Genomic DNA, 72089 nt, shown 5'->3' on the forward strand with positions numbered 1-72089 from the left:
ATGACCATCCTTGAAGAGTAATGATAACAAGTCTTTGGGATGTATGAGCAGCACCATTTGTATTAAGGACCTACAAATTTGACAACATGCTGGCACAAAGGTTTTAAACTTTTTAAAAATGAATGGTTCTTTGCTATCAAATATGGAAACCAATAGTTAAAATATTAAACCTTTAAAGCACTTGTTCCTAGAAAGCACTCAGAAGAATTGAACCAAATAGAGCAGAAGATCCTGCCATGAAGGACTTCCAAGGTCATACATATGATGTTGTCATTCTTAGTGCATTGTTTTGTCTAAAAGACTCAGTCAACTGTCACCTTGTTATAAGACCGCTCTGGTGGCCTAAGTGGTTATTGTGCCCACCTTTGATGCAGGAGGTCACAGATTTGAACCCCAGCCAAGTCATACCAAAGACTTATAAAAAATGGTACTAGCAGCTGCCTTTCTTGGTGCTCAGCATTAAGAGGTTAGTGTTAGGATTGGTCAGCCTGGGGTCAGGATAATGGGACTGGGCGGGACAGGATGCTACACGTCTGCAGCATGATGCCCCAATGATAGACATCACTATAAACTGCTGCACTGCAGACATCATAGTGATATGACTGATTTTTTTTTAAAAGGTACATTAAAAAATCCAAATCACATGCACCTAGTTACAAAGCCCATCATTACTCTTAGTGCACAATATTTTGTCTACAAGACCCATTTTCAACTGTCACCTTGTTACGAAGTCAGTCATCACTTAGCACAGTGGTTTGTCTATGAGACCCTTATTCAACTGTCACCTTGTTACAAAGCCAGTCATCACTCTTAGCACAGTGTTTTGTCTATGAGACCCTTATTCAGCTGTCACCTTGTTACAAAATCAGTCATCACTCTTAGCACAGTGTTTTGTCTACGAGACCCTTATTCAGCTGTCACCTTGTTACAAAGTCAGTCATCACTCTTAGCAGTGTTTTGTCTACGAGACCCTTATTCAACTGTCACCTTGTTACAAAGTCAGTCATCACTTAGCACAGTGTTTTGTCTACAAGACTCTTATTCAACTGTCACCTTGTTACAAAGCCAGTCATCACTCTTAGCACAGTGTTTTGTCTATGAGATGCTTATTCAACTGTCACCTTGTTACAAAGCCAGTCATCACTCTTAGCACAGTGTTTTGTCTATGAGACCCTTATTCAGCTGTCACCTTGTTACAAAATCAGTCATCACTCTTAGCACAGTGTTTTGTCTACGAGACCCTTATTCAGCTGTCACCTTGTTACAAAGTCAGTCATCACTCTTAGCAGTGTTTTGTCTACGAGACCCTTATTCAACTGTCACCTTGTTACAAAGTCAGTCATCACTTAGCACAGTGTTTTGTCTACAAGACTCTTATTCAACTGTCACCTTGTTACAAAGCCAGTCATCACTCTTAGCACAGTGTTTTGTCTATGAGATGCTTATTCAACTGTCACCTTGTTACAAAGCCAGTCATCACTCTTAGCACAGTGTTTTGTCTATGAGACCCTTATTCAGCTGTCACCTTGTTACAAAATCAGTCATCACTCTTAGCACAGTGTTTTGTCTACGAGACCCTTATTCAGCTGTCACCTTGTTACAAAGTCAGTCATCACTCTTAGCAGTGTTTTGTCTACGAGACCCTTATTCAACTGTCACCTTGTTACAAAGTCAGTCATCACTTAGCACAGTGTTTTGTCTACAAGACTCTTATTCAACTGTCACCTTGTTACAAAGCCAGTCATCACTCTTAGCACAGTGTTTTGTCTATGAGATGCTTATTCAACTGTCACCTTGTTACAAAGCCAGTCATCACTCTTAGCACAGTGTTTTGTCTATGAGACCCTTATTCAGCTGTCACCTTGTTACAAAATCAGTCATCACTCTTAGCACAGTGTTTTGTCTACGAGACCCTTATTCAGCTGTCACCTTGTTACAAAGTCAGTCATCACTTAGCACAGTGTTTTGTCTACAAGACTCTTATTCAACTGTCACCTTGTTACAAAGCCAGTCATCACTCTTAGCACAGTGTTTTGTCTATGAGATGCTTATTCAACTGTCACCTTGTTACAAAGCCAGTCATCACTCTTAGCACAGTGTTTTGTCTATGAGACCCTTATTCAGCTGTCACCTTGTTACAAAATCAGTCATCACTCTTAGCACAGTGTTTTGTCTACGAGACCCTTATTCAGCTGTCACCTTGTTACAAAGTCAGTCATCACTCTTAGCAGTGTTTTGTCTACGAGACCCTTATTCAACTGTCACCTTGTTACAAAGTCAGTCATCACTTAGCACAGTGTTTTGTCTACAAGACTCTTATTCAACTGTCACCTTGTTACAAAGCCAGTCATCACTCTTAGCACAGTGTTTTGTCTATGAGATGCTTATTCAACTGTCACCTTGTTACAAAGCCAGTCATCACTCTTAGCACAGTGTTTTGTCTATGAGACCCTTATTCAGCTGTCACCTTGTTACAAAATCAGTCATCACTCTTAGCACAGTGTTTTGTCTACGAGACCCTTATTCAGCTGTCACCTTGTTACAAAGTCAGTCATCACTCTTAGCAGTGTTTTGTCTACGAGACCCTTATTCAACTGTCACCTTGTTACAAAGTCAGTCATCACTTAGCACAGTGTTTTGTCTACAAGACTCTTATTCAACTGTCACCTTGTTACAAAGCCAGTCATCACTCTTAGCACAGTGTTTTGTCTATGAGATGCTTATTCAACTGTCACCTTGTTACAAAATCAGTCATCACTCTTAGCACAGTGTTTTGTCTACGAGACCCTTATTCAGCTGTCACCTTGTTACAAAGTCAGTCATCACTCTTAGCAGTGTTTTGTCTACGAGACCCTTATTCAACTGTCACCTTGTTACAAAGTCAGTCATCACTTAGCACAGTGTTTTGTCTACAAGACTCTTATTCAACTGTCACCTTGTTACAAAGCCAGTCATCACTCTTAGCACAGTGTTTTGTCTATGAGATGCTTATTCAACTGTCACCTTGTTACAAAGCCAGTCATCACTCTTAGCACAGTGTTTTGTCTATGAGACCCTTATTCAGCTGTCACCTTGTTACAAAATCAGTCATCACTCTTAGCACAGTGTTTTGTCTACGAGACCCTTATTCAGCTGTCACCTTGTTACAAAGTCAGTCATCACTCTTAGCAGTGTTTTGTCTACGAGACCCTTATTCAACTGTCACCTTGTTACAAAGTCAGTCATCACTTAGCACAGTGTTTTGTCTACAAGACTCTTATTCAACTGTCACCTTGTTACAAAGCCAGTCATCACTCTTAGCACAGTGTTTTGTCTATGAGATGCTTATTCAACTGTCACCTTGTTACAAAATCAGTCATCACTCTTAGCACAGTGTTTTGTCTACGAGACCCTTATTCAGCTGTCACCTTGTTACAAAGTCAGTCATCACTCTTAGCAGTGTTTTGTCTACGAGACCCTTATTCAACTGTCACCTTGTTACAAAGTCAGTCATCACTTAGCACAGTGTTTTGTCTACAAGACTCCTATTCAACTGTCACCTTGTTACAAAGCCAGTCATCACTCTTAGCACAGTGTTTTGTCTATGAGACCCTTATTCAGCTGTCACCTTCTTACAAAGTCGGTGTTTTCACTACGAGACCCTTATTCAAATGTCACCTTGTTACAAAGCCAGTCATCACTCTAAGCACAGTGTTTTGTCTACGAGACCCATATTCAGCTGTCACCTTGTTACAAAATCAGTCATCACTTAGCAGTGTTTTGTCTACAAGACTTATTCAACTGTCACCTTGTTACAAAGCCAGTCGGACCGCTCTGGTGGGCTAGTGGTTGGAGTGTCCGCCTCAGATGCAGGAGGTCATGGATTCGATCCCTGACCGAGTCATACCAAAGACTTATAAAAATGGTACTAACAGCTGCCTCGCTTGGCGCTCAGCATTAAGAGGTTAGTGTTAGGACTGGTCACCGTGGTGTCAGGATAATGTGACTGGGTGTGACATCATGCTACATGCCCCAGTGCTAGACATCACTATAAACTGCCACAATGCAGACATTGTAGCAATATAACTGAAAAATTGTTAGAGCTACATTAAAAATCCAAATCACACACACATACAAAACCAATCACTCTTAGCAGTGTTTTGTCTATGAGACCCTTATTCAACTGTAACCTTGTTACAAAGCCAAACAATTATTACTCTTAGTGCACAATACTTTTCCTAAAAGACCCTTTGTCAACTTTTACATTGTTACAAAGCCAAACAGTCATCGCTCCTAGACATTAATGTTTTGTACCGGTACATGTGCAAAGTATGGTATTTCACTTATTACATAAATGTGTAGTTTCAGGAAGGGTCCTATAATTTCAACATTTGGTGCAATGTTTGTCAGAGTGATGGTTTGAAGCAACCATGAAAACCATGACTAGTTTTGAAAGAATAATATATACTTTCACCAATATATCAAATAACTAACTCAACAAGCCATGTCTGATCACAATTCAGCTGTTTAGCATCGACAATGTGTCATGTGGTATATATTCACAATTATGCATGTACAATATTCAAAAGCATAACAGCACAACACTGGCTTCACGGTGCTAATGAAAACATTGTAAAATGTAGAGATCAAGATATTTTTTTAAAACTTTAAAAAGATAAATCCTGCCAAATGCACATAAAAACATGGTACAAGAGAAATTAAATGGTATAATTTTTAAAATTCTGTAAAAGGTAGATCAAATAAATGATAAAACAAAAATTATTAAAATATACCTGTATGGTCAGAATTTATTAAAACATTACCTAATTAAAAAATCTGGATTTTCTCTGGTGGTACATTATCATAAAATCTCGGTCTTGCATGATGGATTTGTTGTTGTTGGTTGTTGTGGGGTTTAACTGCATTTTTCAGCACAAGATAGGCTATATATGGTGACCAGTATTAATGGTGGAGGAAGGACCCCAGAAAGAACCACCAACCCACAAGAAACCACTGGCAAGCTTTCTCACATACCCACATAAACCGAACACACGCAGAGGTGAGATAGCAGTGATCTGTAATGATGAACGCTTCAGACCATTCGGGGCCCCTCACATGATGGAAGTAGATACACTAAACAAGGATGTATTTTACTGGAAGATACAGGCCGAGATGCACTCTGGTCGAGGCTTACTCTTCTGGAGTTAAGTATGCATTACATATATCATTCTCACAATACTAGCTCATTTCTGTAACAAAAGTTGTAGTCTTCTTTATCCTACCCACACATAAAATTTATAAACCATACATCCACATTCTTGACTGAGATGACAAAACATCAGTTACTCCAACCCAAATCATCCCTTTACAAAAATATATTGAGAAAATAGGTTTTAAACAGTGCATGTGTTCAAGTCTTTATGGCCTTTCGGGGTTGTTTTGAGGCACTAAAATACATATAAACGTAAGAGTTAACTGGAATAGCTGAGTTCATGGTATGCAAGCTTTATTTTCGTAAACTTGTTATTTCTTTGATCTGTTTATATTAAGCGTGTATCAGTTATGTGTTGTCAGGATTATCAAACTTTTTCAAGTGATTGCAGAGCTCACTGGAATGTATCATACATTAAATCTTCCATGTTTTGAACACTCACATTTTATTGCCTACAATAGGTCAAAACATGCTTTTCTTTCCTATAATGAAATTAATTTTGCCTGTATGAGAAACAAGAACCTTCATACAATTAAAAAGGTGCAGAGTTCTGGTGCCTTATGCATATAACCTGTCTTTTTCAAATGATCAACAAGTCTGATGGCAACTTATATCTTTCTATGGTGCCAAAAACAAGGGTCCAACAGTCTGTTTCTCTGTGAGACTAACAGCCAGAAGGCAGATAATGGCTCTAATTAACCTTCAAAACAAAGATTTGTGGCATGAATAATGGAATTGGGCAGTTTCGTGGCTGCAAATTTCATTTATGTTGATTAAGGATTGAAAGAAGAAGTCACTGTAGTTTGTTCATTTATATTTTGTTTAATTATGTTGGAGCTTTATGTTACAAAACAAAAACCATTTTGTGTTCATTAAAGACAAGGGATTTAAGCTAATCAGATTAATATAGAGATGACAAAGTAATCTCTTCATCGAAACCTTCTTTCTGGAAACAAAATTAAAGAATGGCAATGTAAAGAAACTGAATATTTTTATAGGTGTAATATGACAATCACAATTATAACAGTTCTCAACTGTCTTTGGGTTTTATTCCTGTACAATAATCTAAATATTTCACAATGAATGAGCAATAGCAATCTGACAACATTTATACTGGTGATTAAACAATACATATATGGTGTCCTGAAATACTGGCAAAAGATATTATTATTGGGAATCCATTTTTTTTGGTCTGGGATTCAACCTTTTCCAAAAAAGGATGCATGGACTTCAGCTTAAAAAGTCCTTGTGAGAACCCTGCCTTAAATGGGCAACTCAAATTCTGGCATGGTATGAAAGATATAAACGATGACCATAAACTGGGGTCTAATGGAAAACACTAACTTGTGTAATTTGCCTAGTAATTATATCATTTTAAATAAAATAAATACATGTGGCACCAGGCATTTAATTCCAGGTCTTTATTTATACTCTGCATGCAATCAAATGCATCACACTTAAAAAAATGGGAAATGATTTAAAATTAAATTTATGAAATGAGTTAAATAATGTCCAGCTTTTGTGAGCCTTGTTGAGCAAAAGCTGGACATTATTCAATGAGTTTCATAAATTTAATATTAAATCATTACCCATTAATTTTGTTCATTCTGATAGACGCTGCTCCTTTAATTTGTTGTGTGTAAAAAAATAGTCCCAACCAAAGTTGAACTAGTATTGATGTTTAAAAGTAGATTATACTTTTCTTACAAATTATAAATAAAAAAACAACCATACTTCCAAATAAACAGAACATTTTACACAGACAAAATCATTTTCAACACAACGTCCAATGTGTGTGATGTCACATTGTTTGATGCGCTACCCATACAGTTGACGATCCATGTTAACGTAACCGTAAATTGTCACTTTCACAAATAACTATTAAATTGATATATCATATATTCGTGTGAAAGAAGGTTTACTAGATGTAGATATTCCCATATTTACTGTAATGTATTTGTGACGGATATTTGCAGTATTTGATTTGGAACAGTGGACTACAGAATAAGCACACAAAAAAATTCATTTTGACTTGGAATTACATCACATAAACTTCTGTTAGTTTGGAGACTGGTATGTCCAAAATCTTCTGTGAACACAAGTGGGTTTATTTACTTCTGTAAGTTAACATTTAAACCAAGCTTGTATATAGGGTTGATTCCATGCTACAGATATACTGCCCCTCTCAACCCCAACTCCACACAAGCAGTACCCATAGTTGTACTTCTTCTTGTTATTGTTTTCCTCTTGTGCTTTTAGCCATTTTTCCTGTTATCATATGTTATACATGACATAACAAAGCCCTGTGGAGGTAAATTAGTCATACTGAAACAGACAAGACCATTTTTCTCTTCTGCGAGTTGATACGAAAAATGGCAGCCAAAAATGTTCATTGAAAACAATAAATTCCAGAGGGCGAGGTTAAAAAAGTTTTTAAGCGATCACAGCCAATCAATAAAGAGAATACTGCGCAATAATTTCATCAGCTTATTTGCACCAATCAGAATCACATAAAGTGATATTGTAACGCATGGTAATATCAAAATATGAAACTGCACATACTATAGGGAAGCTGTATCTACTGTGTGATATATATATATATATATATATATATATATATATATATATATATATATATATATATATATAGTGCAACCCTGCTATAAAGTGCCCCACGATAATGCGAAATCGGATATAACGTGGTCGTGGCTCCCAAAAAATTTTGTACATTCATACATGAAAAAACATTTTTTGTTTGAAGTACATGAAATAGTGTATAAAAATTTATTATCATTATGGGGAAGAGATCGCGTACATATTCGAATTTAATATGATCATGGCATGGTTCCTGAAATTTTAAATACATGTATGTGTTCTTGAAGTGTTGTGCCAAAATAAACATTATTGAAAATGTTAGTTATCACTGGCCCATGAATAAAGCCAGTAAGTTGTCTTTTTGATTGTCTTCAAATAACTCTGTATACAATCATTGCTCAAACAATAGCTAACATGTGTTTCTTTTTTAACTGCATACACAACCAAGCAGCAGACAATGTAGTGGTTGATAAAGATTCTCACAGTTTAATAAACATAAAAATATAAAAAGCCACAAAGATGTTTGCTTAGCTTGATGGTGTTATTAGACGCAATCAGTTGATCAGTAAATAATGTCCACTTCATTAGCTGGAAATTAAAAGGGTATGAAATTGTACATGTGTTCAACTTTAATTTTTTTTATAAAAGTGACTTGTGACCATTGCAGGCCTACTGCACTTATTTCTCGGGTTTTACATGTGTATGGGGTTTGCTTATGAACTTGTTATTAATTTCCCATTTTAAAAAAAAAAATAGTTTACCATTATGGAAAAGCAAGGTCACAAACGCAAGTCATTCTCTGCACTTTGCGCAATGATTAGTATGGTAATTTTCACACGTTTCTTTCAATATTCACAAAATCTGAAGTAAAAGTTATATGCATGCTGAAAGCATGTGTTGATTGTTAATTATTCTTGCTGTAGTCATTCAAATGAATAGGCATACAAGCGTTAATTATTAGAATTTTGAAATGGATAAATGTACATGGAAACGCATATGAAAAAATTTGAGCAGTATGAAATTTGTTCAGACACTGTTCATAGACCCTGGAACGTAATGAACAGTACACGTGCTTTGTCTTTCTTAACCAAATTTTGCTGTTAATTTTTCCCATTGAATTCAGACACATAATGATGTGTGACAAAATTACTGAATAGTTAAATATGTATGCAATTTTTGCAATGGAATTACATATATTATGGATTAATTGCAAGCCCTGATGGTACGATATCACACAGCAAGTAAACAGTGTTGATACTCTGCTCATGCTGTATATTAGACGTTAAATTCAGACACAATGATTTGGGGAAAAAATTAGGGCTGTTCCAGTAAAACATATATCCCCCCCCCCCGGGGGACGGCACTTCAAAAAAACTTCTGTAGGAGGTTGTGTTTGGAACTATTTTGATTCTGACAGTGGAAGGTTGGTTAGGAAAATCACTTCTGTTGTGGGTTGTGCTAACAAAATGAGAAATCGCTGGTGGGTTTGTCAGAAAGAAAGAAAAAAACAACAAAAAAACGAATATATATTTAAAATCGCATCTACCCCCCCCCCCCCCCCCCGCGGTCTAACGTGAATAAAACATTGGGTCAAAAAATGATGCCAGTACACGCGAGTGCACGTACTTTGTACGAATTCGCGTACTTTTAAAGCAGTGATACGCGTTCGGCAAATTATGTCAACGCCGCGGATATAAAAAAAAAAGTGCTTTACGCAGTATGCAATTTTTATTAAACTTTTAACTTTAACTTTAAAAGTGCATTTCGCGACGTAATTCACGCTGCCGCAGCTGTCTCATGCGACATCCAGATATCTGGATACTTCGGTTCGACATGAATGGCTTGTTAAACGAAATTTGAGTTGTTCATTGGCCCTGGAACAAGCATTTATGGAGTTTTAGCCTTACTTTCATCGTGGAAGTTTTACACATGCGTGTTTCCAATAAGGGCCACACAGGAAACCAAAATGGTTGAATCACAACACGGTTTGTTTTCAGACGACGTTTTTCAGTCGGCAAATACTGGCTGGTGATAGCTATGATGACAATGAATTTCATGTATATCGGTCTGTTGGACATTGGAAAAATGTCACTGGAAATACCAGTGTGTGATTTTGTGCCCAAAATTGATGTTGAGCGCGAGTCCGATGTACGTGTTGGATGGACAATATGCCGGTTATATTTATTAAATATACCCATGTCTAAACAAGCAGACTATGGGAATGTTGGATTTAAAACCCTAATACAACATTATGGAAGGAAAAAAATCTGGCATAAGAGGCTGCAAAACACTGATTCAAGGAAGTGAATCTTTGGCAGGGTTCATGTTAGTGAAAACTGACAGAGGTCTCGGAAACGCTTATAATCACGCGTATTTGGACGCCAATGTTTTTTTATTTAAGCGGGCGGTAAAATTCAAATACTTGCCAGTCCTGCTTCTGTCACCTGCATAGTGGAAAAATGTGTTGATCAGTTAGCTGTGATGATATTTACAATTACAGAATTTAGTGGTTGAAAGCCCCCCCCCCCCCTCTCCCGTCGTCACCATTATAAGAGTACATCAAAAGAACATGCTGCAATAGCTAAGCGGCGAGATCAAAGGTTTTGACTGGCAGCTGGCTGGGAAAATCTACTAATATTTACAGTGCTTCAATTGAGAGGCAGAAATACCCAGAGATGTACATGTAGTCAAATAACAGTACATCAAATAAACAACTTCCTGTGTTCATTTCCGAGTGTAACGGAATAAGCAGTGCACGTGACCTCGGAATCATGACATGTTGAGACATAGACTTGAATGAGTATTTTGGGGTTCAATGGCAAACTGACGAAGATTGTGAGATTCAGGAGAGGGCTACAGTTGCTAGAACTGATAGTTTGAAAGGGACATTTGCTAAGTGTATGAAAGTGTGTGATGCCTAGCTTAGTGCTTTGAATAAGACCTTCCTTGGATCGAAATAATTCAGACTGATGGACAAGCAAGAGCTATGTCAGTGTTATAAAGAATGAAGAAATTAAACTCTATGGCAACCAATAGTTACTATATAATTGGCATAGTTTTCTGAGAGGGGACTGCAACTTTTCCTGATGGGACTAATATTTTTAACAAAATGGGAGCCATGGACTCTTAGTTTTAAAATCCTAAGGAGACCTCTGGTTCAAAACGTTTTTTTTCTGGGACAGAGATATCCATGATAGAATACCCATGGGACCATATATGTGAGATGTTGAAAATTGCACAATCATAAAGAACGGTAACTTTTTCAAGCTAGTTATGCATATGTGTATCAGACAGCAGGCAATAAAAGGAGTTCACAGCACAGAATAATATTTGTACACCGAGGAGGAGGATCACATTAAATTCAGAAACAATTAACAGATTAATGGTCATAAGGAACATCAGAGAATCCCCATACAACATAATTAAGTGTGTGTAGATCTCAAGTTGGCAGAACCACTGAGCAACAAATGAATAAAAAGACAAACTTTTGTATCATATGCAGATGTATGACCAAATGATGTACATGCTCTCTATGTGTAAAAATTAAATGACATTAAACATAAAAGACTGACTGATCTGTGTAAACTCAAAGCAAGATGGATAAAATTTGACCTGTTTATGTTCGATTCTTCCATATATATAGATCATGGTGGTAATTTCTGCAGAACTTTTGGCACTTAGTTCCAAGCCATCATTTTGTATTTGTATTGAAAAATGGATAACTAAAAAAGTATATTATCTAGTACAATACATTTTTAAGCAGTATCATTAACTGATGATGAAATTGATGAAAAAATACTTGATGTCATTCTGATATATGGATTCTTAACTACACTACTAATCTGTTCATCCTGATTCTTTTTTTTTATACCATCTCCTTTAGTCTTACTGGTACCAGTGCTTTTAATAAAATTGTAACTTCTATTTTTTGCAATCTAAATATTTATAATGAAATGTTATTGTCAAAAGGTAAAATGTGCTTAGTGTTGTAAAATCTAAAACTATTAATTAGCAAGGGACTAAAGTAAAAAGTGGACAGAAATTATTGTCATATTACAGTGCTGTTAGAAACAAGAGAATAGTTGTACAAGATGTATTTTGCACAAAGTTGTAGAACTAGCGCTCATATTGTCACCACATATTCTACTTAAATAATTATATCATTATTTCTGTATATTCCTATCAGTATTTTCCCAGTGGTAGTAATTTTCTGATGTTCATTTCTTGTGCAATTTTTACACATCAAGAATTCTCACCGTATCATTAAAAAACAATGTAATCTGCACCAAATTGAGCTGTTTGAGAAGAAATTAATTTAACCCCAAAATCACTGAAGCTACGAGTTCTTGCATTAAAGTCTCACATTAAATAACATTTGAAGTAGCCATGATAGTAGTTTAGGATGCAACTGTACCAATTTCACCTTTGTTATATCCAAATCTTGAATGTGATGGAGGAACATGGCTCCAAAATAAACACATCAATATTAGAACCTGTTCATTGACTATGAATCAAGTATCCGAGTCCAACTGAATTGCTAGAAATTTTTTAATTCTTTTGACAACATCATAATTAACTGTCAAATATGGAGTAAGCCTATAGTCTTTATGCCATCCCAACCAAGACCCCACCACAACCACGTGACCCTGCCTAATGACATCACAGTAATAATCGCTATACAACTAGAGATGACATCTCTTCGAGAATTTTGATTTTAGTAGAGCTGTAACAGAGTGGAACAGTAAGAAAGAGTAACAGATATTTAAGTGTTAAGGAGATATTTAACAATGGCTATTCCCACCACCACCACTTCCTCATTGGAGATTACACACACACAAAACTTAGAATACATCCTGAAATCCTGGCAGCATCCTTGCAGAGGAGATAACTTGACTATTCAATTTTATTGGTCTCTGGTTATCCCATGGTATTTCTGTTACTTGAAGAACATGATCTTACACTGAACCATTCAGCATGGTTGAAAAAGGCTTACAACCATCGAGTTGTTCAAGGACTCCAATTACTACAGATGTGAAAGAACGAGAACCATACTTTAAATCAGTGAAGATAAAATAGAGTGTATGTGTGTTTGACTGTCCCTGATTGGTTGATAATGAAGGTAAGATTTGAGAAAAAACAATCTTTTGAGAGCTTGTCCTACTTGTAACTGAAAAAAGTGAGGGACATTGTTCTGTTAACATAATTTCCATCCCTTTACATACCCGAGTTTGGACAACTCATTACTGAAATCAGCAGCTGACTCTTTGGTACAGTATTGAAAGCACACATTTCAAATTTGTAAAGATCCAGAAAATGGTGCGGCTGTTATGGGTTTTTTTTCTTCACAAAAGACGACGTCATAGATGTGTCTATACTGATATAAATTTGATCATGAGCACTCAAAATTTTAAGTTACTAAATTTTAATATCATTGTGTTTGCACAAATTTACAGTGGGAACTGAATTAGTGCAGAGTCCTGAACTCTTGAGTTTTGTACAGAAATATGGAATCCAAGCAGAATATATCCAGAAATGTAGAGGTTTTTAATCTTGGATTTAGTCTCCCCATTGTGTTTCACACTGATATGCATATTCACAGAACATTTGTATAGTAGTAGGAAAAGGAAGTGAGAAATTTAGATACATATCATAAACAAGACAAACAGTATGTGGGGGGAGAAGATCATTAGAACAGGCTGGAATGGAGAAGTATAATAAAAACAATAATGAGTAGAAGCGTGCCTCTTTTTTATGTGTGCAACATTATTTTCTTAGCTTCAGTAAGAAATTTCATCAAAAGGGAAACAATAAAGGGTGTACAGTTAACTAAACCAATATGAATTTAGCTACTTAAAAGCTGTATCAAATTGATTTGAACCTTCTGGTCTGTTTCTGTCCATTCTGGTGATATGTCCACTGAATCAGTATGGTTGGAAAAAATATTTGGCAAATTTAAAAAATTAAAAATCTTTTGGCAGATTATGATTATACCCTACTTCTGCCTGAGAGATGTGAATAATTTTATTTCTTGGTTTGTTGATTGTGGTTTTTGCTCAATTCAAATGCATCACTGAAAAACATTGATGCATTCTCATACTTTGTTACAAATTTTTATTACAGATGCATATCATCAGATATTGGTGAATATAGCTTGAATAAGTTATAACAGTTCTAGTTGGAACAATGAATATTGTTAAGAGAAAATTTAAATTAGCTAAAATGTAAACTTTTCAGCAGTGTGTGATGCAGGATTGCTCAAGACTTTTCCATCTTGTATGCTTACCATGAAATACTCATTTGTACCAACTGATGATGACTTTTTGGTAACTGTCAGAAAGGCATAATTGACAATATTCTATGGTCTACAAAAATTACTTGAGTCAAAAGTTATAAACTCTTACAGCTGTGGCAAAAATGATTGACTAGTACCTTTGCTGCAATGACATTGATTTTATGAGTGCTCTGGCGAAAATGATTCCTTGACTTTCAGCCATTATTTAAAATCTATGATATAAATATGTTTGACTTGCTATATTTTGTTATAACTTTATATTAGTCTTGCAACAGGGCGTAAAAATAAGACATCGGTAACTGAAAAAGATGTTCGTACAAGAAATGATATAGTGTAAAAGTAGACAAATGAGGCAACATCACTTCCACAGGCATCTTTGTTTTTTTTCTCTGACAAATCATAAAAGTTTACCAAAACATTTATTGGAAAAAATATTAACAACGAATCATAGAATCTGACCACACCTTTAAAGCAATACAAGATTTAACTATTATTCTAATCAAAAGCAGCATGCCTGAGAACAAAGAAAAATAGCAAGACATATTGATCACTTTAGGAAACACAGAGTTTAGTAAGGATACAAATTCATGATTTCTGTATTAGAATAGAAATATCTATTATAAAATCTGTATTCATGGATGTTAAATTAGTATTTATTAAGGGACTGATCAATGATGTCTACAAATAATAAGCCACCATGAAAATCTGTGATTTCACAGTATCAGAGACATACTTGGCTGACAAACAAACGGACAAAAGACTGATTATAATGAATGAATATAAATAAAAATATGCAGTAGATTATATGGTGTATATGAATTCAGTAGATTACCTCCAGCCAGCCGTCATTTAAATTGCATCTGTCCCCAACCCAATATTAAAATCGCTTATACCGCCCGCTGACCCATAGCCAGAAATTATGTTAAAAAATATAATTCTGTAGGGGGCGGTGATTCTCGATTATAACACATCTGACGGTGGATCATAATTTTTTTTAATTGCTTCTGTTGTGTGGTTGGTTGAATTTGAAAGTGCCTTCCCCCCTTGGGGTATATATTTTTCTGGAACATCCCTTATTGAATATTATAAATCTCAGTGCAGTTTTTCAATGGAATTACATGCATTATAGATGAATTGCATGCCACGACGGCATGATAGAAAACGGTGTTGATACTAATCATCATATACATTAGAAATATCTGCCAATGAGTTGTTCTCTGAAAAAAGTAAAATACTGTATAACCTCGAATGAACGCGACCCCGATATTAATGCGATCCAATATATATATATATATATCAGGACCAGTGCAAAAACTATGAATGAGCAGTGCACTTGCACAGGGACCCATTTTCTGAGGGGCACCAAACTGAGTAAGAAATTGGTCACAAAAGAAATCTCAAAAATTATTCTTTTTTAAAAATTAATATAGGAAACACTGATGTAAATTCACAATATTTACCTGCTTTCACAGACAGTACATGACATGATCCATGATTGTACAGCACAGAATCCATGATCATGTAGTACAATGCATGACTATAGGTTCATACAGTTCACGATGATACAATGCAGCACAGGATGATACAATACAATATAGGATCATACAGTCCTGTATAGTACAGTACAGTATCAAACTGTACAGTCAAGGGTCAAATATAACATGATTGAATAGTACAACACAGTGTCAAAAATTGAAGTACATGATCATACAGTAGAGCAGTGGTTTCCAACCAAAGTCTAAGGGCCTTTTCTTAAGAAAATTTCACACAGGCTTCCACCTTCTAACAGCTGAACTTTCAGGCTCCCTTGGAACAACCCTAGAGGTCCTTGGTCCCCAGACTGGAAAACACTGCAGGAAAGGATCATCTATTACAGTACAGGATTATACAGAAAATATTGGTCCACAATAATTTCATAATTATGAGAAGAAATGAGACTATACAGCAAACTCTTTAGTTGGCACTGAAATGTCTGAGAATACTATATATTACAAACTTTGCATTGTTCATCTCAGGAGGTCTATAGCACAATACACACTGAAATTATTTTTTTTTTAAACTGAAGCAAAACACAAAGTTGGGTGTGATGATACAACAGAATTCAACTTATTACCACATCATTTTTTCTTGATCAATTTAGTTTAGAGTTCATCTTTGCTCTGTTTGGTCTCTACTGCAGTTGGCGCTGCAAGTCTTCCTAGAAATAGAATGACCCCTGACCTTTTGTCCATTATTAAGAATAGGAATGGATGATCAGCATCAAATGAATGGATGACTGGTAATGACCGTTTTCTAATGACAGCACCTGTGGCTGCTGCTGCCTCCGTACCCTCCTCATTGACCTCAACAAAAGCTTTGTGAAAGACTTGTGACAAGTATACATTTTTTTGTTTTGTCATTCCACTTAAGTCTGCTTTACTCTCATCAAAAACATCTGGCATACCAAGCTTGCTCAGTGATTTGCTTAACTCAAAACTTGCTTCGATCTTGAATTTTGGCAGAGACACTTCAACTAACCCAGCTGACATGTTATTTTGTATAAGCTTCAGTGCTGTCACTGACAGCTTTGATTCAAGGGCAGGTAATCCATCCTTTTTATTTGGAAGCAAAACAAGCATGTATAGATCTTCTCCCTTGTATGGAAGCTGTAAAGCTTTACAATCTAGACCTTGATCCTCTCCATACCATGTTCGCTCCATCCGTGATTTCATCATATAAACTCTGACTTCATTTCCACCTAATTTGTAAAATGTTTGAACTACAGTATTTTGAGGTTGGAATTTCTTTGACCAGTCTCCCTTGAAATAGATAGCATTGACAAGAACTAACACTGTTAGGGGACTTAAAGACCCTGATGGTATAAGATCTTTTATTTTTCCTTTTGTTTCCTTCTCTACCCAGGAATTTATTTCCTTCTCAACATCTGAAGCTTTCTCTGCATAGTCAGCTGGCACTACATCTGTCTTGTAGTGTTTGAAACATGTTGCAACATACTCATCCAGTATTTCCTTCCCTGTGCTTGGATACAATCTATATGCTGTAGTCAGGGTGACGTTGGCATTTTCAGCATTAATCAGCTTTATATATTCTTCAAATTTTTCATGAATTGTCTTCGACATATTCTCCGTCTTCAGAGTTCTTGACATCTGTTTGGAAGTTTCTCCCTTTGAACCCAGATATACCATAGACATAACAGTGGAGATGCTGAAGGGTGACAAGAAGACGTCATCTGCTGAACTTCCACCCGTTTGCTGGTAAAGATCAAATGCAAATTCATTGATACTGATAGCTAATTCAGATGACATTCTGGCTAGGACTAAATCGTGCACCCAGCAAAGCAGAAAAATGGCATAGGAGAAAGCAAAATCTTTATTCCCAAAGAAAAGGAAAGAACTTTTCATTACTGAACACCTGTGATTGCTCTGGATTTGGCTGTAGTATTCTGAGTAGTCATAAAGCTTTCCTCATTTTCAACATTCCTGCAAATGGATACAATAAAATGTTTAATTTTGCCCAGGCATGCATGGTAAGCTATGTTGTATAAAAAGGACATAAATCAGGGTCCCAAATTCCACTGTATTGCTTGTGTTTACTAATAATAGCTGAGGAAGGGCAGGTCACTCTGATAAGATGCTAATCAGAGTGGATTCAAGAGTAAATGTGGTGTAGGATGAGTAATACTGATGGGGGAAAGGTTTTAAATCAATTGCACTGTTGGGCAAGTAGACAACCAATGATATGTCTAGCCTTGCTAATTTTGTTTAATTTGCTCATTTTAATCGGTCAGTTTTATGTCTTCCTGTCAATTTTGCTGTTTAAAACTCTATAAAACACTTAATGACAGCTAATATGGAGTTTTATGGTTTTCAGATAGAAGATGCTGAAGTACATAGAGACAATGAACTATTACAAACGTGTAGATTGGGTTCAGAACAGAAGATTACAACATTTTTTACTTAGTGCATTAATTCAGTCCTTTAACAATCTTTGGTGACTCTGAGGGCAAACTTAGGGCTTCGAAGCTTAGTAATAAAAAAAAGAAAATGCAAGCATTAAAAGTCAAATAAACAATATTTTTCATAACAAAACCAAATATATAACAAGTCTATATAAATAAAATATTCTATTATATAACATATTTGGTTAAATGCATAAATTATTTGATGTTTTTATAGTTGTTGTTTGCAGTATTATAAAGTATACTGGCTTCTATGCAAAAATTGTTTCTTTGGAATTTGTATGACTTCTGTGTATTGTTATCGGTGAATAACCTGAAAGCCTTGTATATGACATAATGCAAGACAAACAGAAAGCATGAGATCATTTGAAAGCCATACAAATTACTTATGTCTTTGATATATTTTTGAATATGAACCATGCTCAACTTTTGCCGCTTTCTGTGGTCCTTTGGCAAGGGCAAGTTGTTGTTCTAGGGTTTAACGCAATTTTTCAGCACAAGATAGGCTATATATGGTGGCCAGTGTAACTGTGGAGGAAGGTCCCTGGAAAACCCAGGGAAGAACCACTGACCCACGAGAAGCTACTGGCAGGCTTTCCCACGTACCCACGCTAGACAAGCCTTATACTCGAACCCATGCAGACTGAGGGGAGATGGCAGTGATACAGAACAGTGAGCGCTTTAGACCACTCGGGCCCCCAGCAAAGGCAAGTATCAATGCTACAAGAAAAGGTCAAAACCGAAACATACCCAAGTCAAAATGTAAACAAACTGAAACATACCCATGTCTAATGTACCCAAGTCACAACATACACAAGTCAAAATGTACTCTAGTCTAAACATACCCAAATTAAAACAATTTACCCCAACTAAAGCAAGACCCACTATGTTGAGATTCTGACATTAACTGTTTTAGTTTTATATGTTGAAAGTTCTTCTCATTAAGTTGTGAATAAGCATACATGTTTTAAGACTGCTTTTGTTTGAACATTGTAGAAAAGATAACCTTGAATAATGTTAACATCTTGACCATTGAAATTTCCTTTGGCACTGACAGCCCTTTAAATAATTTGCATTAGAATAGCTCGACTGAGTATTCTATAATACGAGTCATACAGGTCATGCATGCATTCAACAGTAAGAGGTATCATTTTTTTTATATATACAATTCTACATATCTTTAAATGGAATTATTCACTTTCTTGGGAAGTTCTTTCAAAAAAAAGGAAATAATGCCAGTGCCTCTCTCTCTCTCTACAAGTCGCTGGAGCATGCATAATGTCCACAAGCTCTTAAAAGCTTGCCTGTATTCATGGTCCCATTTTTTTACTGATCAAAGTATTAAAATATCTTTTGGCTTGTAACATATTTTCTTCTTTGGCATTTCCTTAGTTTTTCTTACGACACCAGTCTCATCTGGATGGTCACATATGCAAGACCACATAATGCAAGAAAATTGTCAACCAGTGCCTAGTTTTTATGATAATTAGCATCTTTGCCAAATGTTACTTTGTTTTTGGGTGAATTGTAGGTGTTTAATTTTTCAAGTTCAGCTTATCTTATTAATCTAAGTTTGTAGGGATAGGTGGATTTTAATGCAGCTAAATATTTTATAGTACTCCTTAAAATCAATAGTATTTAGCAAAACGAGACGCAGAAGAAAATTATTACTGAGGACTGAAGCTGGTATGACTAACATATGTAATGAAAAAACGGATTGCAATGGAAACAAAACATGCAATGGAAAAATGCAACACAACAGAAATAAAGACGCAATAGAAATTATTTTTTGTTTGTAATTTTTACAAATCTCGAGATTTTTTAATCATCAGACGTATACATATGTTTGTATTGTGAAAAAGAAAATAGAATTAATTTTCAAAACTGATGCTAATAATTGTATGAAACATGGCGCATTTGAGTACTTGTTAAAACACATGAATCAAGCATGGCATAGATCAGTTGGTAGAATTTTCTCCACAGGAAAACGCAACATAAACATATTTAAAAGATATATCTTCGACTCAAAGACATATTTCTTAATGTCCGTTGGAGTTGGATACGATAGTTCTAATGCATATGCCGTTTCCATTGCTCATCAGTCACCGTCATATGAAATACTTTAAACTATGTCATTATTTGAAGCAAGTTTGGGTCGTATTTTAATTTGGGTACTTTCTGATTTGGGTATCAAACGCTAATTGTATTACTGGTAGCAAATGTTTTGATAGGCCCTACCATTTTAATTTAACTTACGGAATCACGAGCATGATCGAAAATACATCATCAAAAGAACACGTAAACAAACTTCCCGTGCTGGGGGCCCCGAATGGCCGAGTGGTCTAAAGCGCTATCCGTTACGGATCACTGCCATCTCACCTCTGTCTGCGTGGGTTCGAGTCTCGGATTCAGCCAATGTTGGTAGGTGAGAAAGCTTGCCAGTAGCTTCTCGTGTGTAGGTGGTTCTTTCTGGGGTTTTCCCGGGTTCTTCCTCCACCATTAAAACTGGCCGCCATGTATAAACCTATCGTAGGTGCTGAAAAAATTGCGTTAAAAACCCTACAACAACAACATCTTCCCGTGCTCGTAAGATCGCAGGTTATGTATCCTTCATCTGAGCGAGAGCTAGTTCTCTACTATTCATAGTCAGATAAATCAACCCCACAATACGAGCCACTGTGGATACTGATGGATCAGTATCATGAGGGGCTGATTTATCAGCCTATGCTATTCACTCAACTTCTATGACTAACTATAAAACCAATTACAAGATCATAGTTACAAGTGTTTCATGTTGCCCTACAAAGTTAGAAATTTACCAGCGAATTTTAAAACGTTCAACCACGAGGATAATCTTACCACCTATCCGGTGAATACTCACTTTCATCCTGATGAAAAAGTTATCCGATTGATATTTTATGAACCACCGCTGTACTTCCTTCTTTATTCATTCAAATGCATCATTTATTTTGAATTGTTTCCGGGGGGTGGGGGGAGAATAATTTTCAGGTAAGAAAGGTGTATAGGGACTGTTACTTGCGACACGTGGAGATCACAGGAGTCTGACATTTTATCAATAAAGTACGGCGAAATCTCTGACAACATGAAAACAACTTATTGGTCATATGTGTTCATTTATATTACCGATAAGGTGATTTCACGTTGTCAGAGATTTCGCCATACTCTACTGACGAAACGTCAGACTCCTGTGGTGGAGACATAGGCCGCTCAAACGCACCCCCCCCCCCCCCCCCGTGTGATGAAATTAACTGGCGGTTATGGAGATCATATCGCCTATTCATTAAAACCTGCAAAACTTTGCAGTAAATTTGTCTGCACCAGAGGTCTTGTGACGCCAAACTCCTCGTAAAAATTAAATTGCAGGATAATCGTTGGTCATGAAAGGACTGTTACCATACTTCACAGTTATAGCGTTTCTTGCAGGATGCACACATACCATTCATAACAACGTAGCCCTCAACACAGGGCCGGATTATCCATAAGGCAAAGTGGGCAACGTGCCCAGTATGGAGGGGGATTACCGCCATAATTCTATGCTTGTATTTTCTATTTTTCCTTGATGCATTATTGTAAATGACTGCTTACAAGTGCTACTTTCATAATTCTATCCATGCATATTGTATTCTTCATTGGTGCAAATTGTACGTGGCAGTTTGCAAATGTTACTTTCCTTCTGCATTATTGTAAATGGTTGCTTGCAAGTGCTACATTCGTAATTCCATCCATGTATATTGTATTCTTCATTGATGCAAACTGTAAAGGGCTAGTTGCAAATACTTAGATCTACTTTCCTTCTGCGCCATCGAACCTTGCTTTTTGATAAACGCTGTTTTCGTTCTCTAATTTGTCAAATGGCAAATGCTTTGTCAATTATTACAAGTTTTATATTCTGTTTATAAACTTGCCATATTACAATTTACACCATTCCAACTCCTGATTTTATTTAAATTTGGCTTTGCAACAATCTAATTTTGTCAGTATCGTCCTTCTTGTTCAACTCGTCTCGCCATCTGTTGTCATAATGGGATACTACAGTATTAGCATGGCATTATGACAACAGGTGGCGCTCTAAATTTCCACGTTGTTTTTCCTCAATGAAAATAATGAATGCTCCTCACGGGAAGTTAGATTGCTTTACGGCACTAATTTTGTTTGGCTAGCAGCATATAAAGGACTTCATAGATCTACGTGTGCAAAGAAAACAACTTGTAATTCTTTCAGTCCCGTCTTTTTTTAAGTGTAAGTTAGCGACGAAGTTTTAACCGTTCTCTAAAACCATATGCTTTTTAGAAGCTCTAAGTGATTTATAGCACCTTAACTTTAGGCTTAAGGAAACAAAAACGCCATCACGACAGCAGGGTGGTCTTTAGTCCTACATTAGTCCTACAGGTAAGACCTGACGCTGATATTTATGTTTTGGGCTTACCTAAACAAAATCAACATGTCTTACCTGTAGGACTAGGTGGTCTTATACCAGGTTTATCTTCAACCCCGCTGGCCATGTGAACCCAAAAATGTAAAGCTAGCGGGCCATACATGCTTATATATGCTGTAATTATACAACTTATTTTTTATGAGCGCGGGCCACACAAAAGATTCCCGCGGGCCTGCAGCTGGAACACCCTACACTACAGTACTGTACTATCATATCATAGACTCCCCAGTTTTGAGGCACTTAAGCATTGGCTTTCACGTTTTCATAAATATACTTCTTTCATATTGATATCTCATTATTTTTATAAATATTAGTTATTTTAGAAAAGTACGGTTCAGAAATGATAATGATATATTCCTTCTTTTCTTCACGAGCATTCGTAAGACGAGCCCTGGTCATAAAGATCATGTAGTATGACACCCATTTTGATACACCTCACAGTTATTGTTGTTGTGGGGTTTAATGTCATTTTTCAACACACGATAGGCTATACATGGTGGCTAGTATTAATGGTGAAGGGAAACCCCAGAAAGAACCACCAACCCACAAGTAGGTACTGGCAAGCTTTCTCACATACCAGCATTGGCAGAATCCAAGACTCGACCCCACGCAGACAGAGGTGAGATGGCTGTGATCTGTAATGGAGAGTGCTTTATACCACTGGGCCCTCGATGCACCTCACAGAAGTCACTCTTTTCCTGTGATACTATTGCACATATGCTCCAGGGAAAATAACATATTTCAGATTAACATCAGTGCACATAAAATAAAGATTGGAGCACACACCCCAGCCCTCTATTCATTGATGGAAACATAATTTTCTTTGTAATGTGCCTCTGTACATTACACTGCCTAAATAAACAGTTGTAAGGTCAACTGACAGGGGAACGAGGGGAGTCACTAATCACCCCAAGATGCACCAAACACTCTTGAAAACACCCCAGGGCACTTCAAATTAATGTTTTAATGTTGAAATTATTTCATTTGAACAGATAATCGTTTAATCTTAAATACTCCAAAATTGAAAATTAAAAATCCAAGTAATGTTTAAGCCAATTACCTAGTCATCCACAGCAATGAAAGAGTTATTGTTTCTGATTCTAAGCACTGAATAAAAGCATTCTGTTATGTATGGATATATAAATACCAAATGCACTGTACAGTAATTGAATACTCATTTTATTTTTGTTTATCAGTATGTATCCAGGCCACACAACAAGGAGGTACACTTTCCATTTTTATTGATATTTGAGGGCATTTTTTTTCTTTTTTTATTAGATACACACATATGTATTACTTTTTGTCATTGTTTCCTTTCCTTCTTGATGTCATTTAGTATTACTGTTACATGTATATACATTTACCATTTCCCATTTAAAATCCTGCAAAAAGCAATCAGTAGATGCTGTCACTTTCTTGATTTGCATGCTGTTCCTTTTGCCTTAATAACAACTGAACATTTCTTGTGATGTTATGAATTTTGAATTTTGTCCATAAAGAATTTTAAAACTAAATATAGAACCATTAGGTTCTAATTATTCAGCTTACTGCACTTTGTCACATTAAAGATTATAAAAACAAAAACTTGAAAAGAATTCTTGAAATATTAATGTAGTGACACCTGATTCCATGATTCTGGCTTACTAAGTGTGTTGCTCTTTGTCATTTAAAAGTGGGTTAATTACAATTATCTATGATCAGAAAGAGACACAGAGAATGCACCAACACTTGCATATTTCATTAAGTTTTTGTAATTGTATACATATATCCTAGGTAGATGAGTGTTTTGGGACAGTCTTATAGTGTTTTGGGATAATTTTGCGATGTCTTGAGGTCTTTCCATCAATAATTATCAACACGGGGGAAAACACTATTGATCTTATTTGATAATTATATTGATCACTGTCCTTTTTCTTGGTTTGATTTTGGTGATTAAAAGCATGGGGGAAAAAACTCCTGATCTTACTTGTTAATTACGTAATTCAGAATTTTACTGATCACTGTCATTTTTTTGGTTCGATTCACTATAATTATATAACATGTACCTTGGGTAGGTGAGAGTGTTTTCGGACAGTTTAGTGGTGTTTTGGGTTAGTCTTTGTCTTGGGGTCTTTAGTCAGACTTGGAAACAAGAGGCCAAATGTTCATGAACTTGAATGAGGTGTTTAGCCCAGAGTACTAAAGTATTATGGGTCTTAATATTAGCATTCAGCAAACAAGTAATTAAAGACACTTAAAGGTATTATATGTCTATTTACTGTTCTTTGATTATTATTTAATTGCATTTAATTTCCAGTTTCAAAAAGATGATTGTGGGAAAAGGTTGTTAAATAGACACCATGTAGATTCCAGGTTGTGGAAGAGGAGTTACTCTGATACCTCATTAATACGGGTAAATATCTGGGATGGCATATATGTATCCTAATGTTGGGGTTCTGATGTATATGTTGCTTAAAATTCACATGAAAGTCGAGGAAGTATGTTAAGAAAACCCAACAGAGTGATATATTGAGAATATTAATGAGTATATTATTTATGTGAACATCTCTTGAATTCTTTTTTTAGATATTGATGATGCCTGTAAATATTGACCTAAACGTTTAACAGTATTTAAGTTTAGCATTTATAAAAAAAAGAAATGTGTGTTACTTATTGCACTGGTTTAAAATTAGGGTAGTATGTATTTTTTATATTTTTAAAACACACATATATACTAAGCACTACAAGTACTGTGCAAAACCAGCTCAATTAAATGGTCAGATATATTTGGGGAATTTTGATTTTACCCTGGAGGAAAAAATGCTTTGTTCAGCAACAAAAAAACTGGGACAGTCAGGCAACTGGAAATACACATTTGTTTTTTTACCTAATAATTATGTCCAAAATGAATTGAAGACTAGACTCTAATGTTGATGTCAAAAATTTACTCTTTGAATTTTTTTGTAGCCTGGTTTCTTTCACAGATGGGGTCATCTCCTACACTGTTACTGTTGTATTTTGCTCTGATAAGATTTTGTGACCAGAGCATTCTTTTTTTGATTTCTTCATGTAGATTTATTGATGATTTATGTATAAATGTGTTTTTGAGAATGCACATTATTTAAATCGGTTCTGAACAATGCTTAGGAAATGGTTTTATTTTTAAACAAAAGTATACCAGTGATAAGTTTTAAATGCACATTTAATGTGCTAAGAGATAAAGTAACACAAAGTTTTAAAGTCAACACCTGTCAATTGAAAAAGCTATCAGAACTTGCAGAAAACAACATTAACATACTTTACATTTTGACTCATATGTTTAGATTCAGTCTATTGTTTCTTGACAAATATGATAATCATGTCATATGACTATTGCATGACATCACAAGATATTTAGGATGACAAAGATGGATATTATTTGAGCACATGGGATATGTTCATTATTGGAAACACTGATGTTCATAGATCCAACTGATGATGCAGAACAAGTAACTTAATGATCACCCAGTGTATGGTGATAAGCATGTGATAGGTGGTGCTTGGCAGTAAAATACTGATAACTTGGAATACCGCTGTATCATAGCACCAGTGATATCATAGGAAGGATGTTAATTATTTGTTTGGTGTTTTTGTTATATTGTTCATTTTAATGTTTTATGCATGTTTATCTCGTGCAGTCTTCTGTTTTGAAAAGAGAGAAGTGTGTTTGTAATCCTTTTACTTCAGTAATATATCCATACATAACCTCCTATGTACCAAAAAAAATTGTAAATTAAACATTTTATTACCCAATTCATATTCATTGAATTCGCTGTACAAAAGTGCTGTTGTTTTGAAGCATCTAATTTTTTGCAGGTGATAAAATAATTTTTTTGCACTTAATATTGGCAGAAACCATGAAAAGGATTATAATTTGTAATTTCTGATGTTTTGACCATTACAAAAATACTAGATATATATCTGAACCCGAGTTGAAATTTGGCCAGGTAAGTTTGCCAACTCATGTGTTATTCACCAGTTTTATTTGAAATAAATCATGGAACCATCTGCTGGTCTGATTTTGTGTCAGGTGTTTTTCATAGTGTCTGATCTTTAAAAAAAAATCTTTCTTGCATTTCATCCTGAAAGTTGAATCTAGTACTTTGTCTGAAGGGTTCTCCTGAACCATAATAATGTACAATAATTAAGATGATAATACAGTAATGTTAAGGAAACTCCAGTAATGGAGCAAGACATTAATCATTTTGCTCATATAGCATTGATTAATTCATTTATCAACTTGTGTTACACTTAATATCCTGGAGTGCATTCTTGGGATACATTACATATTAAAAGTGACCTGGCCACACCAAACTAAGATCACTGTATCCTACTTGTCATGCTTTAGATACCTTTGTATATTCAGCCTTTTTGATCATTGCACCTTCAGTATTTTGCACATTGTTTCACCTTTAGTTTTTAAAATGTAATGAACAAGATTAACTAAACTAAACAGACTTAATTAACTTTTCAGCCCTCATTTTAAGGTACTATCTAATATTTCATGCATTGGTGTAATATAATCACATATCAATAATTCAATAAATTCATTACCTCTATTTCATTTGCAGGTAGTCCATATGCTAAAGTTGTGATACAATTGATGTTTACAAGTAAATCAAACATTATGCAGTCTAATTAGTACAATAATTGTTGTTGATGATTTTTGATAGGGTTTCTTGCATTCAAGTTTTCACCTAAAAGCAAATAGTTATTTTTTGGCCATTATGTTGTTTTCCTTTTTTACTAATAATATATCCAGTTTATTGTTGTTTTAGGTTTAAATGAGCAATCAGCAGCTTGCAGCGGAAGGCTGCTGATGCCCTGTCTTCAGCTACCACAGTCCTATGTGCAGCAAGTACCACAGGTGGCTCAACACCAAGACATATTTCAGAGATTAACGAAAATTTACACAATATATTTGCTCACTACAGCCATCCCAGAAAGGTTCCCCAATCCAAGATGGGGAAACAGTAAAGGCAGGGCCATGGAACCCATGTCATATTGGACCCACAGCTTGTTAGCAAGCACATCTGAGGTATAAAGAAAAACCCAGCTTTCTTTTAAATCATAGATTTTTTCACTTTGAACAAACTCATTTTGTTTATATGGAAACACAAATTCTGAATGTCCCTTAATATTTTTGGCAACAATTCATAGCAGCTCTGTATGACACTTAATTAGGCATAATTATCCAGTGTGTGTACACATGTGTGTGATTTGGATTTTTAACATAGCTTTAAATTATTTTCAGTCATATCACTATGATGTCTGCAGTGTGGCAGTTTATAGTGATGTCTAACACTGGGGTATCATGCTGCAGACATGAAGCATGATGTCACACCCAGTCACATTATCCTTACACCAGGATGACCAGTCCTAACATTATCCTCTTATTGCTGAGCACCTAATGAGGCAGCTCTTAGTAACAATTTTTTAGGTTTTTGGTATGACTCATCCAGGGTTCGAACCTGTGACCTACTGCATCAGAGGCAGACATTCTAACCAGTTAGGTCACTGGAGCAGTCCCATCCAGTTTGGTTTGGTTTGGTGTTTATCAGCACAGCAACACAGTTTCATTATTTAATGAAAAGGCAATTGGAGTAAAGTGCCTTACACCACAGTAGCTGACTTAGGCTGGTCCATTGGGAGGATTCTAACCTAAACCCTTTCGGTCATGAGTTCTGCATGCTAACCAATGAGCCATTGTTGATACATCCAATTTTGGGTGATGAAGATATCAGGAAGAATATAGCATGAGAATATCTTATTGCTATGACCTATGTTCTATCTCCGACTCATTAAGTTTTTCTCTCACAGACCTGCCAGCCCTGATGAGTCCATCTCAGTAAGGCAGTTGATTTTTTTGCCACAAGTTTGACTAGTTTTCAGTAAGGTATAACAAAATATTAATAACTGCTATTGCAAATCTGGAAAATGTCATTATTAGTTCGACATATCGACAATGAACATTATATTCAACTGAAAAGTTTGTAAAGTGTGCACAGACTTTATTTACCACCAGTACAGTTGCACAGACTCAGTTCCAAACCCAATGCAGCTCATTGGCTTTTTGCTGTCTCTCAACTTTACATCATTCTTGGAAATTCTTTTCATTTCACATGACGACGGCAATGATACCTCCTGCCACAAGACATACTCAAATTGGCACAAGATGTCCAATAGACATAATTGTGTCCTTTTCAGCTTTTATACACAAGAATATGAATACTTCTTTTTATTCTTCTTTGTTGGTTAACACTTTTCTAGAAACATATTTTCACTTTTGTCTTCAACATGCATCACTATCTGGATGCCATTTTTAAAAATTCTATAATCAACAGTTTGATCATGCAGACGCTTCGCATGAACAAATAGTTGCACTTTAAAGCATCTAGAGTGCTGCTGTAAAGTTAATCTGGTTTTCCTGACTAATTACACTGATTCTAAGATGAAACCCGGATACAAATAAAACACGGATGAACCAATTATCTAGATGTTTTGGCAACAATCATTTTTCCATAGATTTTGCTAGTATGTCGTAAGTCCGTATTTTATGGGTAATTTTTGTAACACTTATGGAAAAATTGTAAGAGTTGGCAGGTCTGCTCTCATCCAATGCAGTACATCTAGTCCTAGTAGTGTACAATTGAGACTAAAGTAACACCATAGGAATATCCACATTAAAAAAGAGACCCAGGTTTCTAAACACTCTCACCTACTTCACCACATCTAAACTGAGTTCACTATCAGATAATACAGTGTGACCCCATTATAACGTGAATTTGGATATAACACGGTCATGTCATGGCTCCCGAAATTTCATATACATGTATTTTTCTTGTGCAGAAAAAATATTCTTAAAAAGTACGAAAAAACATAGAAAGTTGCTTCTCATTTTGGGAAAGAGATCGCGTATGAATAATACAAGACGATCATGGCTTGGCTCATGAAATTTTATATGTATTTTTCTCGTACATGAAATTTTTTTTTTCTTTCTTCTTAAAAGTAAGAAGAAAAAAATGCATAAAAAGTTTATTCTGGGATCGCGTGGGTCTTCGCCAATGTCGCAAACTTGGATTGTTTTTCCTTATTGGCTGCAAAACATACCATTGTGACTTTTTTATTTGATGGCGACACTGTTGGCTGTTTGAACTTTCATATACAACCATTGGTCTGGAGTGCAGAAATTCAGTTGCCCCATGAAAGGAAGCCGCAAAATGGATACAAAATGCACTGAAATTTATCAATTGTTACATAAACATATTCTTCGTCTATTCTGACAAACCATCTAAACAGTGCATTGGTAAATCATAATTCGCTTATCCTGACATCTAGCACGAGTTATGTATGTTGTGAAATATCCGATTTTTTGTTGTTGACATTTATGGTAACGGAGATCAACAAGATGATGCATTGTCTCGTAATCTATCTTCCATCGGATTTTTGGCTGCTCGCTAGTAATTAATATATTTACAAAGACTGACATTTGTATGTGGATGGTAAGTAAAATTCCTCTTCGTTTCACTCAGAATTAAATTCTTCAGAATGTTCACGATTTCTGTAATAACACCTGTGTCTCTATCATCCATTGACCCTTTCTTAATTTTCAGACGCATGCGTGGAAGGCAGCATCACGCTGCTACCACAAAGGAAGAAAAAAAATACATCTTACTTATTGGTTTATTCAGTAGGCATGGAGGGACAGTAACTAGAATAGTCTAAACGACGGCCAATTCCTTTTTAAAAATGTACCCAGATAAAATAGTTTGCTGAAATTTCAAATGGAAACAGATTACCTTTGAAGCACCAACTGTTATGAAAACGTGCTCAGCAAATGGAAAAAATACCAGTTTCAATTATTTGATGTTGCCACTACAATAAGAAATGGGGCATTTGTTTGGTTCTCCAAAGCTATCCTTTAGTGGTGACTTCAATAGCGCATGCACCCTTCATCAAAGAAAGCCGACTACAGTCTTTCAATAACAGCAAATAACTTTTCTTCAAAGGTAGTCAGTACCAAACTTAAATAAAAGTGATTGAATCTGTTGGATTTTTGCATTTTCCAACGTGACTGGAACACGTTAACTGTGCTGTAAAAGTTTCCTTTTTGTAGGGAAAAAGTTTATGCCAATGGCGGCTTAAAATGCAAACTAACTTTTACCGACTTGGAACGTACGTTAGAGTAAATGTGCTTCGTCATTCGTTACGTGATTGTGCTATGTTTTTCCACTGAATTCAGACCAATATGACCTGTTACAAAATTAATTGATATTTTAAAGCTGTGTGTGCATATTTTCGATGAAATCACGTGTATTGTATATGATGAGGTTCGCAGGTGAGTACACGGTCTTGATACTATTCATGCTATACATTAGACATTTATATATAAACAGGATTCACGTATATGTACCAATTCATGGTTCTCTAAATAAACTATTATATTATGTCTTCTGTTTTCACTACAGGTGTATTTCTTGTTAAATTTGTATCAATTGAAGATGGTAACTGTGCCGACGAAGCACGTATTTTGCCGCCCACATTTATTACCCACTCACCCCCGTTTTTACGGGTTTTTTTTAGGGGGATACATTTTCTTCAGCTAACTGACATGGTTGCATATAACACGGTTCAGTATATAATGTGGTCGGGTTTTATGGCTCCCAACTGCTGTATTACAGCGGGGTCACACTGTATTAGCAACATTAGGTGAAAATATAAAGAATATTTTTGGACACACCAAGATGTATTGTGACTGTAAACACAGAAGTGTGCATATTGCCATGCATGTATTATTTCTGTGGTAGAAGCTTAATATGGTGAAACTCATAATATTGTCATGACATTGTCAGAAGGTGATTTTAGTACTAGTCACATCATAAGATAAGTATCATCTGTAATGGAATGATAGACAGGACAGATTTACTCACTATTGACATGTAGTAATTTTGTAACTAATTGGGGTTGGTGGGTACTAAACATCAAGGATATTGCTGATCTTTACTGTTCTCATCTTTGCTGCTGATACCACATTGGACTTCATTTTGGGAGGTAGAGAGGGTCTGGTTTTTTATGTGCTTTCACAAACACTAACAGATTATTTTCCATCTTTTCTTCAGGACAATGTTCCCAGCAAAGATGAATAAAAGTGCCTTTATGATGCTGGTCTAGGAGATAAAAAGATAAATTTTTGTAAGGACAGTGACCCTGCATATTTCAGGACCAAACTTGAAGAAAGCTTTCCCAGATTAAAATCTGGAGGGGGATTTGAATTGCAGAGGTCAGGCATTAGCAGCCGTGTGTTCTTAGAAAGGATTCAGATGCCATATGGTGGATACACCAGTGCTTACCTGGCGGATGAAAGCATTTTGGGGCAAGCTGTGTGCTATATATGACCCATTCAAAGAGACCTTGATTTATCAGCGTTGACAAATTGCCAGGAAGCACAGGTTTGTTGTTTATATTTAAAAATGCATAACACTGCAGAGCATTAACATTGCTCTTAAATTTCCTTCATACAATTTTAACTACCTCACCTGCACAACTGTGGCAAGGTAGTTACTTCCAATGGCAATAGCACTATCAACAGTATTAAAGTTTTGTGTCTTAGTTTTTAAATTATATTATCAATATCATTTAGTGTATTCATACGGAACTTTGGTATAATATTTCTTTCATATCCAAAACTTGTACACTGATATGCTTAATCAAATATGTAGTTGTATCATTATGAATAGTTGTATCATTATGAATAGTGTTCTAGTTTTTGAAAGATGTGTATCTTTTACATCAGGAGCTTTATTATACTGGAACTTTGACTGTTACTGTAAATACAAATTTCATCATGTATTATCAGTACAGAAAATAATAATACTAGAAATAGCTCATATTTATTAATTTCTTAAATTGGGGGGGAGGGTTCATTAACAGTAACATCTAAAAATCACGTGATGAAATCAGTATTGTTTAGTTAATTATGTACATGTAAGTTTGTCATGTGTATTTTGTGCATTTGCTGTGAATTCTCTTCTTTCATGCTGTTAAATAAGTTTTGATTCTTTCAGTAACACCATAACACATTCACAGATTTGAGTACTCATAAAAGTGTCCATTTTTTAAAAAAAGAATACAAATTAATATCTATAAAAGTGAATTTATGGTAATTGTTCTTAAACTTTCTTATTTTCATTTGCAGGTAGATGCAAAGAAAGAAGAATATTTGACATGTGGGCAGGTGATTGTTGTTGGAATGCTCAAAGAAGATGTATCATCATACACAATAATGCTTTTATTTTACATCAAACTCAAATATGCATCTGATATAGTAGTTAAAACTATATGTTGTATGAATTACACAGAATAAAGCAATATATTACTTCTATTCACATAGAGTTCATCTTCAATCTTTATTATCTTTTTCCCTGACATCAAATATCATTGCTGTAATCTTGTAGTATTATCTCAACCTCCAAAACCTCTACTTTTCATTTTTTGTTTAATGAAAATGAGGGGACTGATCACTGAAGACAACAACCAGAGAAAGAAATAAACTAATATACACTTCAGAATGTTCCAAAGACAACGTCAAAGACAAACATTCCTTTTAAGTTGTGGAACAATTTCTCTGATGATTGTTCACTTTTTTTAATAGCCGTACTTGATGATCTACATTTTTATCTTCATGGATCAATACTCCTCCAACCCCTACATCACTTGCATCAACAGACTTTTTAAATAATTGAAATTTGATGTTGAAAGAACTGGTGCACTTTTAAGCATTGCTTTTAATTTTTCAAAACAAATTTCAAGTCTAATAAAACTTAAATTTCTTAACAAACTTGACCTAGGCTTGTCAATTATGGAAATACATAGCAAAATTGCTGACAATAACCATTAATACCCAAAAATTGCTTAAGTTTCTTTTAATGGGCACTGGGAACTATAATGACCTTGACCATAACTTCTATATATTTAACTTAACCTTGTCCCACAATATGTCCTAAAAATGTGAAATAAACCTGGCAAAACTCACTTTTACATAAATTGTCAGATTTGCTTCACAGAGTTAATATAAAAAATTCTGAATGGTTTCCATGTGATCTTCCCAGGTGTTGTAGATAATGACATGATCGATGTATGCATTCTAATTATCTAGAACTGATATTAACATTCAATTGACACTGGAATGTTGCCAGATATTTTTTTTGTTCCAAAGGACAGCACTTCATACTTTGGAAATGAATCTGTTTTAGTGACAGTGTTGACTTTTGTTTAGTCAGTACACGTGTGGAAAGTACATGTATTATCTGGTTTAGACACAAGAATACATGGTGACCTGCAATTACTTTTACTTGATTCTATGATCTCTGTAATCATTCTCCAGTAAAAGTGACTTTCCTTTTTCAAATATTCCTGCTTGAGAGGATTCATCCTATAGGACTGTTGCTTCACAGCTGTAGAATCTACAACATCAGTGTCCTGATAGAGTATACAACTTGATAGATTTTATTTATTCATGTTCGAACATCAGGAAACATTTGTTCATAATCATGTAATAATTGTTCTAATTCACTCCTTTCCTATTATTCTAGATATGAAAGTTTTTGGTCCAGATTGTTTAATATGTCTGAATTCCAAATTTTGGTTAAACTAAAGTCACTAGACATATTGCATTCCATCATGGCATCGTTTACATTCTCACTGTATAGGATAAATACAACTAAACTGACTGAATCATTAACTGTTCTATCTCTATCAAAATACTCCTTTAACATACCAAACAGATGTTTATGTTTCTGCCTCCCAGGGCTCTTAATGATATAAATTAAGTCTACTTTCTTTTCAAAAGTATAACAGGGTTCCTGCAATCCTTAAAAAAAATATAATTCCATGACTTTTCCACAATTTTACAAGATCTCTTTACCAATTTAAAGAGTACCTTTTATGCAAATGTATGACCTCTAATACTGACCTAACATGTAAATTTAACACAAAAACATTTTACAGCTGGCTTTTGGACATACTTCATCCAATCAGATAGATCAATCTCTTTAAATGCCATGAGTAGAATGATTTTGAATGTTGGTAGAATCCGTGGATGTAGGATAACTTAAGTTTATGGGGAACCTACTCTAACAAAATCCATTGAAGAAGTTAGGTTGGTAAACTTTTGTGTCTGCAAATAAATGTGACTGGATAATGCAAAATAACCAAATTCCATGACTTTTCCAAAACTTTGAATGACTTAAAAAAATTTCAAAACTTTTCAAGGCCCTTTAAGTGCTTTTCTGCAATTTACAAACTTTTCCAGGATTTTCATGACTGCAGGAACCCTGGTATAAGGACCATAATACTTAGCCTGAGGATGATACTGAGGTATTGGTAAGACAGCCAGAATTTTAAAACCAGGCTTAAAGTTCCCTGTGTAATTTTGTCACACCTAAATTTAATTTTTGATTGAGTAAAGTGAAAATTAGTTCTTGCTACTTAACAAGTGTTTAATAACTTAAATTTGAAATAAGAAAGATAGTCAAAAAGATTAATCTTGGAATCTTCATTTGAAAGAAGTTTCTATTTTAATAACTGGTCCACGGACAGTATGTCCAAATACTAGTTCACAAGATCTAAAACCCAATGATTCTTAAACTGAATGACTAGCAGCAAATAACGGAAAATGAAGACCATCATCCCAATCCCTTTCTTTATTAAAGTAATATGACCGAGTACCATTCTTCAAAATTTGATGAAATCTTTCCATATCCCTTTGACTTTCTGATAGGCAGAAAATTTAAACTGTTGGATGTCTAATTCATGCATAAGTTGTCGGAAATATCCAAACATAAAATCTAATCCTTGATCAGACCAGACAGATTTTGGGAGGCAAACAAATGTTAACAAAATTCCCCAAACTTTTAGAATAGTTTTTGCTTTATCATTCTTTAAAGGAATAGCCTATGGAAATCTTGTGGATGCACCCATCATGGTGAACAAGTATTGGTTGCCTGAATTGATATCAGGTAAGAAACTGACAGTTTACAATTTTTCTGCTAAATGGTTCGTCAAATGGTCAAATGCAGGAATAGGTTGCAGATGTGCCTTAGATATCGTCTGAATGGGGCCTCATACCATTTAAAAAGTGTGACAAGATCTATGGTATTTGTAAACATTACTTTCAATTATCAGCCAATAAAATGGTTCAAGTTCTTGTGACAAGTCTTATTGAGAATGACAGCTTAGGAGTTTAATGGTCTCGACTATGAATTTCCTGTCTATACGACTTTGGAACAACAATTTGATTGCTCAGTGACCACTCATCACCAGCAGATACATCTCCATTTTCTCATGATGACCCCATTTTTCACAAAGTAATGAACTGGTACGTGTGTGGCTTCAGTTTCTGAGACCCAGTCTTTTATCTTATCTGATGAATACTACCTGGGGCCTATAACTTAGATTAAATGTATTTTATGCTTATAAAGTAACTGTTACTTTCTTCTAAGACCTCTTACAACTGTAGTCAGAAACTGGTCAGTGGTTTTTATAATTCTGTGAAGAAATTTGCTTATGACTGTCTTCTGAGCGATTAAGTCATTTAAATTATGAAATTTACTTTATTCATTGTTCCAAGGCAGATATATCGATGCATATGATTTTAAACGATACAAAATTTAGTTTCCAGTTTGAAATCTGAGGAAAAAAGCATCTCATAATTGGAAATGTTCTATGTTTAGATATAGAAAATAGATCCATATTCTTAGAATTTAGTTTCTTATATAATGAGGCTATTGCAACTTTGTATCATTGATTATATAAACACTGTAGATAGATTGCAAGAGATGTATACACATGCTGAACCATATTCTTGTAAGTTACTTGGTACAAGTTTACTTTCAAGGTTTTCATCCAGCCCAAATTCTTTTTCTCTCTCACTCCAAATTTCGGCACATTATGTTCCTTATGCATGGGGGGAGGGGGAAACAAAAAGAAAGGATTACGATGAAATTGTGTACCATGTTAAATTCATTTGGAAAATGGGGATTATTATTACTTTTTGTCGTTATTGTTATACGTCATTAATGATTAATGAGTGGAAATTCATCATTGATCTATCAAAATAGAACTGACAGTGCACAGTTTCAAAAATGTTTATATATGTGTATTATTGCACCATGGGTGGATTACAATTTGATATACCAATAGTATTGGTATATCAAATTGTTTTATGCCAATACTTTAAAAGCCATTATATATATATATATATATATATATATATATATATATATATATATATATATATATATATATATATATATATATATATATATATATATATATATATTTTCCTTTCAATTACAAAAATACGAATAATATCGGAAAACTAAAACACATGCATCCAAAATCCAAAAATAAACGTCTACAAAAATTTAGGCCATATAATTCGCAATATATTTATTTTGAGAACAATCGGAAAGATGACTCAGCAACTTGGAGTTCATGCAGGTATGACAGGATGTAATATCGTTTAAATTTTGTTTGTATTCGGCTATACCCTATGATACCGGTTGCGGTAAATTACACATAACTTTTACAAAATGTCCCAATCAAAAGGGGGTGTGAAGGGTCAGTGCATATATAACATTGTGTAGATATATCTAATTGTATACAATTAGATAAGTTTAATTTGTTCTATGCTTCTTACAGGCCACCTCCTTTCTGAGTGTTAATACTCTGGGAAACCAGCTGACTGTAATATGCCATTGCCCGCAGCAAAACAACTCGAATGATATTTTAAATTTGACGCCAAACAATACCGTAAAATAGTATAATCTCATGTCGCTAGAGTCAGGGAGTAGTCGTTCTGAAAGAAATTGACATTTCACAGCGCCATCTGTTGTCATAATGAGTCATTATTTCATGCCAACTTCCTTGATGCTAACTTGCAACGTGCCTCATGCCTCATTATAATCACGATTTTACAAGATACGTTTTTTCATAAAGCATGGACGATAGGAGAACAGTTTGAAGTTACGGTGTAGTGAGGCAAAATTTGTAAAATGCGAACAAAATCAACAGCTGGAACGATGTAATTTGCGATATAGCAAGTTTATAAATAGAATATTAAAAACTTGTAGTAACTGATATAGCATTTGCCATTCGACAACCTACGGAATGAATTCAGCGTTTGGCAAAAAGCGAGATACAATGACGCAGAAGGAAAGTAGATCTAAACATTTGCAACTAGCCCTTTACAGTTTGCATCAATAAAGAATACAATATACATGGATGGAATTACGAATGTAGCACTTGCAAGCAACCATTTACAATAATGCAGAAGGAAGGTAGCATTTGCAAACTGCCACGTACAGTTTGCACCAACGAAGAATACAATATGCATGGATAGAATTAAGAAAGTAGCACTTGCAAGCAGTCATTTACAATAATGCATCAAGGAAAAAATAGAAAATACAAGCATAGAACTATGGCGGTAATCCCCCTCCATAGCCCAGGGCTGCCGAGGTTCAAGGGGCCCTTATATTATCGTCTGATTTCACAAGTAGGGCCCCCGAGGCTCAAGAGGCCCCGTATATTATCGCCTGATTTCACAGGCAGTGTTGTTAATAGTACTGTAACCATATCTATGGACAAGGCAGAATAACTACGGGCCCCTATGTTGACTGCACCCAGGGCCCCCAAAGGCCTTAATCCTGTCCTGCCTCAACAAACTGTTTTGAAGAGACGTATAAGTTCTGCGATGAGCCTTTGTTGGTTGTTGTTGTTGTTGTTGTAGGGTTTAACGTCATTTTTCAGCACACGATAGGCTATACATGGCGGCCAGTATTAATGGTGGAGGAAGAACCCGGGAAATCCCCGGAAAGAACCACCGACCCTCGAGAAGCTACTGGCAAGCTTTCTCACATATCCACATTGGCCGAATCCGAGACTCGAACCCATGCAGACAGAGGTGAGATGGCAGTGATCCGTAACGGAGAGCGCTTTAGACCACTCGGCCACTCGGGGCCCCGCCTTTGTTGGATTATGTTTATAAGCAAGAAAATTAGACAGACCTTTTATAAATTTATTATTTTTCCCTAGTTGACGATAACCATAAGTATAATAGCTTAAAATTACAAGTACGGCAACTATATAAGTATATGAAAAAATGAAGTTTAAAATCTTACATTAGATTAAGAGTAAAGAGTGATTTTATATGTGGTATTATATTATGAATTTATGAATATATGCATGTTCAGACGCACATATTTATAAATAACAAATATCACAGATACCAAGAACTAATTCTCTGTATAAAATCGAGCATTTCTGGCCTTTATATTATATATAGCACAGAATTGCATGGTCCTCCTCGGACGAGAGTAATTGGCATTCCAATCAACACCATTATCCAGGATTTTGTGCATTAAAAGTACATATCAATCTTATTAATATAAGATCTCCAGTGCCCTAGATATATATCTGACAGCGACCGCTTAGAGGTCATGTTCTGGTGACCTATGTCATTATCATAATTTCTAATTTTATCAGCCAATCAGAGGAAGTCTTAAATCTTTGCGTTTGGGAGACTAAGCTGTGTGGTTCAAGCTCATCTATGTGTTCTGAATGACTTGATTCACTTTCAGATATTTGAAAGCTGAATTTCCATTGACTAATTCAAAGGTCACCCGAAGATGACCTTTAAGCGGTCGCTGTCAGATTTTCACCTGGAACAGTGGAGATTTGATCTGAATCAGATTGAAGTACATGTATGATGTAAGTAATATTTCCAAACTAACGCGAAAATAATAGGTTTTTATTTCCCCAAACTAAAGTCACTTTCTAAAGCAATATTTTGAGACCTGTGTGTATTCAGGGGTTATAAGAACGATACTGATCTCATTTACTGCTTTAACTGGAATGGGCGGATCCATTCATATCTACAATTAACTTCCATCTCTCTTAATAGTGTAGATATCTTTGCCGGCCTTTGAAAACAGAGCGCGCGTAGATAGCATACATTACATATCGGGGAGTGGCCGAGTGGTCTAAAGGGTTCACCGTTATGGATCGTTGTCATCTCACCTCTGTCTGCGTGGGTCTAAGTCTCAGATTCGGCCAATGTGGGTATGTGAGAAAGCTTGCCAGTAGCTTCTTGTGGGTTGGTGGTTCTTTCCGGGGGTTTCCTCCACCATTTATACTAGCCGCCATGTAAAGACTGTCTTGAGCTGAAAAATGGCGTTAAACCGTACAACAGCAACAACATACCGGGGTCCCCGGGTGGCCGAGTTGATCACAGCTTTGGCTTTCCACCAGACTTGCTATTCATAAGCAAATCTATGAAGCCGCTAAGAAGAATGTCACAAATGTAGTCCATGCAGCGAAATCAGCCCACTACACTACTAAGATCATGGAAAGTTTCAGCTGCAAAGAGCTCTTCGAGATTACTAACAAGCTAATGTCAAGGAACAAATCTACACCACTTCCAACTACCTTCTCTCCATTCGACCTTCCTGACATGTTTGCAGATTTCTTCCGTGACAAAGTACAAACCATTAGAGATAAGCTTACCACCACAATTTCAATTGACTCGTCGTCACCATACAGTTGGGATACAGAATTTGAGCGGCAACCATTAGCAGCATTTGAACCTGTCTGTATGGATTTCATGGGCAGTGGCAGATGCTTTATCTGCTTGGGAAATGGACGCACCCGCCCATCCACGAGTCACCTGCTGCCTTGCAGGTCGGCTTTGGTTAGCCAAAGGCTAAGGGAGTAAACCCTATAAGAAAATCCGGAGTGGAGACCCTAAGGCAGCTGGGCGATGTACTACATCCCCTTCTGGCAACTCCTTGGTCTGGAGAGGGATGGGCTCCGCCAGAAGACTTTTGCCCAAGACACACTGAAAATGCTGGACAAATCTGAACTTACCATACCGGATCGGTCGTCGCCCGGGTCAACAAGGACCGCGCCTGCCGTTGTCCACCAGGACGGAGGTGACAAGTTTGCTACTGGTACTCTGCACAAAATCAGAGCGAGAGACAGCATTGCCATCGCCACCTGGAACATTAGAACTTTGGCGCAAATTGGAAGGCTCCAAGACTTAACACATAGCACATTCTGGGACACTCTGAAGTTAGATGGAAAGCCCTAGGAGAACACCAAACTGAAGATGGGCATATATTATACTATAGTGGAGAGTGTGACAAGTCCATAAATGGAGTAGGCTTCTTTGTAAACAAAGCCATCAAGGGATCTGTGCTTGAATGCTGCCCCATATATAGCAGAATCATCTCCATTCGTCTGAAAGCATCTCCCTTTAACATCACAATTATCCAAGTCTATGCTTCAACTACCGATCATGATGATGAAGAAACAGAGGAGTTTTACAACAAACTACAGGGTATTCTAAACATGGTCAGTAAAAAGGACATCCTCGTCATCCAAGGAGACTGGAATGCCAAAGTTGGCAAAGATGCTCTAAAAGACTGGGAAGATCATTGTGGACCTTCTTGCAATGAGCTTACCAATGAAAGAGGGAGACGGCTGCTCGAGTTCGCAAGTTACAACAACTTCGTACTAGCCAACACCCTGGGACATCATAAAGCTTCACGGTGCTGGGCATGGCACGCACCAAATGGAATCCATCACAACCAGATCGACTACATACATTGTTCAAAACCGTTACCGATCTGGCATCAATAGAGCAAAAACAAGGACGTTGCCAGGTGCTGATGTTGGGAGTGATCACGACCTCGTGATTATGAACTTCCGAGTGAAGCTGAAGAAAATCAACAAGCCAAAGAACATCAGGCTCAAATTCAACCTTTAACAACTGAAAGACCCTAACATCTGCAAATCATTCCAAGCCACAATTGGAGGAAAATTTGCTCCACTCCTTGTGATGGATGGTGATGTCAAAGGGATGACAGACACCTTCAACACAGTCATGACAGCAGCTGCCAAGGACATCATTGGCCTCCATCGCCCGAAGGAAAAACCCTGGGTTACAGAATAAATTCTGAAGTTGTGTGATGCCCGAAGAGAACTAAAAAACACCAGACACACAACAGGGGCAATGGATTACCGAGAAATAAACAAGAATATCAGAAAAACTTGAAGAAAGCAAAAGAAGATTGGATTGGACAAAAGTGCACAGAAATAGAGAACAGTCTGATAAAGAATAACAGCAAAAAGGCATTCCAAACTGTGAAAGACCTCACCAGACAGAAGCAACCAAGAGTCAGTACCATTCAAGACAAAAATGGAAAATGCCTCACAGAAGCGAGTGACATTGCAGAAAGATGGACTGAGTATTGCAAAGAACTCTACAACCATCAGTCCACAGGAGACCCAGAGGTGCTTGAAGTTCCAAACTCCTCAAATGAGATGACTTCTCCATTCTCAAAGAAGAGGTGGAGTCAGCAATAAGAGCACTGAAGAATGGGAAGGCAGCTGGAGTAGACAACATCTCAGCTGAACTTATCAAGAATGGGGGTGGGGGAATCAGTGAAAGAGCTACTAACAAAAATCTGCAACAAGATCTGGCAGACAGGTGAATGGCCAACGCAATGGACCCAGTCACTGATTATAACACTCCCTAAAAAAGGCAAACTCCAGCTGTGCCAAAATTACAGAACTATCAGTTTGATCAGCCATGCTAGTAAGGTAATGCTGAAGATCATCTTGAACAGACTGAAACCACAAGCAGAAGAAATAATTGCTGAAGAACAGGCCGGGTTCCGGAGTGGAAAAAGCACAACAGAACAAATATTCAATCTCGGGGTTCTGTGTGAAAAGTACTCGCAACATCAACAAGACATCTATCATGTGTTCATAGATTTCAGAAAGGCCTTTGACAGAGTGTGGCATGAGGCATTGTGGGCCACAATGAAGACGTATAACATGGGTCAAAAGTTAACCAAAGCATCAAGCAGCTGTACGCCAAGGCTACCAGTACAGTAATCGCGAAAGGTTATGTGGGGACTGGTTCCAGACAACAGTGGGAGTGCGTCAAGGATGTCTCCTGTCACCCACGCTTTTCAACATCTACTTAGAGCACATAATGAGCGAAGCCCTGGAAAACCACTGTGGGACAGTCAGCATTGGAGGGAATAACATCACCAACCTCCGCTTTGCAGACGACATTGATGGGCTGGCAGGCAGTGAAGACGAGCTTGCCACCTTAGTGAAGAACCTGGATGAAACATCTTCCAGATTTGACATGGAGATAAGCGCTGAGAAGACAAAGCTGATGACAAAGTAGTGGCAAACAAATCTCAGCTAAGATTAAAGTCAGAGGACATGAGCTGGAAACAGTGAGCCAGTTCAATTATCTTGGTTCCATAATCACCGAAGAGGGATCAAGAACAGAAATTTTGTCAAGAGCAGCACAAACAGTGGCAGCTATGTCAAAGCTAAGACCCCTCTGGAGAGGCAATAATATCTGTCTGAAAACTAAAATCAGACTATTGCGAGCTCTAGTCATCTCAGTCTTTTTGTACTCATGTGAGGCCTGGACCCTGACAGCTGAATTACAACGAAGAATCCAGTCACTTGAAATGAGATGCTACAGAACCATCCTTGGCATCTCTTACATGGACCACATCACAAATGAAGAAGTGCATAACACCATCAGGCGCAAAGTTGGCCAATATGAGGACCTCCTCACCACCGTCAAAAAGAGAAAGCTGAAATGGTATGGCCATGTCACTAGAACCAACAGTCTATCCACAACAGTCCTACAGGGCAGCGTCCAGGGTGGCAGAAGGAGAGGTAGACAGAGAAAAAAGTGGACTGACAACATCACAGAATGGACCAGGAAAAGTTTTGCGGAGACAAAGGCATTGGCACATGATCGAGACAAGTGGAGGGAACTGGTCAGACGTTCAGCAGCACAGTGCCTCGACGACCACACTAGGTCAGGAGACTGACGATGATGATGCTATAGATTTCGTACGTACAATCCTGATGAAGAGTACACCAAAGTTATGTGAACTTGATCCAATTCCAACATCACTGCTGATTGAGTGCTTAGATCCAGCATTGTCTTCACTAACTGATGTTATTAATCCCTCTCTCTCATCCGGGGAATTCCCATCATTTTTCAAAACTGCCATTGTAACGCCTCTGCTGAAGAAACCAACACTAGACCATAACAATTTAAAGAACTACCGCCCAGTTTCTAATCTCCCATTCATATAAAAAGTCTTAGAAAAGGTTGTTCTATCACAGCTTGTATCTCATCTAAATTCAAACAGTCTTTATAGCAATGTACAATCTGCATATCGCCCTTGCCACAGTACTGAAACTACTCTTCTAAAAGTAGTTAATGACATTCTCTGTACGTTGGACAGCGGAAAGATTACAGTCCTCACCCTCCTTGATTTGTCTGCAACATTTGACACAATAGACCATGATATATTACTTCACCGTCTCCAGCATGTATTTGGCATTCATGATACAGCCTTACTGTGGTTCAAGTCCTACTTGGTCAACAGGGCACAAATTCTATCTGCAAATGGAATACACTCCAGGCCAGTTGATCTATGTTGTGGTGTTGCACATGGGTCTGTTCTTGGACCTGTTCTCTTCATTATGTACACTCAGCCGCTCTCAAGTGTCATCGATCATCATCCAGTGTCTCACCAATTGTACGCTGATGACACCCAAATATACAAATCTAGCCACCCAACTGAAGTTGATGCTACCATCCAAGGTGTAGAGAGGCGCATTTCTGATGTGAAATCATGGATGACATATAACAAGCTGCAGATGAATGATGATAAAACTGAGGCCATTCTGATCATAACACAAATACTTTCTCATTCACATCCTTTACCTCAAACAATAAATATCAGCAACACCAACATTAAATTCACACAATCAGAGCGAGACCTAGGTGTTACTCTGGACAGTACTCTCACATTGCACCAACATATCATGAACATATGCAAGGCTGCATATCTTGAGCTGAGACGCATCAGCTCAATTCGCAAATATCTTTCAGCTGATGCCACTACAACACTTGTGTGTTCATTAGTACTTTCAAGACTGGACTATTGTAACTCAATTCTGTCTGGTTCATCTCAATATCTGCTCCAGAAACTTCAAACAGTTTAAAATTCAGCTGCTCGGATCATACTTAGAGTACCACGATCAGAGCACACCTCCCCGCTGCTCTGTACCCTACACTGGCTATCCAGTCGATCTAGAATCAAACACAAAATTGTTGTCTGTGCTTCGTTTCACTGTCGGACTCTAGTCCAACATACCTATCCGACCTCACCCATGTGTAGATACCAGCAAGATACTTACGCTCCTCTTCTGACAATCGTCTACTCATTATTCTCACTATGAAAACAAAGTCATATGGACAGCGTTCTTTTGCATACCAGGGCCCAGCAACGTGGAATGAATTACCCACTGAACTTAGACCCAAAGACACAGTGATCACATTCAAGAGGGCTCTCAAAACTCACTTATTTCGACTGCAAGAACAAACTTAAAGACCTAATAATGTTTCCTACCTTAAATATTCTCAGCATGTTTTTTTAATGTTTTCTAATTTCATGGTGTTTGTTTTTGTAATCGTATCGGTATATGCTTTTTATCTTATAGGTTTTGTCTAATGTTGTAAAGCGGTTAGAGCTTCTAAAGATTAGGTGCTATACAAAGTCCTCATTATTATTATTATCTCACCTCTATCTTTGTAGGTTCGAGTTTCAGGCTCAGCCAATGTTGGTACGTGAGAAAGTTTGCTAGTAACTTCCCCAGGGTTGGTGGTTCTTTCCGGGGTTTGCTCCCACCAGGTATACTGGGCACAATGCATAGCCTATCTTGCGCTGAGAATTGGCGTTAAACCCAATCAAACAACGGGTACAATGACCTTGTAAAGGCCAGCACATGTCTGCAAATCGAAGATGAGGCGAGGAAAGATCCGATATATTACAGTCTATCTCAGAAAAGGAGCACGATCATAATATTCATAAGGAAATAAATGTCTGTTGAATATAAATTATTTGTATCACTCAGTAGCTTTATATATCCTTTCAAAACTATACGTGTTTACATCCACATTTCCCCCCAACAACAGTAGGTAGAATGACGATGAAATCAGTTTGAGTTTATATACTGATACTAATGATTCTCTACTAGCAGTGTCCTGTTATACCTATAGCTAGATTATATGACGCTTGAATCAAGTGTCTATATTATGCAACTATGTAATATAGAGTATACAAACGTTTTTCTTGATTACTTTGTTAGAATGATCAACCTAGTGAAGAATTGATTAATAGTAATCTGTATTGTTTACAATAATCTTACTAATATGAGTGTATTTTTCTTGTTGATCGCAGAAAACGTATCTACCTCTGTAAATTATTAATGAATTATATACTTCTGTGAACAAAACGTTAGATTCTCATTATTTTTTCTATTGCTGGATTGTACTACATCCAAGGATCAGTATATCTTCCTTGTTTTGCACATTATTGAGACTCCGTTTTCGCTCATTCTATTGTTGATTAAAGTATTACATTTGTTGAGGTTGCATTTATCTTTCTTTTTTGCATAGTATTGAGACTCCGTTTTGGTTAATTCTTAATAATTATCGCTCTTATGATATATTCATAAGGTAAAGCAATTTCATTGTTGTACTTATCTAATACAGAATCTATTCTCCAATTCATAATCTTAGTCCCCTTTTTTTAAAAACTTATGGTGCTTTTTTCCAACATAATAATAAATCTCAAATCCGGATGAAGATCAAAAGGACACGTCGAGCAACGGCCTGTCTGTACATGTAGGTCTAGCTCTAGTGGAATTCTGAATTTCTTGGAGTATACAATAAAATGAAAATCTTCTGTACTAGTTTTTTTGTGCGTTAACTGCTCATGATTGTAACTTTCTCATATTTTCGTTAATGATATCTCTATAAAATTGTCTTTTTGGAACTAATGACTCCACGACAGCATTCCGGAATGAAACGAAAGCTGAATTCAGCTTTGTGCAAAGTACTATGTAAAAACATGTTTTCATCGGCTAAAATATTTACAGCTCAAAGAACAAGTGTTAACTGGGTTGTGTAAATACGGAACATGACCTTTGTAGTATATATGCCTTTGTTTAATGGTTTGTACGGAATTCTTTCTTGTGTAGTATGTGTTATCTATTTATATACGTTTGCAATTTCTTTTTAACAAGATGTTTAAGCTGCGCTGTTTAACGAAAGTAAGGTGTACTGCTTTTTCATTTGTTTTAATAAAAAATCTAATTACCATAGCTTTTAAATTTTACAAATTATAAACTGTAAATGTAATGGCTAGTAAACATTATCCGTTGTTTTAGTACATGGCTTTAATCTAACGAAAATCTAAATGAACCACGAAAGTTGGCATATCGAATGACGACACTATGGCTAGCGATTTTTGTTGTGGGGCCCACCTCAGTGTTGTCTTCATGTTGATATTAATTTATGTTTCATTGGGACACTGTTAAGCTTTAAAAATAAGATGATGTGGGAGTTATCTAGAAATTATACTGTTTAAAAATTATAGCGGAGATGACAGTGTTGGATTCTGAAGGAAACAATTCGTGGTGTGTAGTGTTCATTTTTGAAAATGAAAATCAGACTGGATATGTCGCAGTGGTTAAGCTAATATGTAGTAAAGTGTTGGGTTGTGAAAATAGATTTGGCAGTAACCGTGGGACTGTTGTCAATTTAGTTTGTTTCATCTACATGGTGGGTAGACATTTTGTATTTGAAAACGTAAATAAGATGTCGTTGTGGCTTGGCAAATAAAGGCAATATACTACTTGTGTGTGGCGGTACGCGTGACATGTTGGATCATTCATGAGTATCCATTAACTCTTCCTATCTTCTTTATTCTGTTCGGTTGGTAAAAAGTGAGTTTTTTGAATAGCGAAGGTGTGTGTGTGTGTGTGTGTGTAAATGTTTGCATGGTTACTAGCTGATTCTCTTCATCACTCTACCCTCTTCCTGCACTTTAAACCCCTCATGTCTGCTTGCGGTTTTATAGTTGTCAGGTTTAGCTGTTGGTGAGTCAGTATAAATCTTGGTAAGTCAAGATGAGTATTGACTTGTTAAGTTCCACTATGTTAAATCAAAACGAAACCATAAGGAGCAGCAAGGAGGGCGAATCCAACAAAATTTAGAAGGTTCCAAATGCCAAAATAAACCCTCCACAAGGAGGGGGTTTCAACCGGAAATAACGTCGACTACGTTTCAAGAGGAACCCTCATAGAGATGAGCCTCTTTGGGAGGTCCTCCTGAGTTAGTCCAAATGTGGTTTCTGGTTAAAAAAAAACAACAGAAAATAAACCAATTCGTTGTCGTCGCCCTCCCTGCTGCTATGAATTAAAAAATTGCTATACCAAATAATGGTACACCCGGAATCCTACACAGCTAGACTAGCCAGAGAGCGAGAAGAAGCACTTAAGAAATATATCCCTGTAAAAGATGATTTTAAAAAAAATTTACAATTACAACAAGAAGCTAAGGAAGGTTTTACAGAATCAACTGAAGTATTGTTTAAGCCTGTTACCAGATCATTATCGCGTACTGCTCAACAACAAAATGTTGCGACAAGACGGCTAGTAGCAGCTGCTTTAGCGGATCGTTCAGCTATCAAGGAAGTTGCAGCAAGACCGCCCAAAGAAGATTTTGTAGATGCGTCAGAAACGCTACCTGGAGCCGAAGCTCCGCCGGGATACAAACCCGGTAAAGCAAAAATCAAGGAGGATGTGGAAAATAATATTAAGATGAAAAATTACGATAAGGCGGTTGATCTTGTAGGTGAATTTAATAATCATGAAAACTACCTGGAGCCGGGTTCACCGCCGTTAACTTATGACCAATGGGAACGGTTGGTGTTTACTACACATAATGATATTAAACTAGTCTCAAAAAGGTACAAAGATGATTTTGACCAATTTAAGAAAGATGTTCAAGCAAGGGTCGTTGCAAGCCCTGTTGTGACCGCAGATCTGTCAACGCCGTTAAAAACACCATTAAAAACAATCCCGATAACAACACAGCCGACTGGCATAAAAAAGCATCCGGTAAAGGTTTGGGGAGTGATTTTATTCCCTGTCCTGATAATATTTTCAATGATGTTTCGCGGTTAGAAGTTCTCATATGAGGAAAACGAGCTGGAAATAACTCACCAGAAATAATTAATGAAGCAGCTGATATATGTCGGCGATTATTTCAAGGCGGTGTCATGGATGCTAGTATTTACCGAGAGTTTATTGATGAACTCGTTGATGATTACAGCAATTAAACAGTAGCAAATAACATAACATGGTTATGTACAATAGACATTATACGCCCATGCGGGTCAGAGTAGTAAATTCACGATTACCAGTCTATAGAGCAACTTACGGAGATGGACTCGGTGATGTTGTTCAGGGGTTATTTGCGGGGTTAGCACCAAAAGTTGGTCCTCTTGCAAAACAGTTATCGATGAAAGCTATTAATGTTGTCGGTGAAAAAGCTCCTGGTGCATTTGTTAGTGCTGCTGATATGGTGCTCTCGGCAATCAAAGAAAGACTAGCACGATTAATGCGACGAAAATCACCACCGGTGAAATTACCAAGCACCGAAATTATGCCCGCGGATGTTAGTAAGGTGATAAATCAAGCTGCAAATCAGAAACTAGCAGCGTTGATAGATCAGGAATCTGACGCACAAAGAAATATAACAGCGAATTTGATAGCAGGAAGTGGACTTCGTGTGCGACGACGATAATCACCATTTGAAAAATAGGCAATTGTATAACATGTTCAAACGCATATCCGACACAGCATTTGACATAGATGGTCCATCAATGATGTTTGCTAAAGACATTACCGACAACGCCGATCATATTCCATATGTTATGAGACAGCCAAAAAAACACTCTGCCGCTGCTGATGACGCAGATGCGGAGTCGGTAGTTATAAATGGTAGTAAGACTTACAACTTAGGATTTGCAACACTCCAAGCAATGTTAAAGTCAGGAGATATAAACAGGTTTTCGTGTGCGATTCCACTAAATCACATCTTCGTATTTTGCAGAGATGTTAGAAGGGTCATCTTTGGAGCCAGACACACATTTGTGCTTTACAGAAAAGGCGATGATAATGATGCGATCTGGCGAGGAGCTGGTGTTGTTAATGCTGATCCTGCTACTGATGCTGCTCATGCTGGCAAAGTAAATATAACAAATCTTTCACTGTGGATGCCGGTATTAACTCCATCGGTTACAGAAGAACCGCGACTACTTTCTTTTATGAATCAAGGTGGCAAATCATTGCTATCGTGGTTGACAGTAACCACAGACGCCATTCAAAATTCGTCAAAGATGTGTTTACTTGGCATATAGCATCACAGCAAGGTGTTTCTGCGCCACGACATATTTTTATTGCGCTGCAAGATCTTCGTCGGGTAAATAACCAAACACGATCCCATATGATATTTGACAACCTTGACGTTACCGAGGTTTCGTTGAGAATAAACGGGCAACAAGAACCGTCTGAGGATATATTATTAAGTTTTACAAATAATCATGTAGCGCGCATATCATCGCTTGATGACCTTCATGGGACGCGATCAAAATATTGATAACTGGTTTACAAATATCACAACTGGATTTTACAAAGTTGTACCCGATTTATTACTTTTCGCTGGAGCATCTTGATTTATCCAAACAATCTGTTGTTGATATACACTTCCGAGCTCGTGTTGGTACCCCACCAGTTACCGCGGCTGGTCCGCCAATTGTTCATGGTCCTTACAGAGCAATCGCGGTCATACTCAGTGACAAGACAATGTTACTTGAAGGTATTAGTGGTCGAATGAGAATCGTTGGTGCACCAGTGGAAAACATGTAGACAATTAGATCAATCGCGTTAATTATAACAATGTCATACAGTCACGTTAATGTCACTTTGACTCCTGGTCAGATAAAAAAATTACAATCAAAGAACGCGAGTGTGTGTGGGACAACGATAACACTAAAAATTGATCACATCGTTAATGGTGGCCCAAACAAGTTATCGCTGACTAAAACCCAACTAAAACATTTCAATAAAACAAAACAAGCAAAAACCGGAACTCACCTTGATTTTGCTCCAAAAGCTATCAAGGATATGGTTAAAACCGGTGGTATATTTCCTCTTCTCGCAGCAATACCAGCATTAATTGCTGCTGCTGCCCCAGCTGTTGAAAAAGCAGCCGCGTTAGGAGCTGTTGGAACCGCTGCTGGAATGGCTTTAAAGAAAGCAACTGGAAAAGGATACAAAAACAAAAAAAGGAGCGGGTTTAAGACTTCCAGGAACTCCGCCCTCATGGTACCCCAAACGCCGCTAACAGACGCAAAGCGTCTCACACCGATGTCAAATTTTGATTTGCTCGATGCTGCTAAACAATTAAAAATAAAAAATTTCAGAGGCGTCTTTATGCGAGATCAATTGCCACAACGACCAAATAATCCAGAAACTAGAATTATTAATCTCGATAACAGCTATGGTCCAGGAACTCACTGGGTTGCTTACGCAATCGATCCACGTGGAATTATTTATTTCGATTCGTATGGGTTAGCACCGCCAGTTGAATTCCTCAAATACTCACGAAACATTCCCATTCCAGTCTATTACTCAACGCTACCAACACAAACACTAACCGATCCACCAATATGTGGCCGTGAAGTAATTAATGTGCTTGACGTGGTATCAAAATCAACCAGACCGCCTCATAAAGTCGTGCATGAGTATACCGCGGGGCGATTTAACATTTTAAACAATCCCTAAAGAATAATGGTTGATATTTACGGAAGATCTCTCATCGAAACAAAGACAAAAAAAAACGCGGCGATATAGATTTATCAAAATATGCGACCAAAGATGAAATCGACAATCTTTTATCGTTATCCGGGATAGACCCAGATGAGGTTGTTATTTTTCAGGACCGATTCGGAAAACTAAAAGCCAGCGATATCAAATGGAATGACATAGTTCGCAGGGTTCTTGTAGCTACCGCGGATAACATCCCCGTGTTTACTGACGGCGTAAAAATCAGGGATTCAAGTGTATCAGTTGCAAGTCTCAGAGACGAGAGGAAAAAAGTTGTAGCGGATCGCTTAAAAAATACCGGTGACACAATGACAGGTGAACGCAGCATGAACGGAAACAAGATAACAGTGTTAAGAGATCCAACATCCGACGAAGATGCTGCAACGAAAAAATATGTTGACGTTAACTATGGCACCGTTGACGATAAATTATCCACGTTACGGGCCGAGTATGACATTCACGTAAACGCGTTTTCAAGATTTCGTAGAAACTTTCAAAAAACCGCAGAAGAATTCTTTGGCGCTCCGCACACCGTTGACATAAAACTAGCTGATATGAAAACCAATATTGACACGATCAAACAAACACAACAAAATATCGTAAGTGGGATTCCTGAAATTGTTGACAAAACCAGTTTGATTAAAATCCCACCTGGAGTAACTCCCGGACATTTTACCAACATAGTATACACGGTATCATCTGGATTTGCAACATGGTCTAAACAAAATAATACTATCAAATATACCGCAACAGCCACTGGAGTGTATAGGTTTTCTGTGTTCAGTGCTGCAAAATTTGAGATTTTCACAACATATCCTTGGCAACATTCCATCGACAGGTTTTCCGGGGTTATTACTATCATATTAAACAAGGGAACCGAAGAAGAGCTTATACTGGAAGCAGCCGATAAGAAATTAACCGCAACATCTTACTGGTGGTGTTTGGAATTCGTAGCTGAAACACCTCAATTGGTTACTGCGTAAAATAATAAATGTCATCCTTGACGAAGTCAACGACGACGAAGTCAATGACAGCATCAATGACAACATTAGATACGCAGCAATATAGACACGATCAAATACGCGAATGGCAATCAGAGTTGAAAACCCTCATCGACAAATACACAACGCGAGTTGAGAAATATAAACGACGAGCAGTCATCCTGGATGCTATAGTATACTCAGTATCCGCGTTAGTTGCATCCACCGGAGTAGTATTATCAGCGCTAACACCAGTAACAACTGCAATCGCAGTAACAATATGAGTTTCATCATCAGCGGCAATCGCAGGTGTTTTTAATATAATCGCAAAAAAAAATATCTTCATGCACGAGCACAAAATTACACCATTATGTCATACAACTAAACACAGCAACAGCAGCATACTCAAAATTATCTCGCTGATATCATCAAGCCTGAACGACGAAACAATATCAGATTCCGAATTCGCTCTAATGGTTAAGATATACGAAGATTGCACCCGCCATTTAAAAACAACAAAGATAAATAATGACAGAATTACTTCAGCATCGAGCTCTGCTCGACATAGTCGAAAATACAAGCCCCACAAAAACTTCGATGATAACAGTAAGCTCGACTAAACCAGAATTTAGTATTAATTTTCCAATTGCAATTCCCGTGAATGAAATCGCACTAGCACAATTACGAGTATATCACAGCTGGCCCAATATAAGATCAAAATCATTTGGTGGATTACCAGCGAATAATTCGTTTGTGTTTGCAAATAAAAACCGACCAGATGGCACTCCCGACTGGAACGTCATTGGGATACCAACCGGGTCTTATCAAATCGAAGAAATCGATGAGGAATTGCAACGTCGAATAAAAAAATATCACAGGAAAAGAATCTAAAATAAAAATAACCGTTCATGAACCAACGCTGTCTTCTGCGATCGAAATAAGCACCCCCGACTACGCCGTGGATATATATCAGAGTTCGATCAGAACAGTGTTAGGATGGCCTGAAATACCACCTGAAACACCACCAATACCACCAGAACCGAAAAAGTCTGATTATGTCACGGACAATAAGTCATATCACGGAATTAAACCAAAATACAAAGATCATTTGGATAAACTAAAAAGTGCAACGCTGGGTAGTGAGTTTAGTTTTTACGATGCGAGCAATATTCAGTGGCATTTTATCACTGAATATCATCCCCAAGGGGGTTATAACTCTTTTTATTTTGATATGAATCAGATGCTTGAAGATTTTAAAGAAATCGATCAAGAGCATGAAATACAACTGCAGCGACTACGACAAACTTTCCAGGAGTATCTTTTTGAGATAACAAGTTCACGCAGCGAAATCATTAATCAAACTGAGATATTAAATCAGCTTGTATCCGATATGGAATATATTCACCAGCGATTAATTCAGGCGATAGTTGATCACACTGACAATAATATAAGGAGAGAAAAACAAGAGTTTTTAACTTTCTTTAAAATACCAGAGGCAAATCTACCGAATTTTAAACTTCCTTGGTATAACGCGGATGAATTAAAAAAATCCACCACCAAAATCATTGATGAGTTCTTCGATGACATACTCGCACAGTACAAAAAACTACTGCCACCAGCAACTATTCTCCGACACAACAATGACTCCGAAGGGACAGGCCGACATGTATCCCCCGAAATCGTAAATATAACCCCTGTGGTCGCGGTCAATCTTGTGTGTGATGTCATTAATGGCAGCTATAGCACGGACACAACAGTATCAAATCAAGCCCAGCAAGGATTTGTTCTTTATTCATTCACGCCAAAAGAACCACCTGGATATCTGATTGTGCAAGAGCCGATCAATCCGGTTTATTTGGAGTGTCATAATCCGCTGCTATCAAGAATAAATTTCAAACTAACAGACAAATCAGGCTACCTTCTGGATTTAAGGAATGAAACATTACATTTTAATTTACTTGTGAAATCCTAAGGATTTCTATCGTAAGGATCTGCGATTAGATTTTCTCAGGCGGATGTTACATTTTGCACGATTCGGAAAGTAATAAGGTCGTCAAAATCGTGCACATCGACTGATTTGCTAATTCGGAAACTACTTAGCTAGTCAAAATCATGCACATCGACTGATTTGCTAATTCTGATAGGGTGTTTACTAGTCAAAATCATGCGAATTCAATGTTTTTCAGTAAAAGCAACAAAAAACAAAATATATTGAAATCTGCAAATGCATAAAAATATTATAAGAAATTAATTTTTTTACTGCACATCGACTTATTTGCTAATTCGGAAAATACTTAGCTAGTCAAAATCATGAAAATCATCCGATTTGCTAATTCTGATAGGGTGTTTACTAGTCAAAATCATGCGAATTCAATGTTTTTCAGCAAAAAGCAAAAAAAAAAATATATCTGCAAAGAAATTTATTTTTTACTGACAGACCCTGATTTCTAATCAATCAAGCGAGTATTATATAATGTACCAACATGTGAAGGTTTTCATACACGACAAGCAAGTGCTTGAAAACTACATCAAAAGAATATTTACACAGTTTCTAGTCGGCCCAGTTGATCTGGTTATTGATGTATACGGTAACGAGGATTTTTTATTAACACAATCGCAGCTGGATAAACTACAGCGAGAACGTATTTCTATGATCACGTGTGATAAAGATCAGATTCTGAATTACGCGCATTCTTGCATTAAATCTGATCGACTAAGGGAAATATTATCTAACTCATCAGATGCAGGTCAGATTGATATAAGTGAAAATAACTCATCAGATTGATGCAGGTCAGATTGATACAAGTAAAAAAAAATATTATTTGTATCAGATTGATGCAGGTAAAAAAAATATTTTTTTTTTACTTTCAATTTCATTTCCACGTACTTGACTTCACTTCCAATTATCCTTGATAAAATCACCTAACTTTCGATCGTTTCACAATCTGACATAAATTTTTTTAGTTGCCTTACGCGAGTATTAATTATTTTTTTTTATTCGTATTCTTGAGACAATGCTGATCTAATTTTTTCAATTGCACGTGACAACGAAACAAATTCATTTATTTGTGCTTCTTCTACTGCAGCCAGTGATTGATACATAGCAGTTTGAATTTTCTTTATAAATCTGTACTGAGCAGGCAAAATATGTCGCCTTTCGCATTTAGCCTCATACAGTGTTTCAAAATCAGACATGATTTTTTCAGGATTTAATTCATCAAATATATTAATTCCGTTTTCTTCTAATTTTTTAATCGCAGAAATTACATCATTGATATTTTCGTAATTCATTATTTATATAATTATATATTTAAATGAAAAATATTTTAAACCAAAAGTAAACAGTAGCCATGATGAGCGGTTATCATTTTCATGAGTCCTGCACTGGCCTATGTGTGTCTCCACGAGGTCCTTTCAGACTTTTGTCCCGAGATTTTATCTCGGTTGAGACTTTGTCTTACAGAACCTTTCTATGGCTTCTCGGCATCCTCCTGATCGTTTCTTTTTGGCCGCATTCTTTCTGAATGTTTTGCTTTGTGGGACCCATGTGACGTAGAGCTTTATGCATCCAAGGCTACTGTTTATTTTGGGGGCGTGTCACAAACATACCTCCAGCGAATTCTCTAAGCGAAAGTGAAACGAAATGTTAGAGTATTCAGAAGGCTGTCTGTGTATTGCATCCATGTACGTACCCCCAAGATCAAATCCCAGGGGTGAAAAACACACCCCACGATTTGACGTGGGAGAGATATGTAAATAAACGGCTTCGGCTGCCGCCCCAATTATAAAGCTATATTCATTGGTACCGTTGACAGTATGTCCGTTACAAGACTCGAACCACTGGCAATGACAGAGTCGGGGACGAGAGTCAGCCGATCTACCACTGCACCATAGTCTAATCTAATGATATAGGATTTAAAAATTATCATATAGGTAACTATTGACAGACAGTTAACAGTCTGCAGCTGAATTTAAGTTCTGAACTAGATTCTAAACATTACTGTGAAAATGACACTTACCTATACTGACAGTTGTTGATTTTATCAAATGCGGAAGTTTTAATGCGAAAATAGACTGCGGCGCAGTGTGTATACAATAAGACGGTTATAATTGGCTGTAAAAAATATAACTGTATACAGTTCTGACCAGCTGGAAAATAACACCTGCAAGGTAATGTGTTGCGCAATTACCTTGACAAAGTCACCTTGACGAAGTCAAGGGGAGATAATTGCATCATTGACTTTTACACAGTCGCTGTAGAGTTATCTCCGTTATCTGTATCTACATAACGAAATAAAATCAAGCTATCAAACCGGCATGAAAACGTTGATTTAATTACATTTTCTGCAACACGTTTGACCAGACGCGAGTGAATACCAAAATACTCGCCAGCCGCGCCCATTGACTGAAAAATTCTCTCTTCACCGGTGTTTATGTTGAGAGATCTGACAACTCTAGGAATTTTTACAAATTTACCAGTCCTTCCTCGTACAGAATTCTCCCTTTGTGTGATAGCTTGTAAATTTTGAGTTATTAAGTTTATTTTTATCTATATGATCGATCACAAAACCATCTTCGATCTCTCCAAAGAAACACTCGAACACAAATCGATGATTATAATAGGTTTTACCCCCAGCACCAAACATTAGATTACCAGCATTACCAACTACACCAACTGGCCTTTTCAGCCTACAGTGCCTAACTATTCCATCACGTGACGCTTCATTATCCTTGATGATGGGGTGTCTGACAAATTCTTGATTCATTTATACAATAATGTCATTTGTCTAATTTATAATTTGTCTGAAAACTTAGTTATATAATCGCGCTCACATTTCAGCGCATCATTGTTATATTTTTTTATCATAATATCTTTTGAGTTCCCTGTATCGCTTACCACTGCAACTTGCGCATAACTGTGTTTTACCCCTGACTCCAGTACCACTTGGCAGACACGGTATTGGTCCCAAACTCCCTTTTCGAATGCTTTGTGAATCTTTCCCTCAGAATTCTTTTCTGCAGGATATGTTAGAAGGAGTTATAGATCCCACTTTAAACCACTTGCACTGATTGGTTTGAGGCATTATATATATATATATATATATATATATATATATATATATATATATATATATATATATATATATATATATATATATATATATATAATATTTCTTATTTAAATGTTTGTCTTAAATATGATACGGAGGAGTTTGAGAGATTATCCAAAATCAAGCCCCGGAAAGCTTCTAGATTCGATCTTGACAGACTAACCCCCGACTCGCGAAGGCAAGCGCTGACTGGTCTGTTTGAAATTATCAGAGATGCCAAAGAAGAATTTCGTAATGATGGAGCATCTCACGTGTGGTCTACATTCAAAATTATACACGACGACGATGTCAAGGACGCTACAATGAGCGATGCACGAGCGAAAACGATCATCAATTACCCTTTTGATATTCATCAAAGTGATCAAAAATACTTTTTCAGAGTAAAGTTTATTATGCATTCGGATGATGACAGGTGGATTATCCGTGACAAACGTGACCCTGTCCTTGCTAATGGAAAAACCGCTCTGTTAAGTAAAGATTCCAAACCAGGAATGTTAACTGGGATTGATAAACCATATTACGCTCGATCATATCCTGTGACCGCGGTCATTTATGGAATTTATCCGATAAAAAAACCCAACATTAATGATCTTGCCCCAATGAAATTTTCATCACTGAATTGTGTAGCTGTACGAGTAACAGAGCATTTTACAAATGCGATGCGTGGAAACGGTCTAACGGCGTTACGACGTGAAAAAATAAACAAATGGGCTGAACGGGTCAAAGATACAGGAGCTACAATAAACGATGTTGCCGAGTTAGAAAAAACATTAAGATTCCCCATAACCGTAGCAACGATAACAGGGGAAGTATTATACAAATCGAAATATAATCGGAACGGAGCTCCAATAAATATCATTGATCATAACGCTCACGCTTGGACCAGTACAGTCACAATATTTCCACGAGATCGAACTGTAAGATTTTACCCATCCTCGGAAAATTCCGAGGGGAGGAACTCTGAGAGAAATATGTTTAATTTTATTAAACAGATAGGTGAAAACGATCCTGTGTCAGTGTGGTTATTTTCGAGTTCAGATAATGAAATATATGATCAGTTTGTACGCGTTAACGGTGAAATATACCGTAAAGAATCTCTTCATGAAACAATGAGAAAACTTGTTCAGAGATATTCAAAAGATACTGACCGATTACTAATTGTTTTACTGTTCCATCAGTTGCAGACCATGCTGCCAGAGAAAAAGATTCCTGGAAGCCAACCCGAAGTGAGTTTCTTGAAGATATACAATTAAGTTGTTGAGAATACGGACACGGCGGATTGTGGAATACCAAGTATAATTACAAGGAAAGATATCAGTTGATATGGTTGCGTGTTATCCAGGAAGTTTTCTCGGGATGGGACAATGCTCTGGATACTTTAAAAGATTTGACACCCCACGAACTCGATGACGCGGGTGGCTATTAATGTGCAATTACCCGATTTTGACCTAACAGGATTCGCTCGTGTAGTGTCATTTGAATTCGCTAAGGGTCTTCATGTTATTTGTTATGTTTGGTTTGGTCGGCACTTTAGTGAAAAGCGCTGGGCGCCAATAGTGTTGTTACGATATATGCTTGATTGTAAAATACTGGTATCGTTGACGGTCAGTGAGGTAATTATATCATATCGTTTCAGACTGAAGTTTGGTTACCAACACCTGAACTGGTTGATTGCGAAAGTGATGATTATGATATATTAATCGCCAACCTCGAAGAGAAAAGAAACGCGAAGGATCTTGGTAGAAGAATAATTGGCAAGTTTACTCAAGGTGGTGCATATGATCATAAACGACATTATGCACGACTAATTATGGACGATGCTGAACGCGATTTTATAATCGATGATGCAACTGCGAGAGATATATTAGTAAGTCGAGAAAACACTTATTTGTCTGACAGAACTCAGCTGGGTACAATTGTAAGTTACATCGATGGAGAATCTCCTCAGTATACTCATTTAAGATCTTCGATGCTAGCTTATGTTTCTATAAATTTGCTATCGATGATAAATAGATTCCCTGACAGTGCAGTTAGAGTTGCAACGGATTCGTTTTACATCAACAAGAAATACCTGAATTCGGTAACTCGTTTTACAACTGATGATGCATCATGGGGTTCGTGGAGAATAAAAGAAGAAATGGTATACGATTATTGTGAGTCCGCAGATGTTGAAATCAAAGATAGTTATTATAAATCAGAATTATCAGAAATGTCGAGTGCACCATCTGTGTACGATTCAGTGTCCAGACACAAGACTGTTTATCTCAATGGGCCGGGAGGGTCTGGTAAGACGACTCGAGCGATTGAATTATTTCGGAATTCAGATATGATCGTGTTAACACCTACACACAGACTCGCGCGAGAGATGAAACAACGAGGGGTTAACGCATGCACTTATCACAGCTTTTTCAGATACACGGGTGACACATGGACCCCTGATCGAATGGGAGAGAAATATATTCCAAGGATTATAATTTGGGTAGAAATATGTACGGTACCGTTAGAAACATTAAAAATATTTCTCGATTGGTTATTAACAAAAAATACAGCTGTGATAATGTGTTGCGATCATGGCTAGCCACCACCTTTTGTTTGACCATCTCCACATTTGTGGTTAAAAGATTTTGTTGATTATTACGAGGAGATAACTGATGATTATAGAGCGCTTGATGCAGAATTAAACGAGTTCAAGAAATTAATCAGACTACAACCGAATAAATTCAATGTGAAATAATGCGTAAAATAATTTCAGAGACTTCAATGAGCGACTTCCTGCAAACGTGGAGACCAAACGACTTGATAGTGGCAAGTAGAAAGATAGTCAGAGACACACTTCAGCAGCGGTTGTTTCAGTTACAACGAGAAAAGTTTCCAGCGTTGCCAGTGCCGTTGTGTTATAGACTAGCTGATACGCGACGGCAAAATATTGACGTTGATATACCAGGACAGACCGAAAAACAAAATCTCATATTAAATGATATTGTCGCAGTTGATATCAATGTTGTTGAAGATGCACTGCGCGCTAGGATACGCAATGACGATACATTCATCTCAAGGACTATCTCTGATACAGTTGTTTGATCATTGATGATCGTATCGAGTGGTCAAACTTAGTTTACTTGGCTGTGTCCAGAGTCAGAAGAATATCTCAACTGCGGAGAATTGTCTTGGATGAGTCAATGGCTGCTGAAATTAATAATGAAAACAACAGTGATATAATAAGAAAAAAATTAACTGGTTACAGAGTGACAAAAAAAAAAATAATCGCGATTTTGACCTTGATGTTGAATTTATTATGACACTTAAACAACAGCAGAATAATCATTGTGCAAGCTGTAATTGTATAATGTTGTGGCAGTATTCGAGTAATAATCCAAGACAATTCACCGTAGATAGAAAGGATAATCGTCTTGGTCATACACGAGAGAATGTGACGCTGACCTGTCTTGAATGTAATCGACGTCGGGGTGCTGGCACCCTTGGCTCTAGTTAAGTGATCTGGGTGGTAATTGTGTATCCTCGGGGATTACTTGTAATTGTTCACGTGTGAATCCACGTTGAGGAGCAGTTGAATCCAGTCTGTAGATTGCAGGTCTACCAGTAGATCTAGTTATATCAGATATCTTGTGTGTGGTAATACTCCAAATAGGACCAGTCGCTCTTTTTTTACCCTTTTCAAGTTCATCTGGTTCATATAAATATCTCACAGTGACATCGCCCAGTATTGGTTGTGCTGAAAAATCACGTCGCTGTACGGGTATATTTTTTTGGGTAATTGCGTTAATAGGCTTCATGTTGGTTGTTCGAGTAATTTCATTATTTAATGCAGCTATCACAACCTGGTAATCTTGCAACCCATTCGCGTGATCTCTTGTCCTGAATGAATTCCTTCGCGTATTGATATCCAAATAACCGCTCAGCAAGTGTTCGATTAAATCGCTCAACAATTGCCTGATCACGGTGAATTTCAGTATGTCCTCGTCTGATGTTGACCTTATGTTGCTTCATCAGCGATGATACTGCACCCTGAAATTCTTTGCCAGGATCAGCTTGTAACAACCGTGGCCATCGTAGAGGTCCTCGTTGATAAATTCGTTCAAAAGCAGAAGCAACCTCAGATGCTGTTTTAGTCGTTAACGGTTCTGCATCTTTGTATGTACTTGCAACATCAACTACAGTTAGCGCGTATTTATATGTAATTTGACATCTTCGGATTTTAATAGTATCATGTGGCAGAAATAATATATCAGCTTGACCAACTTCATTAGGAACACTGACATCAAGATGTGCAAAGTGAATTTGTTTAGGTGGTGGTTGGTAAATTTGCCATATTGCCTGTTTGGATAACCACTTTTTAGCAGTAACGCGCGTAACTTTTGCTGCTTCAGCGAGTTTACTAATTGCTGCGCTACCCCTCCAGTATCCTCTTGGGGAATAATAAATCGATTCCATTTATAATTAATTACCAGCACCTAGCGCTAATTTACCTTTCATTGCGGATTTTATTAACCAACTAGCTAACCTCTCCTTGAAAGATTTATCAGTGATGGAATTTAGCGCATGAATTAACTTCACATCTGCGAGATGCCTATCTTGCAGATTTTTACTTTTATAAGCTACATCATGAGCATGACACGCCTTATCAATAGCGTTTATCGCATACTCACCTGGTTTTGGTTGATCTTGGTCATCACGTCTGATATCAAGTCTGGTTAAAGGGCCACATTAATTATATCCTGGGAGGTGTTTTTCTCCTGGGTATTTAGCCCACGGAGTTCCAGGTAGTTTTGTTAATTTTGCTGCAATATTACCTCCGTGTTGCTTTTTTTCCCTTACTTTGGCTTTGGCTTTTGCTTTGGTTTTGGTTTTGGCTTTGGCTTTGGTTTTGGTTTTTCACCTGACTGCACTGACTTGTCAGTAGAGATAAATTTAAATTTCTTTGTACCGCATCGTTCACACTTGCCCGTAACCGCAGATCTGTTATTTTTTGTTGTAATGGTTGTTAGATCACTTGTTGGCGTGCGCGCCCTGCATTTCACACAATATAAATCCATATTTATTTGATATTATTCTAATGGAGATCACTGACTTTTCTGCTACAAGGAAACGAGAACCAGTTAAGCATCACGCAGCGCTACCAAATTCTGTTCGTATGATTATTATAGGCCCATCTGGAAGCGGTAAGACGCAGTTGTTACTTAATTTAATAATGAAGTGGATGAAGTGGGATAAATTATATCTGGTAGCTCCATCTGTAGACGATCAACATAGCATCTATGATTTTAATGAAAAGGCAAAATCGTTAAATGAGAGCGGAGATGATGTTGCTGAATTTATAACTGACATTAATGAAGCGCCAAATATTGATGATATTGATGGATTTATTAATAATTTAGTTGTTTACGATGATGTAATGCTGGATAGACAATCAAATCCAGCTAGGACATTTTCCAGAGGTAGACACAAAAACACAAATGTAATTTATGTAACCCAGCGGTATATACAAATTCCTAAAGTGATCAGGGGTAACTGTAATATTCTTACTGTCTTTAACGGAGTTGATACTCACACGTTACGAATATTCATCAGACCTGGTGTAGCGGCGATATGGACATAAATAAATTTAAAAATTTCTTTAGTCGTGCTAAAATAACCCCGCGTGGGTTTATAACAATAAACTTACACGATCCTAGAACACGGTATCGAGTTGGTCTTGATAAAAAAATTTAATTCATAGCAGCAGGGCGGGGAACGACAACGAATTGGTTCATTTTCTGTAATCGAAGCGCCATTAATGGGTTTTTCAACCAGAAACCACATTTGGACTAACTCAGGAGGACCTCCCAAAGAGGCTCATCTCTATGAGGGTTCCTCTTGAAACGTAGTCGACGTTATTTCCGGTTGAAACCCCCTCCTTGTGGAGGTTTTATTTTGACATTTGGAACCTTCTAAATTTTGTAGGATTCGTCCTCCTTGCTGCTTAAGGTCATTTTATTTATAACCTATAGATGGTTTTGATATTACATATTACTTGGAACCGATAGGACATATTGTATATAAATTTAAGTTCCCACTGAGTAATAAGCAATGTAAATTCCCAGAAATCCCAATAGGTTGGATCTCTGTGCGGACAATGGGAAGTTAACATTAATATGACATATTTCATTCTCCCCATACTCTTGAGGACAGTGATAGCGATGCTGCTGCTGATATTCCCATTACTATGGTTCATAGGTATAAGATGAATTTAGCATTGTGCCTCCGTGTTGAAAATAGGTATGAGGGTGATTGTAATGTTAAAATATTGATATCTTTAAACGAGAAATTTAACACTACGCCTCCATGCTGAAAAATAAATAGGGTGAATGAAAACGTAATGTTGAAAAAGTCCACGAGTTTAACATCGGTCTATATAAGGACAAGAAGGGAAATGAGCTACTATCCAACAACTATTGTATCGTATATCCAACACCCAATTACCTACTATATAACATGCCGTGTGTAGTGACTAACACCCAGCTATCTACTATCCAGCACCTAATTACACTAAAGATTGTATATTACGTGCTTGAATACAACGTTTCATGGGTTATAACGTTTGAGTTAATTTACCTGACCAAGTTCCTAATTACCATGTATTCCACTGGCTTTGTTTTGTGTGGCCCACTTGAAAAAGTTAGCTAAATTATAACATTAATATCACTTGAAGCACCAAAGCCAGATAAGCAATGTGTGTGTGATTTGGATTTTTAGCGTGGCTTTAACAGGTTTTAGTCATATCGCTACGATGTCTACAGTATGGCAGTTTATTACGATGTCTAGCACTGGGAATCATGCCGCAGACACGTAGCATCATGTCCCACCCGAGTCACATCATCCTGGCAAACCAGTCCTAACACTAACCTATTAATGCTGAGCGCCAAAGGAGGCAGCTGCTGTGCCAATTTTATAAGTTCGAACCCGCGACCTCCTGCATTTGAGGCGGACGCTCTAACTACTTTGGCCACCGGAGCGGTACATAAGACCTAGTAAAGGCACCAGGTAACAAGGGCGTGATAATCGCATTTCATTCATAATCGGTACTTTAGAAACAACGTTTACTGGTTCAATGCAATTCAAGGATGAAAATAAACGATTTGTTTTTTATCTGTACCTTTTTGACTAAATAATTTAAAAATATCAATTACAAATCATCCTATACATGTATGCTGGCTGAGTACAGCTTGAAATAAATCTATGTTGTGTTCATTCTGAATTGTGATTTGTGGAAACTGCTGAGAATTAGTATTAAAAAATAAACTAAAACAGTCTCATTGAACAGAAAGGTACAAATAATACAAAGAATAGAAGCAGAGCGTTCACGATCATTGAGAGAGATATAAATGTATTATCCGCAATCAATACGATTTATCATGCGTGACGTGACCACATATATTGTTGCAAACCGCTTGGTTTGGTCAGTTTTTAGTGAGCAAACAGATGTCATTAACAGGTATAGCGATGCTGATGCTGTTGATATTCCGATAGCTGTGGTTCGTGACGCGTTACGTCTACTTGGCCTCGTAAGTTGTTGTAGTAGGGTTTAACGCCATTTTCAGCACACGACAGGCTATACATGGCGGCCAGTATTAAAGGTGGAGGAAGAACCCGGGAAAACCACGGGAAGAACCACCAACCCACGAGAAGCTACTGACAAGCTTTCTCACATACCCACATTGGCTGAATCCGAGACTCGAACCCACGCAGGCTGAGGTGAGATGGCAGTGATCTGTAACGGAGAGCGCGTTAGACCACTCGACACCTCGGGGCCCCTGGCCTGGTAAGAAAGATGTTGATTTATTGGATTTTATTAATTTTAATAGTGACTCTGTCACATCTATCAAGATCATTGTGTCACACCTAATGTTGTTTACGAACACCTGCATGTCAATGAAAACAGAATCTCAGATTTGCTTGTACCCCCCCCCCCACATAAAAAAAAAATAATGAATATTTGCAATTTCTTCCCATCGAAAGAACTGAAAGACCAATGTCATAGTAGTATAAATAGTAAACAACGTTTTCATCAGCTGGTACATGTACACATATGTTGACACTTTAATTGTATGGTAAAACATTGGTTTATCATTTTGCTTGTTTTTATAACGTATATTTTATACAAATACAATTCATTAGATGCGAGTTCTGACAGGAATCATACCAGTAAAAATTGTTTACTTAATGGCTCATGTCCTCCACATGGTCAAGTACATACACATTTTGAAATATAAACCACGAAGTTGGATATAACGTTTGTCGGTTATAACTTTCTGAAAATCCCAGTCCAATGTGAAACGTTACAATCTTTGCTGTATCTACTATCTAATATCTAGTCATCTGCTATCCAACACCTGGCTATCTACCATCCAACACCCAATTATTTGCAATGCAACATGCCGTTAGAAGTGACCAATACCCAGCTATGTCCTAAGCAGCACCCACTTATCTAGCATCCAACACCTAGTTATCTACTATCCGACACAGTTATATACTATTCACCTAGGTATCCGCTATCCAACACATACTTATATATCATCAAACACCTACTTATATATCATCCAACACCCAATTATCTATTATCCAACACCTATCAATTTTGCTCAATACCATATATTTACTATCAAAAATGACATTTGTAGTGACCATTACCACTCCTTTACTATACAATTTGCAATTTGGAGTGACCAACATCCACTCATCTTGAGGCCCAGTTTGGCCGAGTGGTCTAAAGTGCTCACCATTATGGATCACTTCCACCTCACATAAATCTTCATGGGTTTGAGTCTTGGGCCTGGCCAATTTGGGTACATGAGAAAGCTTGACATAGTTTCCCATGGGTCAATGGTTCTTTGTGGGGTCTTCCTGGGTTCTTTTAGGACCAGTCATACTGGCTGCCATGTATAGCCTATCTTATGCTGAAAATGGTGTTAAATCCCAAAACAACAGCAATCCACTCATCGAGTGAGTATCACCACGCAGGGAAGTATGTAAAAGAAGAGTTATAAAAACAGAATTTAAATCACTTTGCAAACAAAGCTAACTTTTCTCCCCTCCCCCACCTCACCTGTTAGCTCCTTGTAAACAAAGTAAAATTTTTATCCACCAATAACTAACACCACCTACTACCCTTATAATCTTTATAAATCAGAAAGTGATGTGCAAGGAGTGGAGAAGGGTAGTAAAACACACACTATCACATGTATTGTGAAAGAAGAGATTGGAATAGGAGTGCTTACACATATATACAGACATAGCCTTCTATTGAGATCAGAGAGAACAAGTACATACTTAAGAATAGGTATTGACATAAGTTTACAGTCCATATTGGGTTGAAACATCCATTGTCAAATGGAGCCAAGCAGGTTTTAGAATTTGTAATATATTCCATTTTTGCCATCTTTATTTAATTCTCACTCAGTGGCTATTTTTTTTGTTTTGATAAACACTGACAGAAAATTTTATTATAAAAATATCCAGTCAAGTGAGGCTGATTTCATTTTTTAGTTTGTTACAAATTTGTTTTGCTAACCTAGATTGCGTACTCTGACAAATGTTACCCTATGACAATTATTTTTTGACACAACTGTTTTTGTTTTAGTTCTTTTACACTGAGTGAAATGTGATGTACGATGAAACGCAAGAGTTAAATTTGTGACACTGTCAAACTAAGTCAGAATTTATAGTGAAGCTAATACTACTGTAAGGCAGTGACTCTTTCTGTTTTTGTACTTGTAAAAAAAAATGTTCTGCCTATTAAAATGTAGAGTGACACTTAGAAAGAGTTGGTCTGTAAGATTTTGTATATAGATTAGTATGACTTTTTTTACCTTTACATTAAACTTTGGATAGAATATTTTGTGCCTAAAGACAGAGAGAGAGAGAGCAGGTATTTTAAATGCAAATAAAAAATGTTTTATATTCCTACCATTTGAGAAATATCTTGAACTTTGCTGAATTTCATAAGCAGAGACCTTGCACATAATAAAATTAATTGTACATTTTGATGATTTATGTCTATTTATAGTTTACACAGAAATATGTTTTTAGAATCAAAGCAAATTCAACCTTTCAGATGCAAGATCATCTCAATTATAACGCATGTGGCTCTTGCACATTTTCGAGCTTTTGAGGTCTTGATCACATATGCTTATTTTCAGATTTTTTATTGAAGTCTTGTCCTAAAAATGGACTTCAGAGGGGTAAATTGTTAAGCAAATCAAATGTATATGATTATTTTTATTAATATGCATGGACCTAGCTCAATATTGAACTTGTCAATGCCTTGATGATATAAACCAAATTCAAAGTTTGATCAAAATTGAGTGAGAAATATGGAGAGGTAACAAGCTCAACCAATCAGACACAAGACAACCTCATTAAAATGCTTGATCTCAGTTATTATCAAAGTGATCAAATAGGTTCATATTCCAAAGTTAATCAAACTTGGATCAGAAATGGCCTCCACAGTGGTAACATGCTCAGCCAATCAGATGCAAGATCAGTTCATTAGTATGCATAGATCTTGCTCATATTCGCACTTCTCAAATATATTGATCACATAAAGTTGGATCAAAAATATGGCCTCCAAGGTGGCATGAACAAGTTTGTGGAGTGACAATGTACAGATGTTCATCCAATATGCTATCAACACTATACCACCACATCTCTGTGACAAAAGTTCTCATCTTCTCAATATCCTCCTATATACAAAATCCATTGAAAATGTTCATAGCTGTAGGATCAATATCACAATTATTATGATTCTCAATTGCTTAAAGTTTGGTTCTTGTCAGATGATACTTATATTGGTGACACAACAATATATGTGTAACATCTCAAATTATTGCAAACAAAAAAACAAAAGATTATGCTACTATTTAACAGGTGGGATTTTAATCTTTTTCAAAAAAGAAGTCGTGGATTAAAACAATCAAGATCAGGGCAACAAGTTACTCTAATGCTGACATAGTATTCAAGAGATGTTAACATAAATGATGAAAAAACAGTAAATAAAAAAAACAAGATATGCATTTATGGGGCCCCAGGTGGCAGAGTAATATATATATATATATATATATATATATATATATATATATATATATATATATATATATATATATATAAAAATCAAGATCAGTTCTTAGGATGTATAGATTATATATATATATATATATATATATATATATATATATATATATATACATATATATATATATATATATATATATATATATATATATATATATATATATATATATTTTGTAAGGAGTCCCATGCAAGATAAAGCTCAAGATTTCTCAAGTAAATCATTTATGAATTAACAGGCTATTCATATTAATTGGTAGGTGGCTGTAACAATTCATGGGACCTTAATTGCTCCCTTAAACAGCACACAATCATACAGAAAATATGAGTCCAAAAACAGTACAGCATCATAAAGAAAATAAGTCCATAAACAGCACAGAACTATACAGCAATTTTGAGTACACAAAAATCAATTCAGGTCATAATGAAAAAAAGCATGTTTTCAAAATGTTGCTATACATATCTTTAGAGCTAAATACTTAGTACAGAAGTGTCTGAGTATACTGTCACTGCAAACTTTGAACTGTACATCTCAAATTACCTGTTCTACACTGTATGTACTTAACGAGTTAAAAGATATTCAAGAAAAATACAAAGTAGGGTGTGATGATACAACAGAATATAACTTGTTTCTGCATCATTTGTTTCTTGATAAAGTACTTCATAGTCTTGTTTTGTTTCTACAGCAGTTGGATCTGCAAGTCTTCCTTGAAATAAAATGACCCCTGACCTTTTGTCCATTATTAAGAATAGGAATGGATGATCGGCATCAAATGAATGCTTGACTGGTGTCGACTTTGCCATCATGACAGCACCTGTGGCTGCTGCTGCCTCTGTACCCTCCTCACTGACCTCAACAAAGGCTTTGTGAAAGACTTGTGACAAATATACATCATTTTGTTTTACCATTCCAATGAAGTCTGCTTTAGTTGCATCAAAAGCATCAGGCATACCAAGTTTACTCAGTGCTTCACTCAACTCAAAACTTGCTTCAATCTTGAATTTTGGCAAAGACACTTCCACTAACCTGCGTGGCATGTGATTTTGAAAATGCTCCAGACTTTTCACCGACAGCTTTGATTCAAGGGCAGGTAATCCATCCTTTTTATCTGGAAGCAGCACAAGCATGTAAAGATCCTCTCCCTTGTATGGAAGCTGTAAAGCTTTACAACCTAAATCTGGATTGTGGCTATATTTTGCTCTCTTCATCAGTGATTTCATCATATGAACCATTACCAGGTCTCCATCTAATTTGTAAAATGGCTGAATTACAGTATTTACTGGTTTGAATTTCTCTGCCCAGTCCCCTTTGAAATAGATAGCATTGACAAGAACTAACACTGTTAGGGGACCCAAAGACCCTGATGGTATAAGGTTTTTTATTTTTCCCTTTGTTTCCTTCTCTACCCAGGAATTTATTTCATTTTCAGCATCTGATGCTTTCTTGACAAAGTCTGTTGGCACTATAGCTGCCTCATAATGTTTTGAACATGCTGTAACATACCTGTCTAGTATTTCCTTTTCTCTACTTAGATACAACCTATTTGCTGTATTCAGAGTGAAGTTGTCATTTTTTACTGTGAGCAACTTAATATAGTCCTCAAAGCTTTGGTGAACTTTCTCAGATATGTGTTCAATCTTCAGAGTTTTGGACATCTGTCTGGCAGTTTCTCCTTTTGATCCCATATATACCATAGACATAACAGTGGAAATACTGAACGGTGACAGAAATATGTTATTTTCTGGAGAACTTTTGCCTGCTTCCCAGTACAGATCAAATGCAAATTCGTTGATATTGGTGGCTAGGTCATATTTAGATGCCATACAGGCTGGAACTAAATACCCCATCCAACAAAGAAGCAGTAAAATGAGAGAAAATAAATTTCTCATTGCAAAACAATGGAAAGAACTTTTCATGAACAAACAGCTGGTTCTGCTTAGGGTTCTGCTGTAATAGTCAGAGTGGTCAGGAAGCTGTCCTCATCACTGTAAAAGGATAGCAAAGTATATTAAACGGCTTCATCTTAAACAGGCATAAACTAGCATTCAAACACTTGGCAGCGGTGAGTGGTTGTACTAAGGGTAAAATATTTCATACAAATTTTCTCCAGTTTGATAGTTTCAATCTATTCAGGACCAGTTTATTCAAGAACATCAATGCAGTTTTTGTTTACCTTTGAATATAGACCATGTACAAGTACAGGGAGTTAACCAACTATCACACATATATATATATATATATATATATATATATATATATATATATATATATATATATATATATATATATATATATATATATATAATGTAGAAATACAGGTAGAAGCATATAGACAATGTAGTTAATCAACTATTGCTTGCATATGGTATAACGGTACCAATTGCACAACCCCAGGTGGGCAGAGCTTAAGGTGTAGGGAACATTGTATTCAGAAATAAACAACACTAGCTCTGATTAGTGCATTATGTAAGAGTTGTACTTTCTGTTAGGCTTAAAAAAAGGTGAGCCTCTTGGCAATATGTAAAATTATGTTAATTCATATCTAAATCATATTTTGTATTTTTTACGATTTTTTTAAAAATGTGGTACACATGGCTGAAAATGTGTCTGTTGCGACTATATAACTCTTACCCCGTCTAGTTCCAGCAGAGTTATCACTCTTAAATGCAATGGAGTACCTGGTTCTGTCCTTGTCATATTGACAATCTAACATTGTTCTCTATGACAGTGTATAACATGCATGCTGCGGTAGGATAGAAAGTGTATTTATTTCACAAAACAACAGCATTGAGATCTATTGAAAAACAATTGGTATCATTATACCATGTAAGATAATGCAAGACAATAAAGGGAGATAATCAACTACAATGGGCGTACAAAGTATAAATATAGGTAGACAATTAATCAAATGTCACATGAATAAAGACCAAGTATTAACCAGAAAACAAAAGAACTTATCTGACTAATATCGTGCAGTTTATTATGAGGCACAGAAGAGGACAAAAGTTGGTTCACTGAGAAAGCAGCAGTTGAAACTTCAATCTCACATGTAGAGATAACCATTTTCACCTGAATTATCAAAATGTTGGCATAAAAAGTTCTATTTCATACATCTCATTTTTCAGTTTTATCTGTTGAATTCCATACATAGTGGTGGTAGAAGGTTCAATTTTCTGCATCAAGTCTTTAAATTTTATTCACTGAATGAGGCAATGCTGGTTTTAATTTAAATGTTGTACAGGAATCCAGTTTCATTTGTTGAATTACACAGCAGTGGTTAAAAATTTCATTTCTTATTTAAAAATTTTAGATTTTAACTTATGAATTACACAGCTGTGGTTAAAATCTCAATGTTTTATTTAGAAAATTCCAACTTCACATGTTGAATCAAATTGTTGTATTGAAAGTTTCATTTCATATGTCCAGTTTTTAGATTTTTTTCTGTTCAATTACACAGAGGTGTTCCATTTCTTACATTCAGGTTTTAGATGTTATCTGTTAAATTAAACAGCTGA

The 72089-nt window shown here is 36.6% G+C and overlaps 1 long non-coding RNA gene and 2 pseudogenes across 14 annotated transcripts in view; 1 reads left to right on the forward strand and 2 right to left on the reverse strand.

Moving 5' to 3' along the window:
- Positions 1 to 13517: 13517 nt before the first annotated feature.
- Positions 13518 to 20981, reverse strand: LOC149782579 (leukocyte elastase inhibitor pseudogene; annotated as a pseudogene). Of its 5 annotated transcripts, none has more exons than XR_016414394.1 (2): positions 20856 to 20981; positions 13518 to 17557 (listed from the first exon to the last, which is right to left on the reverse strand). The product of XR_016414394.1 is annotated as a leukocyte elastase inhibitor pseudogene, transcript variant X1 (transcript). The 5 variants fall into 5 exon arrangements; XR_016414395.1 differs by having other exon boundaries at positions 20896 to 20917; XR_016414396.1 differs by lacking the exon at positions 20856 to 20981 and adding an exon at positions 20819 to 20842.
- A 355-nt stretch (positions 20982 to 21336) lies between these two features.
- Positions 21337 to 32895, forward strand: LOC149782580 (uncharacterized). 4 transcript variants are annotated; one of them, XR_016414399.1, is made up of 5 exons: positions 21338 to 22296; positions 24789 to 24884; positions 27289 to 27548; positions 31630 to 31959; positions 32706 to 32895. It is a non-coding gene; the product is annotated as an uncharacterized LOC149782580 (long non-coding RNA). The 4 variants fall into 4 exon arrangements; XR_016414400.1 differs by lacking the exon at positions 21338 to 22296 and adding an exon at positions 22326 to 23111; XR_016414401.1 differs by lacking the exon at positions 21338 to 22296 and adding an exon at positions 23137 to 23317.
- Positions 32896 to 67711: 34816 nt separating this feature from the next.
- The window catches only part of LOC149782581 (leukocyte elastase inhibitor pseudogene), a 7129-nt pseudogene continuing 2751 nt past the window's right edge, over positions 67712 to 72089 (reverse strand). For all 5 annotated transcript variants that reach the window (XR_016414403.1, XR_016414406.1, XR_016414404.1 and 2 more), the window contains one exon: positions 67712 to 70559. The product of XR_016414403.1 is annotated as a leukocyte elastase inhibitor pseudogene, transcript variant X1 (transcript). The remainder of the gene's footprint in view (positions 70560 to 72089) is intronic.

Source organism: Sinohyriopsis cumingii, chromosome 15 (genome assembly GCF_028554795.1).
Source record: "Sinohyriopsis cumingii isolate HCF-2022 chromosome 15, ASM2855479v2, whole genome shotgun sequence".
NCBI lineage: Eukaryota > Metazoa > Mollusca > Bivalvia > Unionida > Unionidae > Sinohyriopsis > Sinohyriopsis cumingii.